We start from the raw sequence: 69,808 nt of genomic DNA, 5'->3' as shown, positions 1-69,808 counted from the left end.
TGTCAGAATAGTCAAGGCTACGAGATGTCCCCATCACCTTGTAGGCACTGCACTGTAGACCTACAAAATTAGTTTGGTGTTGACTGTGGAATAGCTTTTGCCTTCTCTAGAATTTTGAAACTGGGCTTGACTGTGCAGGACTGAGCATACATGTCATAAGACTGTGTGTGTGATGCGTCTTGTGGCTTAACACTTGGATTGTATTTCTACTTTTTCTCCTGTCAGATTTGTGATGAACTGGGGGTAAAGAGACCAGCTTCAGTCAAGGTGTTTTCGGGGAAAAGTAAGTACATGCAGTTTTCCAGTGTCGAAATGCTACCTCTCGGAAAGCAGGAATTTAGGGTGGTGTGCACTCAAAAGCCTGCTGGAATCCAGCCAGGTAGTTAAAAGATGATGCTCTGTAATAGCTTGCTTTTGCCCTTATATGGTGTTTAACAGTCCTTTGAGATGACAAAACTAAGACTGACTACAGATCATATGGTATGAAAACAGCGTAGTCCTCCTTTCTTAGCTCTCCAAACCAGCCAGTGATCCAGTCCTGCACACGCTGTCTGAGACCGCTCAACCGTGTCCTCCTTATTAATGTCCTCACAGGTGAAAGGAGCTCCTCTGGTTTGCTGGAGTGGGAAACCAAAGGTGATGCCCTGGAGACTCTGGCATTCCTCAACCATTACCAGATGAAAAACCCAAGTAAGCCTCAGGGTGGTTGCATCTTGCTCTGGCTCTTTTTGTGGTCTCGTTTTAAGTAGAACAGTTTCCCCAACAAAGGCATTAACTAGTCATGGGTGAGCCCCCTTTCCCCAAAACCTTGCTGCTGGCAGAAAGTGGGAAGGAGAGTTAGATGCTCACAAGCTTCTGACACCTTCAATATTGTCATGGTGGAATCCAGGGGAAGGGAATCTGTGTGCGCACACACCTCTGTCAGACCAAACTTCATCCCTGACCACTGGCCGTTCTGGCTGAAGCGGAAGGGAGTTAGGAATCCAGCCTGTCTGGAAGTCCAGTTTCTATACCCCTGGTCTAGGGCCTACCCAAAGTGGTACTGCCAACAAACACCCAGATAGTGTGGAAAAGGCAGCAATGAGGCAGGTGCCTGTGTGAAAACATTGTGAACTGGACCTACATTTTGGGATTCACCCTGATTTGTAACGAGTTTGACATGTAATGAACTCACAAGATCACTTTTTTGAAGGAAGCCGTCTTTTCAGTCTATTGATACTCTTGCTTGCCTAGTTAAATAGACATCAAGGACTAAGGTCAGAAAGGTCCCATCAAATTGGCTCAAGTTGGGGATTGCCAACCTTTTGAGGCCCGTTCCATTAGCACATCTGCAATTAGAGAAACTGTTATGACCCCCTCCTGAAATTGCCCCTCTTTCATTGCATTTAGCCCTGAAAGAAATCTGCTGTAACTAGCGGAATGCTTTTTTCCAAGCCTAATTGAAATTGGGGGGCATTTTCCCACATTGCAATTAGGTTTGAAAAAAGCCTTCCATTAGCCACAAGAGACTTCTTTAAAGCCTATTGGCAGTGGGAGCTGGAATCCTGTGGGTGCATGTGCACCCATGGGTATGATCCACAGTCTAGTAGATCATGATCCATGGTCTAAAATGTGATGGGATGTTAAATTTGGAAACTTATTTGAAACCTTTTTCCTTTTAACTGGTTCATCCATCTGTGAAATACCTTATATTGCCACAAGAATGAATAACACCTAAGGGACTCTAATGTTGGTTTCTTCCTCTTCCTCCTAGATGGTCCGTATCCCTACACACTGAAACTGTGCTTCTCAACAGCTCAGCATGCCTCGTAAGTGTTTTGCTTGGCTCCTACCAAGGAAGACTTCCTCCGTTACTCTTTGTGTGTGTGTGTGGGTTTTTTTGTTTTTCAAAGCACCCTGCATTCCTTTTTTTTTAAAAAAAAGCTTAAGTAGAGGCTGCCTGCAGCAGGGAAGAAGAGAAGCCCTGTGGAATTTGGACAATATCTGATTTTAAAACTATTGTACTTGTGACATGTTTTTCCCACTCTTATACTGTGCTGCCTGTGCTACTTGGCACACCTTAATAAAGCTGTTTGGAAAATAACTCTGGAGGTTGTCTCTGTTGGTGCAGTTGGGCTCTTGTAAAGTTTCCTAGAAATCTCAGCAGGAATCTTAAGTGTGGAAGGAGGGGTGTACAATTAGCAGTATTGGTGGGGATGTCCTGTGGGGAGTTGTATTGCTAGGCCTCTATTGTCCCCAGCCTTTGGTTCCATGGAAGGAGGCACAGGCTGAAGATCTTCTCTTGCTTGCTTGTATTTTCTGTTTTTGAGAATTTTGTGTCTTAAGCAAAGACTACAAGAATAAAAAGTGAAACAGGAATACTCTTGCTATTAGCCCTGTATTGTACTCTCTCCCAGAGGGTCCAGCTGTTCTGCAGTCTAATGCTAATTTTACCTACTTGGAAGTGGGTTCCTGAGTATAAAAAAGGGTAAAGGTGTCCCCGCACTTGTAGTGCGAGTCGTTTCCGACTCTTAGGGTGACGTCTTGCGACGTTTACTAGGCAGACTATATATGGGGTGGGATTGTCAGTTCCTTCCCTGGCCTTTCTTTACCCCCCAGCATATGCTGGGTACTCATTTTACCAACCACGGATGGATGGAAGGCTGAGTGGACCTCGACCCCTTTTACCGGAGATTTGACTTCCTCCTTCCGTTGGAATCGAACTCCGGCCGTGAGCAGAGGTTTCGGCTGCGTTACCGCCACTTACCACTCTGCGTGTTTAGTAGCACTGTATCTGAAATAGTTATATACTGCCTATTGTAAAAATTCAGTGGCTTCCATTCATAAAACATCAAAGCAGTTATGAATGGTGAGAGGTGGCCTCCATGTGCCTCCAGCTTGTTTGGGGCCAATTTGTTTTCATACTAGCTCATAGGGTGAAAAATGAGCTAGTGTGGTGGTGTGCCTATCATTTTTGGCCTTCCCTATCATATGAATATTTTAAAAAAATAGTAGGAAGGCCTCAATTTCTTCTGTAAGGATTAGTTTGACGTTCCCCTACTTGGTGCTCTCCAAATGTTTTGAGCAACAACTCTCATCAGCCCCAGCCCATGTGTAGTCCAAAACCATCTGGAAGGGAACCCAGTTGCGGAAGACGGCTGCTATTTCCTTGCTCACTTTCCATTGGTCATTTTCCTGGAGTCAGGTTGCCTAGCATTGTTTTGTTACACAAAATAAAACTGCTGACAGGAGGAAAGGGCTGGCTGACCTTGGGCTGCAAGGGATGGGTCAAACCTGCTTTTCAGAGATTAAATGGGAAGATAAAATGAGAGGTCTCGTGTACATGGCCTATGCCTGTTGCATTTTTTTCTCTCTAGAAGCCCAACTGCCAAGTGCAAGCAGGTGTAAAAGTCAGGCTGTGGACACACACGTCTTCTCACCCCCCCCTTAAAAAAAAAGGGAATTGTAAGTGTGTGAGGGGTAAACTACAGTTGCCGGCATTCTTTGGAGGAAGCTATGTGCTTTAAACGTATGGTGGATACGTAGCTGTAGTGTTAGAATGAAAAGAACAGCCGCTCTCCAAACAATTTCTAAGCCAAGGAATTTGTTTCAGCAGCCCGTTTTAGCTGGAAAGTGGGCTGCTATTAAACAACTGCGAGACAGAAACCCCTGCCGATCTACTGCAAATCACTTCTAAAATATGCCATTAGATCTACCCCGCCCCACCTCCGGCTTTATAAACTCGCCAGAACATTCCCCCGCTAGAGCGCAGCGGCCCATCCCTGCTATAACAAACTTTCAAGGTCTCCACGTGCTCTTTCCGGGCAGCAGGCACCTCCCAGCTTCAGCCGGAAGAGAGGGGGAGCGCGCGCGTGCGTACTCTTCCCTCGCCGACGGGCGAAGGAACGGATTAGCTAACGCGCAGAGTCCCTTCTTCCGCCAGGAGGGAGGGAGTGGGACTTGCGTATGCGTCAGGTGACGAGAGTAATAGGAAGAGACCGTCTAGCCTTCCCACTCGCTGGTGCGGCCTTCCTCCCCTGCCCAGCCCCTTTGCCTGACAGACTGAGAGGGAACGTGCATGGCGGTGGCTGCTTGTGCCGTCCTGAGAGGGCTACTCCCGAGGCGTGAGTGGGGAGGGAGGCGGCTCCCCTTCCCTTCCACGTCTCCTCCACACGCACCCCTTGACTGTCTCCTGTTTACCCCTAATTCACAGCTGCCCCCTTCCTTTTTGGGGGGAGGGAGCTTCTCCTCACGTCTTTTATCTCTGACCTCTTAGCTGGCAGATCCCTTGGGGGGGGGGATTTCCCCTCAACCCTTTTTCTCCCGTTTTGCTTTCCTTCAACAGCCCTTGGGGTGGGGGTCCCTGTCCCCCTCCCCCTCTGCATCTTCTATGTTGCCTGATTCCTTTTGGGGGGGTCTTTCCCTCCACTCCTTCTCTCCTGCCTTCCTCCAGCTCTCCCCTCCTTGGGGATAGGGGAGGTGGTCTTCCCTTTCTTTCTTTCTTTTCTTTCTTTCTTTCTTTCCCTTTCTCCTGCCTTACCCTCCCCCGCTCAGCTGTCTGGTCCAAGGGAGCAAAGGTTTCTCCGCAGTAAATATTTGTGCTGTTTTAAATGGCTTCCTGAGCGCTGGAAAAGTTGTGATGACTTGAACACCCTTGATTACAGCCCTTGCCAACCTAGTACTCTCCAGACATTTTGAATGACAACTCCCGTCAGCCCCAACCAACTGGCTGGGACAGATGAGAGCTGTTACTTAAAACGTCTGGAGAGCACCAGATTGGCCAAGGCTGCTTTATTACATGAGGTAGCTGTGCTGGGGGAGGGGTGAAGATGATGAGCATTTATTGCCCACCCTTCATCCAGTGGTTCCAGAGCAAGTTGCAACCACCTTAAAATTACAGTATTAAAAACAATCAGAATCCCAAAATAGGGTAATTCCTAAAAATATACTTCTCAGGTGTCAGAGGCCAGGGCAAAGAATTTCATCTTCAGCATTCACCTAAAGCTGTACAGTGAGGTTGCCAGACACATCTCAGTGGGGAAGGAGTGCTGCAACTCGGGCTGCCATAGAGAATGGCCTCTCCACCACCCCCAGCTTCCTAGGGTGTTGGAACTACCAAAAGGGTCCCTTCTGCTGATCTCAACACCCAAGACAGTCTGTAGGGAAGATTTAAATAGATTAGTATTCATGTTATTAATACTAATACTAAATGGATTGATATTATTAGGCTTAAGACTACCTAGGAACCTAGGCTGGTTTTGCTAAATATCTTTTGGAGAGGGCCTTGAATAATTTGTTTATAAAGTGGTGTTTTCCCCTTAAAAGCTTCACAGACTGACTAGTCATCTGCTTCTATGAATGCACTCTGGTACATCAGTGTATGGCAGCCTTCAACTTGCGCCCTTCAGATATTTTGGACTATAGCTTCTCTGATTCTAACTGAGGCTGATGGGAGTTGTAGTCCAAAGGCTGGTGAAGGCCATGATCCTATGCATGCTTAATTTGTTAAAGAAGTCCTGTTGAACAGAATGAGATTTCAGAGTAAATGTGGATGGGACTGAGCTGCATAACAGCAATCCTAATAACAATCCCAATAGTGTTTGTATAGCGCTTTCAAATGTTCAGAGTGTTTTGCATGCATTATCTAGTTGCAGTCCTTACAACAATCCTGTATGGTAAGTCAGTATTATTATCCCACATACTGCTGACTTACGCCGACCCTATGAATCAGTGACCTCCAAGAGCATCTGTCGTGAACCACCCTGTTCAGATCTTGTAAGTTCTGTGGCTTCCTTTATGGAATCAATCCATCTCTTGTTTGGCCTTCCTCTTCTTCTACTCCCTTCTGTTTTTCCCAGCCTTTGCCTTAGGCCACCTTGTGAGGCCATGGCAGAGGAGAAATATGTACCCAGGACTTCTGATTTCCAGCTCAGCCTCTGCTACTCCACGTCTTGGAACTTACTCTACATACTTTTACTGGGAAGGCTGTAGTTCAGTGGTAGAGTATCTCCTTTGCACACAGAAGGTCCCCGGTTCAGTCCCTGGCATGCCCAGATAGGACTGGAAGAGAACCGTGCTTGAAACCTTGGAGAGCTTGGGCTAGGTGTAGACAGCGCTGAGCTAGGCCCAGTAGCCTGACTTGGTATAAGGCAGCTTCCTATGTATGGGATGAAGCAACAGTGAGAGAACAGACTTTTCAAGTTTCTTGCTATGTGATTAGCTAAAGCAGAGCCTGTTTGCACCAGCTGATGCCCTTATACCATTTTCTTTTTAAAAAAAATCTCTCTCTTTACAGCTACCTCATGAGAACAGTCTTATCCAGAGTACCTAGATATCATCCTGATGAGCCTTTATTGCATCGTCAGACATTATCCTTTTTTGTTGCATGTAATTTATGGATTGTTACTCTGTTGCCAAATTGGCATAGCCTCTTATTTCAGATTTGTTCTTTATAGTGCTTTTTTCGAAAAGAATAATTTCAAGAAATAATTTGGTTTCTTGGAAGTGAAGGAAGTGAAGTTTCCCATGCTCCTGGCGTCTCCAGGTAGCCCTGGGAAAGACTCCTCCCTGAAGCCCAGGAAAGCTGCTGCCAGTCAGTGCTGGCAATACAGGGCAAGGTGGCTCAGTGGTTCAACTAGTGATAACGCAGTGCCCTGTGTTCTTTCCTAAGTCCAGCATGATGAAAGGAAAGAGCCAGAAACGTGTGTGTGTGTGAACATATATGTGTGAACATGTGTGTGTGTGTTTGTATGTGTGTGGAGCAGTTCTGAGACCAGGTACATCCCCCTCCCTTTTTTTTGTTTTTCCACTTTACTCAGCTGAGGGAACTCAAAGCAGGCTCTAGACTTTGCCCCATGATTGGGCAGTGCCCAGGCTACTAGTCACCGTAGGAACTTCACTTTTCAAGATTTCTGGTTGTTAGGTGGTGCTGGTGCTGCTGGTGCTGCTGCTGCATGGGGTGACAAGCCTGCCAGAAGTGCCTTGTGAGCCATCCCAGATGTCTTCCAGTTGGGGAAGGGAGTGGCAGGTATTGGGTGAGAGAAGGCTTCTAGTCCCCCCGCCCCGAGATTCATATAGGAAACTGCCTTCAGCCAAGTCAGACCTCTGCTCTGCTTAGTTCAGTATTCCCTACACTGACTAGCAGCAGCTTTCTGAGATTTTCGTTGTTCCCAGCGCTGCCTGCTGGGGGATTTAACCTGCAACCTTCTGCATGCAAAGCACGTTATCTGTCACCGGATCCTTGTCCCTTCCCCCTCAAGAACTTGTCCATGTCATTTGAGTCCATTCTGAGTCGGGGAGGGGCTTTCCCGTTAACAGTGCATTTCTGCTCCCAGATCTGTTTGTCCGTACTGCCCCCGGCCTCAGTGTAAGGCAAATGTCGTCGCAGCAGTCAGAGAAGCCCGACTCCTTGGACACCTATGAAACCCTGAAGCTGGAGAGGGTGCGAGAGAAGGTGTTGCATGTGGAGCTCAACCGGCCAGAGAAAAGGAATGCTATGAATGCAGCCTTCTGGAGGTAACAGGGATTTTCCGCTGTCCCTGAATCTGCAGCGTTTTTTGCTATGAGGGGATCTACTTTGGAGGTTGCTTTTCAGTTTGTCCTGATGTGAGGAGTGGCAGGGATGCAAATAGGGATGTGTCGCTGGGCTGCTAATGCAGAAAGATTGTAGGAGGGGCATCTGTTTTCACTATGCAATAATATGAGTGTTTCGTAGATAAGAAGCCAGGTACCAGGTTCTTAAGAGGTTTAGCGAAGGCAGAAGGCTATGCACAGGGAGACCACTGCAGATTCTCATTGGCCCTGTGCCTACAGCCTAATGCAGTAAAGCTCATTCAGCCATTGAGTAAGACAATCGGAAGCAGGTGGCTTTGGACAGTTTCCACCAGCAGTTTTGTTGTGCTACAACTTTGGAGCAGTCTAAGCAACAAGAACTTGGATTTTGCAGTAGCAAAAACTTTTCAGTTTCACAATCCTGCTGAGCTCCTGCCTGTTCTTGTGACTGGTTCTGTAGGCTCGGGAGCTCAGAAACAAATAATTTGGGCACTGGATGGAAGAGCATCAGAATTGCTTTGCTGGATCAGATGAAAAGGCCATCTCCTCAGCACTCTGTCTCCCGTAAAGGAAGCACCCAAGCGATGCATGCTGGTGATGGCCACCACTGGAAGTTGGTCCCTTCACAACATTGGAAGATACACTAAAGAAAAAAGCACAGAGTAAACTCTGGGGGGGGTATTATTGATGGATGCTTAAGCTGCCTCAGTACACGGCCAGCCGAGCAATGTGTCGTTCTACTCCCTTCCCTAAATCCTCCCTGAAATAGAAGCCTACTACACTGTCATATATGAAGTCGCCTTCATGAGGGTCTATGTAAGACTGCTTAGAAGATTTGTTAGGTGAGACATGCATAAACGTGTCTCAAGTCAAGTGGCTTCCTCCCATTCTCCCAGGTGTCTGTTCTCAAGTGAGCAGCAGGTGCTCCCAACCCACCTGCCTCTTTGTTCTCTCTCTCTCTCCCCCCCCCCTTGCCATAGGGAGATGGTAGAATGCTTCAACAAGGTTGCTCAAGATTCGGAATGTCATGCAGTGGTGATCTCTGGTGCTGGGAAAATGTTCACTTCAGGTAGGTGAGGAGAAACACTGAGGACTAGAAGGATGCTGCTTTTGCTCTAGGATGGGAAATCACTGTGTTATTGTAGTGGCTGGATCCTGCAAAAAGAAGCTTCATTGAATGCAGGGCACAGCACCTTTTCCAGCCTGAGGGCTGCCTTCCCTTCTAGGTAGCCTTCCGAGGACCACATGCCAGTGGTAGGTGGGGCCAAGAGGGAAAAATGGGTGGAGAAGCGAGTGTAATTGTTACCTTTGTACAGTAGGGCAATTTCTGCACACTCTTACCCTCACCTCTCTCCATGCTCCATCCTGAGAAGCAAAAGGTATTATCAGAGTTCAGGGACACATTCCAGCCTGGCACAAACACTTGGGGAGTGAAATACACTCTCTTCTTGCACAGAGTGTATTGGGGCATACGCATGAAAGTTGTGGGTTTTTTTAAAAACATTGCTGGCTCTCATGGTTATAGGGAGCATTACAACTATATGAACAGAGTCTGTTTGAAATCTCAGAACTGGACTACATGCAAAGCTTCAACTTTTCTGAACATCACACAGTACAGAATGTGGAATTCTTGGGCGCAAAATGTAGGGTGCCTCCAGGCTGTCAAATGTTTTTAGAAGAGATTCAAGTGCATGCTGTAACTTTAGCTTTGTGCATTTAAAGTACATTAAAGGAATCGGTCATCCTAGCGTAACAAATCCACTTTATATATATATATATATATATATATATATGTATATATATAAAACAAACTTTTTGTTATTGGGAAAGTGACAGAGAAACGTGTTGAAAAGTGTGGATGAACAAGTGATTAACTTGCAGACATTGAAACACCCTACTGGGAGGAAAGGCAGTATATATATAAAATAAAATAAATAAATAAGTTGCCATATAACCATGCCGTAAACAAATCAGAACCAGTGCTCAATAAAGACTGGACATAGTCTAACCTCCATGTAAGCTTTGTGCAAGCGAATCAGGATGAATACTGAATAAATGGGTCATCTGGAGATTCCTTGGAACAAAACAGCGATATAGAATCAGGCTTGCTGTTGTGTTGGTTTGGAGTCACGTGGGCAGTCCTCATTCTCCCATGCTGTCATTCTGCAGGCATCGACTTGATGGAGATGGGTAGCGTGTTCCTGATGGTGCCAGGTGACGACACAGCCCGGAAGGCTTGGAACATTCACAAGAAGATCCAGGAATATCAAGAAACTTTCACGGTGTTGGAGAAGGTGAGTGGGCTGACTCTGCAGCTGGTACACCCCTGCTGAGAAACAATCTTCATCCATGGCTAATTGTTTCTCTGTCTTGTAGTGCCCAAAGCCCATAATTGCTGCCATCCATGGGGGCTGCATCGGAGGAGGTGAGTCTTGCAACAACCTTTACGTCATAACCTGATGTTCCTCTCCCCATTTTTCCCCCAATGACAAAAGACAAATAATTGGGTGTTAGAACGACTTAAACCGGAACTGTCACTAGAAGCTAAAATGATGAAACTGAGGTTAACATACTTTGGACACATAATGAGAAGACATGATTCACTAGAAAAGACACTAACGCTGGGAAAAACAGAAGGGAGCAGAAAAAGAGGAAGGCCAAACAAGAGATGGATTGATTCCATAAAGGAAGCCACAGACCTAAACTTACAAGATCTGAACAGGGTGGTTCATGACAGATGCTCTTGGAGGTCGCTGATTCATAGGGTCGCCATAAGTCGCAGTCGACTTGGAGGCACATAACAACAACAAATGTTAGGAGTTGGCAACTGGTTAGCCATTGGCCAAATCAGACACTTCAGCAGCAGCCAAACCTTCGTCCTCCTTCCCCAGCACCTGAAGTGGTTGAGTAGAGGCAAAGGAAAGGCAGGAGGAGATCTCTTTGCTTGCTTGTTTATTCCATTTATATTCTTTTCTGTAAAGGTACCCAGGGGAATTTATAATTTGAATATATGAAAAACACACAAAAATGTTATAAAATATAGCACTGCAGAGTCCTCTCGGGCCATGGATAATCCCTTCAGGAAGTGATGGCACAAGAGCTCTCTGGCATGGGCTTCTTTGCTTCTGCCTTCCACTGGGGCGCCCAGGTCTTAAGTTGCCCCAAGGAAGGTTGGGGCAGGACTGCTTAAGATGAGAGCACGAAACTGAAAAAGAAGGGATCTTTTATCCCCTTACACACCCTCATATCTTGCGAGAGGGGTCACTGAGGGGGCACAGGAATACTGTGGGGATTTCTCGCACAAATGTCCCAACTCCCAACCAGTATGTGTGTGGATGTTTATTATTATTAGTTTTTTGATTTGTATGCCACTTTTCCGCACAAATCCTCCCAAAGTGGCTCACGACACAAGAGAATAAAATGCATATCAATATAACATTACAGTAACGGTCCGATGTCCGTTCAAACAGAATATAACAATCCAAATAAAGAATTAATTTTGATAAAATAAATGTTACAACATTTAAAATAAATTATAAAATGAGCTGTCAGAACTTATGAACCAGAGTCAGACATGAAAACTGTTTCCAGTACAGTGAAATATCAACAAAAATGTAAGCAATAGCCAGTTCTTCAAAAATGCTGGACACAGCAAGCAGATTTATTCAAGCCTGAAGCAAAATGTTCTCTCCCTTGGTGTAAAGGCTGGTGTTATCAGGCAGGAAGGGAGGATTCTAGGAGAGCAAAGGTGTGCAGGCAGAGTTGGGCGAACAGCTCACATGCCCAGCCGAGCAGTTCCAGCTGCTGCTCCCCATCTGCACCAAGCTGGCTCTTAAGCCCTTTTGTTGTTATGTGCCTCCAAGTCAACTACGACTTATGGCGACCTTATGAGTCAGCGACCTCCCAGGTAATCATTCCCAAGAGAACTGTCAGTCCAAGCAGCGGGGTACATGCATCTCCCTCTCCTTATTGGTCTATTGCTGCTGCTGCTGTTAATCCCCCTTCACCAGAAGGTCCCAGGGCAGGTCACAACAATATTAACTACAATATTAAAAAACAGTTTAAAACAAGTTACAGTCACAACTAGAGAGGGTCCTAAAAATTCTATATCTCAAGTGTCAAAGGCTAGGGAGAAGGACATCTTCAGCATACAATAGCTATATAATGAAGATGCCAGTGTAGCTCTGTGGGGAGGGAGTTGCACAACATAGGGTCTGCACAGAGAACGCCCTCTCCCTGACCACCACGATCCAAAACCTCCAATGGCAGTGAAACTACCTCTGCCGGTCTCAACACATGAGAGGGTCTATAGGGAAGGAAGCCATTTTTCAGATATTTGGGGCCTAAGTCGTTTGGGGTTTTAAATGTTAGCACGAGCTCCTTTAAATACCCACATCTGTAACTTTGCAACATTGAATTACCTTTCGACCAGTGTAGGCAGTCCAAAAGGCGATGCCTTAGAGAAGTATGAAATGGCAGATCACTTTGGAGTGGCCAATTTTTGGGGGTTAGTTTCTTTTTAACTCTTAAGCTATCCAACTGCAGAGGGCAGTGTTGTAAAGCTTTTTAAAAAACAATTCTATAAAGCATTAGATCCCCACACATCAGCCACCTAACCAGCCCTCCTTTGTTAAAGGCCCCAGGGTATATGCTTTTGTAAGCCCCAGGATATAATCTGAAGGCAACTGAGGCTGTCACATTACTGAACCTAAACAGGTTGGCATCTGGTTGGCAGGGCCTGAGTGGGCGACTTGTTCCATGATGGAAGAAAAGCAGGCCTTAGATACAATAATAAATAAAACAACACTACAAAAAATGGAAATTTGGCGGTACAGTCACTACAATCAACAACAGGTACACAGGGCACAAACTAAATGTAACAATCTTATTTTGCGTAATGTAGGTCAATTAAAACAGTCAATTAATTGCATGCATTTTAGTTGACTGATCAGTTAATTAATTGGTTGACAGTGTAGTCCTATACATGTTTACACAAAAGTCCCATTGAGATCATTGGGGCCTTCTAGAGCTAAGGCTGCAATCCTGTGCCCTTGTATCCTAAGTATAGGCCCCACTGAATTTGGTGGGCCATACAGCTGAGTAGACATGTATAGAATTGCACAGTCAACTCACGTATGAGTAAAAACAGTAGTACATAGTATACTTTTTCTTTAAGATCAGGGGTGAGGAACCTTTTTCAGCCGGAGGACTGTGTTCCCTAGTGGGCAATCTCATTAGCGTGGCCAGAGCCCTAAGTGAGAGGAGCAACAGGTGGGAGTGCCCTGAGGGCTAGATAGAGTGTCCTGGAGAGCCACACTCAGCCTGGAGGATCTCCCATTCCTGTTTTAGATGATGCATATGTACATGATGGCAGCCATCCTCTTAGAAGAGGCATTCTTCTGAGACCATTACAGACAAAGCTGTTCTCTTGATATCTTGTGGGGAAGCCTTGCTGGTTGTCCCATGACCTGCAGGTTGTCATTTGGCTACAATGTGGTGGCAGGGCCTTCTCAGTGGTGGTGCCCATGCTTTGGAATTCCCTTCCCCAGGTAACCCAAAAGGCAGAGATGGAAATAAGTTTTAAATGCCTATTAAAAACATATAACTCAGGCTTTCCTGGACTCTCACCCCTACATTTTTAATTCTCCTTTTTTTGTGTGCACTGTTCAGTTTTACTTGCATAGTTTCCCTCATTTTTTTTAAGTATTACTGTTGTACTCTCATGGTGAAACGTTCTAATGCTTATGATTTGTGTTTTGTATATTTTATGTAAACCATTTAGAGATCCGGCCATTCCAAGTGATATTTAAACTATGGGTGGTAATCAACACCAGTCCTACTCAGAAGAGACCCGTTGAAGTTAATAGACATGACTAACTTTGGTTCATTAATTTCAGTGGGTCACCTCTGTATAGGACTTAGTTGAGTACAACCCTATGTAAATAAATTATATGGCCCTACATATGGAAGTGTAGTACATGTACATCTGCCACGTGTCCTCATGTTGCAACATAAACAGCACCGTTTGGGGTGGTTTTGTTCCTTTTCTAGGTATGAATCTCATCTCAGCTTGTGATATCCGCTACTGTACAAAAGACGCCTGGTTCCAGATTAAGGTGTGTTAGGAGAGTAGCAGCCCCTTTCTTCCCCAGGAAGTCATCCTGACTTGGTGGCCCTCTTTCACGCACGCACGCTCGCGCACACACCCACAGACTATTGCAATGCACTCTATGTGGGGCTTTCCTTGTGCTTGATCCAGAAGCTGCGGTTAGTTCAGAATGCTGCAGCTGACGGGAGTGAGACCCTATCAGCGTAAAACATCTCTGATCAGATATCTGCACTGGTTGCCAATATGTTGCCAGGCCAAGTTCAAGGTATTACTGTTGGTTTATAAAGCCCTTAACACGTGGGACCAACTTACTTGCGAAATCGCCTTACCCCATATGTGCCCCCTCGAGTGCTTTGAACCATCACTGTTACAGGTGCCACATAATACTTCTCTGCACTTGTAAGAAATGGTTCTTTTAGTGTGGCAGCACCTATGTTCTGGAACTCCCTGCCTGTTGGCATCAGACAGGTGCCTTTGATTTGTATTTGTATTTTTTTCAGTGCCTGCTTAAAACATTTCTCTTCAGGCAAGCCTGTTCAGACACATAGATGCTGATGTGTTTTAATCTTGATTTCGGTTGAATCGTTTTTTTAAATGTTTCTAGTTACTTTTTAAAAACTGTTTCTATGGATAATGTTCATGTGTCTTGTAAACCGCTTAGAGATTTTTAACAATCAAGTGGTGTATAAATTTTGTTTGGTAAATAAACAAATGCTGCCAACCCCTTCTGCTGCCATGTGCTGAGTAGGCCATTGGTCTTTCTAGCTCAGTACTGTGTACACTGACTGGCAGCGACTCCCCAGGATTTCAGGCGGGAGACGTTCCCAGCCCTACCTGGCGCTACCGGGGGCTTGAACCTGAGACCTTCTGGATGCCAGGCAGGTGCTCTCCCGCCGAGCTATTGTGGCCCCTTTCCCCTATTTCGGCTCGTAGGACTTTGACCTTTTCCTTCCACGTCCTGTGACGTCTGAACGCGTTTCTCTCCCTCCCAGGAAGTGGATGTCGGGTTGGCAGCCGACGTTGGTGTTTTGCAGCGGTTGCCTCATATCATCGGAAACTGGAGGTTGGCGCTTGGCTTTGCTCCTTCTCTTCCTTCTCTTTTAACCCATACGGGAGGAGGACAAGCAGCTTCACTTGAGTTGGGGGAGTGGCTCTGTTGACCCAATCTCTGCCGCAAGAGAGACCATCAGGGCCAAGTAGAACCTGGAGCTCTGTGCCCGGATGGGAAGGCTGTGGGAGCAGCTGAGGTCCCCCGCAGTGGTCGGATGTGGGAAGCCAACTGTGTATGCCTAGAGTGGGGGTGGGGAATCTTTCTCAGCCTGAGCGGTACATTCCCTTCTGGGCCATCCCAGGGACTGGATGCCGGCTGTGGGTGAGGCCAGAGGTAAAACCGGACAGAGCAGCCAATGGGAATGTTACCTTTTGCACAGTAGGCTTCTTTCCACGCACATTCACACACCCCTCTGTGTCCTCCATCAGCATTATCAGAGTTCAAGGACACATTACCAGCCAGAATGCTCAAGGGGGGAGCTCAAAGCTGAGCTGGCTCGGGAGGGGGTGTGGCCTGGGAAGAGCCAGACAGAAAGACCCGGGGGCCACCTGTGGCCTTACAGACCTGGGCCTAGAACGTCGGGACGGGCTTGAAACCTCAAGAGCAGTTAATGCCACAAATAGCAAACAAATTAGCCTGACATGCTGACTCTTGTTCTCCTCTCCCCAGCCTGGTGAACGAGCTGGTCTTCGCTGCCCGGAAACTGATGGCTCCAGAGGCTGAAAGCCACGGCCTAGTCAGGTGTGTGTGTCATTTGATCAATAGCCTGCCTGCTCTGAATTGTGTGGCCTTATAACAGCACTTCCTCCTCAGCCACAACCCTCTTTGAGGCAACTCACACTTTTCATTTTATGGCCGCTGCCGGCTGCGCAAAAGGCAAATTCAGTATCTGGAAATCACTCGTAGGGAAAGCTGTTTAAATTAGAATGGCAAAAGATATTATGCAGAGTAGCTGTCTGGTGCGGCCTCACCTTAACTGCAGTGACCTGGAAGCCCCCTCTAAAAAAACAAAATCGCTGGTACGGAGGCAGAAAAAGGAGCAACTCACATGACCCAGGGGTCGAAGCATTTTCTCAGGCTAAAGCGGAGGTGGGGGGGGGGGAAGGAACCTGAAGCCCCCATTTCCTCTTGGGCTTCCCTCCGAGGGTCGCATCCCAGTAGTGGACAGGGCAACAGCTGTGACTCTTACCCACCCAGGCAAGCAAGAGGTATGACCCCAGTTCAAGGGCACATTTCAGCCAGGTGTGAACAGGACCGGTGAAGGGTCCCTGCTGAGAAGAGTCCCAAAAGCCAAACAGAAAGGCCCAGAGGCTGCATTTGGCCCTTGGGGCTTTTAAACTTATTTATTATTTATTTGTTTGTTTTATTTATTTATTACATTTATATCCCGCCCCATAGCCGAAGCTCTCTGGGTGGTTTACAGCAATTAAAAACAATAAAAACAAATATACAAATTTTAAAACACAAACAATTTAAAAACACAATTAAAAAAAAATTAAATGTGTTTTTAAATTAACACATGCTAAAATGCCTGGGAGACGAGGAAAGTTTTGACCTGGTGCCGGAAAGATAACAGTGTTGGCACCAGGCGCGCCTCATCAGGGAAATGATTCCATAATTTGGGGGCCACCACTGAGAAGGCTCTCTCCCTTGTTGCCATCCTCCGAGCTTCCCTCAGAGAGGGCCTTGGATGTTGAGCGTAGTGTACGGTGGGGTTCATGTCGGGAGAGGTGTTCCATGAAGTATTGTGGTCCTAAGCCATTTAAGGCTTTATAGGTTAAAACCAGCACCTTGAATCGAGCTTGGAAACATACAGGCAGCCAATGCAAGTGAGCCAGAATCAGTTTTATATGGCAAATGCGAAGGAAGACAGTCGAGGTACAGCACTTAGGACCGACAAAAGGAAGTGCTGCTGCGCTCGAGTGTTATTTAATCGGAGTTGCCAGGTGAGGGGTCGCTGCTGTCTCTTAGATAAGGTTAGAAAAGATGGAGACAAGTTCACAGAGGAGGAGAAGCTCTTCAGTAGCTATCGGCCACTGTGGCTCCGTGGAATCTCAGAGGTTGTTGTCTACAAATAGTTTTAGAGTATGTTTAATACATCTTATAAATGCAAATCCCCCCCCCCAAAAAAAAAGATGTCTGTAGATTTGCCCATTTTAGCAAGACAACTTCAAGTGTGTTCTCCCAACCCACCACCCACCCGCTTCGGCATGAGAAACGAAGTGATCCATAATGTCAGAAAGCCCCTTGGCTTAACTCTTACAATCCTGCTCTCTTCTCCAGCCGTGTCTTCCAAGACAAGGAGGCCATGATGCAGAGCGCCTTTGACTTGGCTACCGAGATCGCCAGCAGGAGCCCGGTTGCCGTGCAGGGCAGCAAAGTCAACCTCGTCTACTCCAGGGACCATCCTGTGTCCGATGGCCTGAATTATATGGTCAGTGATGTGGTGGATCCGTGTCCTTGTCACATTAGACTGTCTCGGCTTTGATTCCCGGCATCTCCTGGATATAGGGCGGGGGTAGGCCAAGGGTACGGGCAACCTCAGGCCCAGGGGCTAAATGCAGCCCTGCAGGCACCTCTGTCCTCTTGGGACTCTCCCCAGGCCACACCCCTTGCTGGCCTTACTTCACATGCGACTTTTGGTGCGTTTGCCTGGCTGGAATATGTCTTCAAATGCTGATAGTGCCTCCTGGTTGCCTGGATGGAGAATAGAAAGGGGGGGGGTGTTATGTGCCTTCAAGTCGATCACTACTTATGGCGACCCTATGAATCAGCGACCTCCAATAGCATCTGTCATGGACCACCCTGTTCAGATCTTGTAAGTTCAGGTCTGTGGCTTCCTTTATGGAATCAATCCATCTCTTGTTTGGCCTTCCTCTTTTTCAACTCCCTTCTGTTTTTCCCAGCATTATTGTCTTTTCTAGTGAATCATGCCTTGTTATTATGTGCCCAAAGTAGTAGTAGTGTAGAAACTAGCCTACTGGTACAAAAAGGTTACATTTTGCATTCATTGCTGTGCTCACTTCTGCCTCTGGCCCCACTCACCACTGGCATGTGGTTCTCGGGTTGGAAAAGCCTCCCCACCCCTGAGGCAGACAATACCTGCCTGGAAGGCTTCCATCCACAGCGGTTCCTCACAACTTGCAAATGTGTTTTACCCTTTGTCACTGTTTCATAAGAGGAGCAAAGTGCATGTGCCTTTGCTCCTGCAGAATCCTAGAAACCAAAAGATATGTCATTGCGATCAAATGACTTGTGCAAGATGCGTGCTGGGCTGCTGAATTCTAGGTTCTGATGTGCACATGGGCGGTGCACTGCAATATACCAAATTGGCCTACTTGACTCAGTCAACAAAAGATCCTGCCAATAAAGAAGTGATGGGAAGCTATGAATAGGTGCAAAGTCAGCAGCTGGGCAGTATGTTTAACTGGGACCAACCAAAAAGTGTCGCAAGCTTTGAGTTTTTCAGAACTCTTCATTGGGCAAGATATTACGCAAAGCCGGAGGTGAGGGAGGCAAGAAAAATAAAAGCAAACAAGTACAAAAATTAGGCCGATGTTGTAGACTTAAAACTGTTCTAGGTTGGAGATTGCTGGCTGCTTAAGCCCCTCCCAGGTTACACACCTAGAATTCTGGGATAAAGAAGCAATGGCTGCTCCCCACCTCTGAGAGAGCCAGACTTTAATTAATTACTTGGGAGGGATTAATTCAGCTTGTAACCTCCTCCTTGGGAACTGAGTCTGCTAACTGCAGCATCAACCTGGCTTTTTTTGTTTTTGCCCCCTTTTTCGCTGCTTTGGGTAACGTGCCTGATGAAATTTCTGGAGACCTTCAAACTTTGCCACACTTCTTGTGTTTCTGTAGCCTTTGGCTGCCTGTTGTATTTGGCTGCTGTTGGTGGTTAAGACATTGCTAAGGTGTGGGGAGGGGAACTGGAACCTTGGTCTGACTCAGGTTGGAATAGTTTTAAGAGAGCATTAGCAGCCTCGTACCTGATGTTGCTTGGGAATTCGAAGGAACAAAAAAAATCAGTGCAGTTTTTAAAGGTTCAGTCTGCCATCTTGATTCAAAATGGCTTCCAGGAGTATCGAAACATATATGAAAACCTGCTCCTTGCTCTCAGAAACCATTGTACAAAATTGGATTTATTGTATCCAATGTGCCGCTAAGTAACTTGTTCTGCCAGCCCAAAGATTTATGCTTGTGCGATGGAACTTCCCTCTCTCCTTCCCCTGCACCCCCCAAATCTGTTCCAGGGGTTTCCTCAACCCTCTGGAATATATTTGGGGAGGGGCAGGGGCAGGAGAGGGGGGAGTCCTGTTGTGCACGTGTAAACCGTTGCACTAACGGAATGAACGGATTGGGTGCCACCTGATATCTTAAGAAGTGTCCAGATGCACAGAGAACAAACAACTTTCCAAGGTATAGTAGACCAGGGGTTCCCAAACCTTTTCTCCCCATGGACCATTTGAAAAATTGCTGATGGTCTTGGTGGACCACTTAATGGATTTCCTGCCTGTTGTAAGAATTGTAATGAGCTGTGCTAGATGCTGTGTTATTTTTCATTGCGTTTTTGTTGCTTTTATTTATTTACTTTACTATTAAATTTATATCCTGCCCTTCTTTCCAAAGGAGCCCAGGGCGTCACACATAACAAGACAAGTTAACAGCAATTGATTGCTTACGTGTTGCATTTTATTGTATTCCACAGAATTCAAATTGCGATACAATATTAGAAATAGGAGAAGCAATAAAATGCAATTAAAAATCGAACATGAATGTTCATTGAGAAGGATGTGCATATCCCAGCTTCAACCACAAATCCACAGACACACCGCAGACCACCTAAACGAAGCTTGTGGACTGCTGGTGCTCTGTGGACCACAGTGTGGGGACCCCTGGTGTAGATCGCTGTGGCTACGCCCTCCCTGATAGCAGCGGTCACCTTGCCTTTCCCCTCCCTGCCCCTGTTCTGATTCCACCTTGTTCTGCCCTGCAGGCTGCCTGGAACATGAGCATGCTGCAGACAGAGGACATCATCAAGTCCGCCCAAGCCATCATGGAGAAGAAGACTCCCAAACAGATTGCGTACTCCAAGCTGTAGCTGCCTGCCTTGCACAGGGAGGCAGCAAAGCAGACGGGTCGGCCTGCTGCTGCGCCTGTGGGTTAGACTGAGCTCCAGGCCCCCATAAGAGAAGGGGGCACAAGTGCCTTTAAGGACACGTTCCATCTGCATTGGGGAGAGGGACGTGACACTTAACTATTTAGGAGGGCGGGGCGGGGGTAGAGACCTGTCTTCTTGGAAAAATCTGCTTTCCCAAAAAAAAAGAAAGGTGAATGGTAGAACAGAAATAAAGGTTTAAAACATAATCAGCACTCTAGGAAAAGGAGGTTATTTCAACAGAGATTAAATGCTGCTTCAGTGGTGCTCTAGTCTAGTCTAGTCTAGTAGGTATGTTGGTTCTTCTCTTGATTGAGATTTATTTCCTTGCTTATACTTATATACCGCTCTTCCAAAATGGTTCAGTGCTGTTTACAAAAAAAAAAAAAGTGTTTGTAAACAAACTAAACAAATAAAACCATAAAAGGTAAACGAACCCCAAATTGCCCTCCTCTTTACTGCAGCTGCAACCCTGTCATTGCTTACCTTGGAGTAATATAAATTTATTTATTTTATTTATTTTATTTTATTTATATACCGCCCTAAGCCCGAAGGCTCTCTGGGCGGTGTACATAAAAGATAAAACAAGCACAGTGTATAAGTACAATAAATACAATAAATCAAGAACCAAAAACAAACAAACAATAAAAGAACCAAACAACGTCCAAAATACAAAATAATAGTGAAATACTCTTAAAATACACTTTAAAATGCCTGGGAGTATAAAAAGGTTTTCACCTGGCGCCGAAAAGATAGTAGCGTCAGCGCCAGGCGCACCTCATCGGAAAGACTGTTCCACAGTTCGGGGGCCACCACTGAAAAGGCCCTAGTTCTAGTCACCACCCTCCAAACTTCTCGATGGGATGGCACTCGGAGGAGGGCCTTAGATGTTGAGCGCAGTGTACGGGTAGGTTCATATTGGGAGAGGCGTTCCACCAGGTATTGCGGTCCCATGCCGTGTAGGGCTTTATAGGTCAAAACCAGCACTTTGAATCTAGCCCGGAAACAAACAGGAAGCCAGTGCAGACAGGCCAGAACAGGTGTTATATGAGCGGACCTGGTCCGCGTCAGCAATCTGGCCGCTGCATTCTGGACTAGCTGTAGTTTCCGAACAGTCTTCAAGGGCAGCCCAACGTAGAGCGCATTGCAGTAGTCCAATCTAGAAGTTACCAGAGCATGAACAACTGAGGCGAGGTCGTCACTGTCCAGATAGGGACGTAGCTGGGCTACCAATCGAAGATGGTAAAAAGCATTCCGTGCCACCGAGGCCACCTGGGCCTCAAGAGACAAGGAAGGATCAAAAAGAACTCCCAAGCTACGAACCTGTTCCTTCAAGGGGAGTGTAACCCCATCAAGAACAGGATGAGCATCCACCATCTGGGCAGTGAAGGCACTCACCAACAGCGTCTCAGTCTTGTCTGGATTGAGCTTCAGTCTGTTAGCTCCCATCCAGTCCATTATCGTGGCCAGGCAACGGTTTAGCACGTTAACAGCCTCACCTGAAGAAGATGAAAGGGAGAAATAGAGCTGCGTGTCATCAGCGTACTGATGACAACGCAGCCCAAAACTCCTGATGACCGCACCCAGCGGCTTCATGTAGATGTTAAAAAACATGGGGGACAGTACCGATCCCTGCGGGACTCCACAATGGAGGGTCCAGGGTATCGAGCAATGTTCCCCAAGCACTACCTTCTGGTGGCGACCCACCAAGTAGGAGCGGAGCCACTGCCAAGCAGTACCCCCATCTCCCAACTCCGTGAGTCTTCCCAGAAGGATACCATGGTCGATGGTATCAAAAGCAGCTGAGAGATCAAGGAGAATCAACAGAGTCACACTCCCCCTGTCCCTCTCCCGACAAAGGTCATCATACAGGGCGACCAAGGCTGTTTCAGTGCCAAAACCGGGCCTAAAACCGGATTGAAATGGATCAAGATAATCAGTGTCATCCAAGAGCCCCTGGAGCTGGCCGGCAACCACCCGTTCCAGCACCTTGCCCAAGAGCGGAACATTCGCCACAGGTCTATAGTTATTCAGGTTATCTGGGTCCAAAGAGGGTTTCTTCAGGAGCGGTCTCACTACTGCCTCTTTTAGGCAGTCAGGGACCACTCCCTCTCTCAAAGAGGCGTTTATTATCTCCTTGGCCCAGCCGGCGGTTCCGGTCCTGCCAGCTTTCACCAGCCAAGAGGGGCAAGGGTCCAGCACAGATGTGGTCGCCCGCACCAGTCCAAGGACCTTGTCAACATCCTCAAGCTGCACAGACTGAAACTCATCCAATAAATAAGGACAAGACCGTGTTCTGGATGCTTCATTAGATCCCACTGCCATAATATTGGAGTCGTAAGTCCCGGCGAATGCATGCGATCTTATCCTGGAAGTGTCCAGCGAACTCTTCACAGCGGGCTACAGATGAATCTATAGTATCCCGAGGGCCAGAATGTAAAAGCCCTCGTACAATTTTAAAGAGCTCCGCTGGGCGGGAGAGAGATGCCTTAATTGTGGCAGCAAAATATCTCTTTTTTGCTGCCCTCACCGCTACTATATACCGCTTAGAACAGGCACTTACCAAGGCATAATTGCATTCGTCGGGAGTTCGCCTCCATCTGCACTCAAGCCTCCTCCTCTCTTGCTTCATCGCTCTCAGCACCAAGGTATACCATGGAGCTGTATGAGCTCTGCAAGGGAGAGGGCGCATGGGAGCGATCGTGTCAACCGCCCGGGTCATCTCCGTATTCCACAATTCAACCAGGGCTTCGACAAGAGCGCCAGTCTTCTCAGTCGGAAAATCCCCCAGAGCCCTTTGGAAACCCTCAGGATCCATTAGTCTCCGGGGGCGGACCAATTTAATAGGTCCCCCACCCTTGCAGAGGGAAACTGAACACTCTGATACTTTCTTCTGAGTGAAACAGCGTAAGGTCAGGCTGGTGCTGGCCCCTCTCCAAGATTGCAGAGAGTGGTATCTGGTAATCAGAGGCCAGGTTGAAATTTGGATGCAGAATAACATACATCAGTATTCTGCCCCAGGCTGACTGTCTGATTGTTTTAAATCAATGCAGTTTGAAGATGCAGACATCCATGTTGCATCACAGAATAGTAGAGTTGGAAGGGGCCTATAAGGCCATCAAGTCCAACCCTCTGCTCAATGCAGGAATCCAAATTCAGCTGCCTCTTGAATGCCTCCAGTGTCAGAGAGCTCATTACTTCTCTAGGTCATTGGTTCCATTGTTGTATGGCTCTAACAGTTAGGAAGTTTTTCCTGATGTCCAGTGGAAATCTGGCTTCCTGCAACTTGAGCCCATTATTTCCTGTCCTGCACTCTGGGATGATCGAGAAGAGAACCCGGCCCTCCTCTATGTGACAACCTTTCATGTACTTGAAGAGTGCCATCATATCTCCCCTCAGTCTTCTCTTCTCCAGGCTAAACATACCCAGTTCTTTCATTCTCTCCTCTTCATTTCTTCTTCTTTTCATGGGGAAGGAGCCAGGAGGTACACATGTTTTGGAAGGCCCGTAATGTCAAATCCTTTCTTTGCCCCTCTTAGTCTGATCCTGTATTGGCATCCATAAGAACTAGAAATATTATTTATTTATTTTAGCGAGAGCATGTTCAAATCCTCAGGATGTGAATCGTGTTCACCAGGTGTTAAATTTCGTCCATCTCTGGGGCCCTTATGTAGATTATCCTTGTGGAAATGCAGCCCTTGACAGGCCAGTCCACAATTCTTTGCTGCCCACCTTTTCTTGGTAGCTGAGAACTAGAAATATGAGATCATTTTGAGGGGTGGATAGGAAGGGGGTGGGGAAAGGGAACAGGAAGCAGAGTTTCATGTTGGTCTCCAGGAGGGAATATCCAAGAAGAATTTTGCTTCCAATTCTGGTCAATTAGCAACCAAGCTCAAATCTGAATTGATTTCAAATTTGAATTGGGCCTTCTGCATACAAAAGAGCTAACATGGGGTAGTGGTTAAAGCAGGGGCAAGGAACCTTTGGCCTCCAGGTGTTGTCGAACTCCCATCATCCTTGACTCTTCCCTGGAGTCAAGCAACACCTGGGGGACCCCTCTGCTCTAACCACTACCCTCATGCTGGTGCTTTTGCAGGCAGAAAGTTCAAGGTTCAGTCGTGGATGTTTCTCGTGAAGACGTTGGCTCTGAGGATCGCTGTGCTACCTTGAAAAGTGACTGCTATTCAGAGTAGACTATGGAGGGCGAGCCAAAGCAATGTCCTGATTCTGACTATGGGACTTTTTATGCCATTTGGTGGCTGAATACACCCACCAAGGCAGTAATGCAGAAGCAGGTCTTGAATGGAACGAACCCACAAATATCAATAGGCCTCTCTTGAAATTCAGTGGGCTGTGACTAGGGATGGAAAGATCTGTCAATTTCGGTTCTTTCAGTTCTGTGCAGCCGTGGGCAAGCTGCAGAGTCCCAAGGAGCCCAGTTGCCCCCCAGCTGGCAATTGCGGACAACGAAGGGGCCGGCTTGTGCAGCTGTGGCAAGCTGAGCAGGCCCTAGCCGGCTGCAGAAGACTAGCCTCAGAGGGAGGCAATGGTAAACCCCCTCTGAATACTGCTTACCATGAAATCCCTATTCACAGGGTTGCCATAAGTCGGGATTGACTTGAAGGCAGTCCATTTCCATTTTTCTCCCTAATATATGCATTTTTGTAAACATTGGTTGGTTGACGAACCGCACTGCAAACTTCGAATAAGTGCAAATTTCAAAGGATGGCTGTGTTTAGGTTCTCATAGTTTCAGAAAGTGCAAATGTGGTAGATTATGCTTGAAATGAGAACTGAAACAAAATTCTCATCCACCCCTGGCCATGACCAATCCTGCTTTCAGAGATGAGGCAAAGCAGCTTCTGTTGGAGCAGCCGTTCCCACCTCTCTCGTAGTCTCCATGCCCGTCAGTGCCAGGCAAGTTTCCTGAACCTTAGAAAATAACCTCCAAGCGTGAGGTTTTGAGGTTCCTTTCTGTCTTAGAGGCACTTGGGCAGATACCAGCACCTGTTGGCCTCTGGCAGATTGGAATCGGCATGTGTGGGCGGTTGATAACTGAAGCTTGGCAAATAAGCAATAAAGATCTTGCTGTTAAGGCTAGAGGGTAGTTAAAGGGGAAGGGACACAGCTCAGCAGCAGAGCAGCTCCTTTGCATCCCAGCTTCAGTCCCTAGCAGCTTTGCCGGGAAGGGCCAGGAGATACTCCCTGCCTGAACCTGAGGAGAGCCACTGCCAGTCAGTCTATGCAGTACTGAGCTAGACGGACCAATGGTCTGGTTCAGCATAAGGAGGAATGTAAGAAGGCAGCAATTTCTATTTTAATCTGTATTCGTCACAATCAGCGCTGTTTCCGTTCACTGCAATTTGATTTCTGCCAAATACTCTTGTTCATCTCACTGTCATTAAGAAGAGTCCTGCTGGATCAGGCCAGTGGCCCATCTAGCCCAGCATCCTGTCCTCACAGTGGCCAACCGAATGCCTATGAGAAGCCTACATGCAAGACCAGAGCACAAGAGCGCTCTCTCCTCCTGCAGTTTCCAGCAAGCGTATTACCTCCAACTACGGCAGCTGGTATAGCACAGTGGGGAGGAGAGCCTCGTTGGGAGTCCAGTCTGCGAGTTCAAATCCCCACTCGTGCCTCCTGGGGGTCAAGGGCCAGCTAAAGATCACCCACACAGTGAGTGGCTCAGGGGTTACGTGCCCTGCCACTTGTGCAGCTGTGAGCAAGCTACATAGTCACAAGGAGCCCAGTTGCCCCCCAGCTGGCAGTTGCGGACAAGGAAGGGGCCAGCTTGTGTAGCTGTGGCAAGCAGAGCAGACCCTAGCCAGCTGGGGAGGACTAGCCTCAGAGGGAGGCAGTGGTAAATCCCCTCTGAATACCGCTTACCATGAAAACCCTATTCATAGGGTTGCCATAAGTCGGGATCGACTTGAAGGCAGTCCATCCGTGGCAGCAGAGCACAGCCATCATGGCTAGTGGCCATTGAATTTGTATATTCTCTTTTAACGCTGTCCACTATTTAACATCATTTATGTAACTTATACAACTATTTACACTTACATTCATTTCAACGTAAAGGGAACTTTAAACAATGATTTAAAAGATGATTCATTATGTAGTGTTTGCAGATTTTCAAAAACTCCCAAGGAATATGAACAAATATTGATTGTAGTCGCTTGACTGACTTCCCTTCCTGATCACAGGCGAACAGAAGAACAACAGTTTCCGCTGGCTGCCTTTCCTGGTTTGGGCTAAATTCTCTGCCCTGCCTAACTGTTAAGCAGCTTTCTATGTTGTTCTGGGCATGCTTAGAGCAAGAGCTTATAATCTGAGAGGAGGGACCAGTGGGACCAGTGAAACGTGTGTGGGTGTGAGTGTGTGTGTGTGTGTGTGTGTGTGTGTGAGAGAGAGAGAGAGAGAGAGAGAGGTGTACAGAAACCTACATTACAAAGATCATTTGTATTTTCTAGAACAGAATTGGGTTAAAAAAATCTAGTACTCATGGTTGTCAGGAGAAAGATGAAGCAGTGCTTTACATTGGGCAGGGATGAACTGAGGGTGAAGAGAGGTGGAATTTTGGGGTAGTTCCTGATAGTATAGCCCAGGTACTCTCTCGATCAGGAGTGAGAAACTATTGGTCCTCCAGATGTTGCAGTTGGCCATATTTAACTGGGGCTGATGGGATTTGTAGTCCAGCAACATCTGCAGGGCCAAAGGTTCCCCACATCTGGTCTAGATATTGCTGGACTCCAGTTCCCATCAGGACCAGCCAGCATGGTCAGTGGTCTGAGATGATGGAAGTAGTTATCCAGCAACACCTGGAGGACCACAGGTTTCCCCAGCCCTGGTGTATCCCAAGGTTTTCATAGAGCGTGTATGCCCAATGTAAAGTGCTTTCAGTACTGGGCTGTCCCCCTCATTTGAAGAACCCTGGGAATTATAGTTCTGATACAAGCCTACAGCTTAGGTTTAGCAGCAGAACAAACAGAAGTCTTTGCCGTTGGGCTATTTCCTGGGTTGTAGTCCGCACTGCAAGGACTGTGTACACATTAACAGAGTAAAATTTTATGATCATTTATCAACAATGTTTATATGGCTGTCAGAGAATACATGCACTCTGGGCAGCTCTCAAGAATTAAGAGTTAAAATACAATATTTAAATATTAAAAAGACAGAAAACATACAATGCAACACAATAAAATCAGCAGAAACACTTATTATTTCCAGCAGATATACAACAAAAAGACGAATCGTAAGACTGAGAGGCGTGCTTTAAAATTCCAGAGAAGCGCTTCTGTTGCTTATAGTCCAGGCAGGCGCTACCGTTAGGCAGAATGAACCAGCCGATGCTTTGGGGCATGGAGTGGTGGCAAAGCGTGGAAGGTTACAGCCACTAATAATAATAATAATAATAATAATTTTATTAAACAAATGTATAGACCGCTTCACACCGTAAAGCCATGAAAGGGGTGTACAAGATAAAAACAATAAAACAAAAATACAAGTTCTAAAAACAAAATAATTTCAGCAAATTCTAAAAAACAATAAAAACCACCTTTATAAATTCTAAAAACAGTGAAATAACTTCTCCCAGATTTACAATTGTTCCTTCCGTGATTGGGTCACACCTTGGGGAAAGCCTTCTTAAACAAAAATGTCTTCTGTGAAAATCATGGCACACAGCACCTGGCTAATTTGGGCTTCTAGGGGGCTGAAGCAAATACAGGGGGGCATTTAGTACGCTCAGCAGTGCCCCATCTGAGATGCAGTTGCTGAGTAGGGATCTATGGGGTGTGGCAGTCCCTCAGTTACCCAGGTACCAGCCCTGTGCCCCTTACGCTAGCTGGCTGCCCTCGGGTGAGGTGACGGGTGCTGTCCCTATGGAAGGAAGAGTCAACAGTCAGCCTGGCAGGGGTCTCCATGTGGAACTGGGGGGGGGGAGGGAATGCCACCATTGTCCGCTTCAGCTGTTTAAGAAGACTGGCATATAGGAGGGCCTGCCTGGGTGTCGCCCCTTAGGTGCTCTTGCACCCGTCTTCCCTTTGGTCCATCTCCCAGCTGCTGCCTGGCTGCACAGCACAGTCCAGAGTCCAACTGGTGGGGCATTGTCTCCATTGGCAGGATTTGTCCATTTCCTTCATGGCCCTCCCGACTCTCCATCCCCCACAGTGTACCCTGCCCATCCTTCACCCCCGTCCCAGGGGGTTGCCATGGAGACCTGTCACTTCACCCAGTATGGCACTCCCCACCCCACCCCTTTGCACAATCAAGGCTCCAGAGTTGTTTGCTGACAATTTAGTTTCACTGCCTTGCCCAGCCTCTGTAAACAGCACGCCTATTTACCACCTCCATTTGTGTCCCAGAGACGATAGCTTTAGGGCTGTGTTGAACCTGTTTCCTTCAGGGTGTTCTCACCAGGTCCAAATGCGGCCCGCTCTGCAGGGCTGGCGAAGGAGGGAGTTTAAGAACTTGTTAGCCAAGGTAAAAAAGAAAGAGAGGTGCCTCAGGTTCACAGTCTACTAATCGTTGACTCCAAGGCTTGGGTCAGGAAGGTGCAATATAATAAAATTTCCTTTGAGTGTGTACAAAGTGTATCAAGTACAAAGTACTCTTTCTTCACCACTAGTGAGTTGTTGGGTGAGAGAAGATGAAATCCAGGGCTTCATTCAGCCATACTCATGCCCTGAACCTGTTTTCATACCAGACCTCAGTTCTGGGTGATGTGAAAGAATAATACCAGCTAGCCTCTGGGCATATGCAGAGTTCCCCCTTCTCACTACACCCAGCTAACATGCAGACGACTGGTAATAAGGGGACAAGGCTCTTAAGTGTGTGATGCCTGGTGCCTCTCCCTTGAGAAGCTGAGGGCAAGGACAGACCTTGCTGTGAGAAGTTAAATTTGAACTCATCCAGTGGATCTGTCCACCTGTCTATAACTTTTAAACTAATCCCGGCTGTACTTGTCCTTCTTGGAAATGACTGGATGACCTAACTCCCTGCGTGTGTGGGTGTCCCACTTGCACAATCCTACGCTTTTAAAATAACCAGTAGTATGCATTCTTCAGAGTGGATTTAAAAAGCACAGGAGATTTAGGTGCATCTCTAAGCGATCTTGTGCATTTCTTAGTGTTGAGACTCCAAGAAAGAAGTCCTTGCCAATGGATCTGCCCAGGCTCCTCTGCAAATAGGCGTGCCATTCCCCTTCTCCCTGCCCCACGATTCCTACTAGTCAAGCTCCTGCACCTTTAAAGGCATTCTGACATGCAGAAGTTTCATAGGTGAAAACACTTTCCAAGCACAAAGGAAAGTAATCCAGGAAGCTTCACCTGTGATATTTCTGCCAGTCAGGTCATTAAAAGCACAGGAGCAGCACACAAGGATTGGCATGTCTATATGTCATAGAAAACTAAATCCAGATCTCTGTGCCCAACTTTCCCACCTACGTCCTTGCTCTAACTACTAGGCTGTATAAAGCAAGAGAGAAATCCCTGAACTTTCCATCTGTGAAAGGACAAGCAGGGTGGGGGATTTCCCACTATGTCTTTGGAGAGTGGCTGGGGTGGGGATGCAGGCAGGTGAGTTCAGTTAACTTTACCTATTGAGATGGGTGGGCCCATGCCAACTTTCCAGCTGGATGCTCCACCCCCTTCAAAACATTTGCTATAAAAGTATTCTGCGGACTCGGTGACTTTTTCTGCATCCAGTCTTGATCCAATTCAGCACAGGAGTCAGACTGCAGCACCATGAATTTTGTCCCAGCACCCGGTTATATGCCAACCTACAACCCGGTGAGTGTTCAGCCTCCCTTTCTCCCTGGATTCTCTGTGCACTCTAACAAAGGAAGGAAATTCACCATCGCTTACCTGAATCTTTGGTCCTGGTTCTAAAATACCTGCTTTGGACTTTTTAAAAATGCAATTGTTCTGTCGGGTTTCAGGCCTGGTTTTGGCACAGAAACAGCCTTGGTCGCCCTGTATGATGACCTTTGTTGGGAGAGAGACAGGGGGAGTGTGACTCTCAGCGGCTTTCGATACCATTGACCAGGGTATCCTTCTGGGGAGACTGGCTGAGTTGGGAGTGGGAGGTACTGCATTGCAGTGGTTCCGCTCCTACTTGGCAGGTCGCCTCCAGAAGGTGGTGCTTGGGGAACATTGCTCGGCACCCTGGACTCTCCAGTATGGGGTTCCGCAGGGGTCAGTTCTGTCCCCCATGCTGTTCAACATCTACATGAAACCGTTGGGTGCGGTCATCCGGAGCTTTGGAGTGCGTTGCCATCAGTATGCTGATGACATGCAGCTCTATTTCTCCTTTTCATCTTCTTCAGGTGAGGCTGTCAGTGTGCTGAACCGGTGCCTGGTTGTGACAATGGACTGGATGAGGGCTAATAAACTGAGGCTCAATCCAGACAAGACTGAGATGCTGCTAGTGGGTGGTTCTTCTGACCAGATGGTGGATGTCCAACCTGTCCTGGATGGGGTTGCACTCCCCCTGAAGGAGCAGGTTCGTAGCTTGGGGGTTCTCCTAGAATCATCTCTGTCACTTGAGGCTCAGGTAGCCTCGGTGGCACGGAGTGCCTTCTACCAACTTCGGTTGGTGGCCCAACTACGTCCCTATCTGGACAGGGATAACCTGGCTTCAGTTGTCCATGCTCTGGTAACCTCCAAATTAGATTACTGCAATGCACTCTATGTGGGGCTGCCTTTGAAGACGGTTCGGAAACTGCAGCTTGTGCAAAATGCAGCGGCCAGATTGGTAACAGGGACCAGACATATAAGACCGATTCTGGCTCGCTTGCACTGGCTGCCTGTATGTTTCTGAGCTCGATTCAAGGTGCTGGTTTTGACCTATAAAGCCTTACATGGCTTGGGACCACAATACCTGATGGAACGCATCTCCCAATACAAACTCACCTGTACACTACGTTCAAGATCAAAGGCCCTCCTCCGGGTGCCTAATTCAAGGGAAGCTTGGAGGATGGCAACAAGGGAGAGGGCCTTCTCAGTGGTGGCCCCCAAATTATGGGATGATCTTTCAGACGAGGTGCGCCTGGTGCCAACACTGTTATCTTTTTGGTGCCAGGTCAAGACTTTCCTCTTCTCCCAGGCATTTTAGCATGTGTTTTATACTTAAATTTTAAAATTGTGTTTTAAATTGTTTTTATAAGATCTGTTTGAAATTGTATTTGTTTTAATGTTTTTAGTTACTGTAAACTGCCCAGAGAGCTTCGGCTATGGGGCGGTATAAAAGTATAATAAAATAAATAAATAAATAAATTTAAATGAATTAAATAAACGTTTGAGACCTTTAAAGCAGCCTGTAGCAGTCCTTTAAACTTCATTTTAATTGGTATCACAAAAGCACTTTCTATCTTAAATTACTCTAGATTTATTAATAAACCTTACTGATTCACTCAATCTCTAGAGGAGACTTTGCTGCCATTTTATCTTGCCAGATAAACAGTTCTGCATAACTCTAAAGCTTGTGTTGTCTTGCACTGCCATTTGAGGAAAAAAGCCCCTCCTAATCTCTCTGCTCCTCCAGACTCAGAATTGCCAGGAGGGTGCCATAAATTCATGTGTGTATGGCTTCTTTACAATCGTCCAGCATAGCTAGTGGTTGGGGTTTTAGCCAATTTAACTGTCCTAGCAAATGTACATGCTTGACAATGCCGTCCTTTTTATCAAGCGTACCACAAGTCAAATGTTAGATAATGCCACTCTAATAACCTTATCTCAGGGAAGAAAATCTGAAAGCCACAGGCTTACTCAATGCAACGAATTGAACATTTTTCACTCCAGTGTTGCTGTGTGCTTTTCCTGACTCTGAACCTTTCCCAGGGATAGAACAGGCTGTGCACCTGCCCAATTTCCACCTTTCCCTCTGTTGAAGGAAAAACTTTCCAGACCAAAGATTGTGCTCCAAAGATCAGAGGTTTATTGATGAATAATACAGATAGGCCAGTGGCGCCAGTGTGAGAGGAAGTTCTCTTGAACTTCACTCTGCCAGTACCAGGTAATACACAGCTTTTTATAATAATCAATACGTCATACATACATTGGACCTTGTGTCACAGTCAGAAATCTCAGTTCACACCTCCAGCAGGTACTTTGACTCGTTTAGCCGATTATTTGCACCAATTAATCAATGAGTCCGGTGTTTGACTCTGGCCTCCCTAGCGCATGGCTGGATGTGCTGTTGGGTTGCTGCGCCCAGGACTACCCAAAGGAAATGCTGTTTTCCTTCAGAGTAGGACCGATGTCAATGAACACTGACCAAGGGGCGTCCTGGATCCTGATCTCGCCAGTCTGGACCAGCAGGTGCAATGTTCTCCCTCCTTGGTTTTTACATCTGTGCATGCAGAGATCTGATAAGGTTCCCCAGCCAGCCAACAGACCAACCTCTTCTGCAATGCACTTTCCCTGTTCAGATACTGGAGCTAAAAGCAGAACTAGCTGGCAGCATCAACCTCAGCAAGCCTACTCCACCCCAAGCTAGTCTCTTTCATAGTTAGATGGATTAATAGCTAACAACACATTTTCTATAGATTCCCATTTGTCCCTGGAAACTCAAGATACAACAGGATGGGACAGACAAATCTATCCGTTTTGGTTTCTCTTTGTTTCTCACTGTTTGTGTCTTAAGTTCAATTCTCCAGCGTTCGGCAGCACTTTGCAATAAAATACTCATGAAAATCATATAATAGCACAATATACAAATGAAACGGTAGGTTGAATGCTGCCCTTCTCTGTTTCAGGAGTATAAAATAGGGTTGTCAGGTTCAATCCCTGAGACTGTAATCCTGTAATAGGAAAAACCACAAGGTGGAATTCTCCCTTCCCCCTGTACAACTTTTAAAGATACAAAAGACCTCTTGGTCGCCAGGCCCGGCCTCTAAGTAAGAGGCCTTCTGTATCTTTAAAAGTTGTGCAGGGGGAAGGGAGAATTCCACCTTGTGGTTTTTCCCATTACAGGGTTGCAAGGACACCTGCACCTGGCTGACTTTCTCTTCTCCTAAAGATACAGGATCAGTCTCAGGGACTGAACCTGGCAACCCTAGTATAAAATGATAGGAGCAAATTCTGTCACCAGAAGCCTGTGTTGTCCTGAACTATCTATCAATAACTATCCCACTATTGATTCTAGATCTATATCCCCTATAGGGTTGCCAGGTTCCTGGCCTGAGACTGATCCTGTGTCTTTTGGAGAAGAGAAAGTCAGCCAAGTGCAGGCGTTCTTGCAACACTATAATGAGAAAAACCACAAGCTGGAATTCTCCCTTCCCCGTGCACAACTTTTAAAGTTTGGAGACCTGGCCTGGCAACCAAGAGGTCTTCTGTATCTTTAAAAGATGTGCAGGGGGAAGGGAGAATTCCACCTTGTGGTTTTTCTTATTATAGTGTTGCAAGAACACCTGCACTTGGCTGACTTTCTCTTCTCCTAAAGATACAGGATCAGTCTCAGGCCATGAACCTGGCAACCCTAATCCCCTACCTCCCCCACAATGGTGTGCATTTTAACAGGTTAAGCTGTAAATATAATGCATTTTTGGATGTTTGCATTTCACCTAACATACACACTGCTGTACACGTTATTTGGTTGGAAAACTGCATCACACTATTTCAGAGGAGTGCAGATTTCAAGAGAGCTGTGTTTTGGTTCACATAGTCATTCAGAAAGTGTGAATTAGGTAGGTTTGCATAAAACCCCTAACCAAACCCATTTCCCCCCATGCCTAGTTGGTAAATGGAGGGGTGGCTTTTGTCCGGAATTCGGGGGAGGGAGCAGAACAAAATAACAGGTACACTCAAACTTCTTTTTTAAATTAAAGCTGCAGTTTTAAGATACGTTTCAGCTACTCCAAATCTTATTCAGCAGTTGAGTTCCATTCGTTTTTGCATAGTCACTAGGTTGTGGAGTGGGACCTTTGAAAGCCCAAGGGCCACATTTCCTTGTTGGGAACTTTCAGGGGGCCGTGCTGGCTTGAGTTGTAGTCCAAAACATCTGGAGGGCACCAGGTTGGGGAAGGTTAGTATAAGCATATGAATGATGACATGGTCTGGCATGTTGAATGTTTTCCCCCTCCTGTGTTTCAGTCTCTCCCTCATTCCAAGCCCATCCCTGGTGGACTGCGCCCTGGGATGTCTATATATGTGCAAGGAACAGTTCCACATCATACCAAGAGGTAAAGGGTCATTTGGGGGTGCAAGGGATGATGGGAGGTGCAGCTGCTGACCTGTGATCATAACTTCTCTCTGCACTGAACTCAGCAGACTCCTCTTTTTTCTTATGCACCAAGAACCTTCCACATGAATGTAGTTTTGATGCACACTTGGGAAAAATGAACACACCTGCTTATTCGTTTTATTCTCCCGGTAAAATGGAGCTTCTCGACTGCTATGAAACCTTATTAGGCTACAATCCAACATCCACTTAATCTGACAGAAAGCACCATTCAGCTCAAGGGGCCTTGCTTCTTAGTAGACATGTGAGACAATATGATATAGTTTATTTCTAGGCTGCCTTTTGGCCAAAAAGGCCCCCGCAAGGCGGCTCACAAAAAATACACACAAATATAAAATACAAGTAAGGGGGGAAAATACAAATTGCAGAAATTTAAGACAATGAAAACTTAATTTTTCTTACAAACAAACCCAAAACTAAGCCAAATGCATTCCTGGCAAAGGGCAGCCCCAGAAAGATGTCAGAAAGAGCAGAGGTGACAGGGCAAGGCAGGTGGAAAAAGCTAGCTCCCTTGATGGTCCCAGCACAGCCTCACCCCTGCAGTAATATTTCCCTCTATACTCACTTTAGACAAGAGATTTCATCCAAATGGATACTGAAATCCTGTTCTGTTAATTAGACTGTAAGCAACATTACATAACTAATAAGGAGCTAGGCTGTCCCCTTCTTATATCTGTAAAATGGCAGCCATGAAACAAAGGTTTATGAAGATGTTTATTTATTTATTTATTACATTTATATACCACCCCATAGCCAAAGCTCTCTGGGTGGTTTACAACAATTAAAAACATTAAAAAACAAATATACAAATTTAAAAACACATTTTTTAAAAAACAATTTAAAAACACATTAAAAATGTCTGGGAGAAGAGGAAAGTCTTGACCTGGCGCCAAAAAGATAACAGTATTGGCGCCAGGCACACCTTGTCAGAGACATCATTCCATAATTTGGGGGCCACCACTGAGAAGGCCCTCTCCCTTGTTGACAGACTCCCAGCTTCCCTCCGAGTAGGCACCCGGAGGAGGGCCTTGGATGTTGAATGTAGTGAACGGGTGGGTTTGTGTTGGAAGAAGCGTTCCATCAGATATTGTGGTTCCAAGCTGTGTAAGGCTTTATAGGTTAAAACCAGCACCTTGAATTGAGCTCGGAAACATACAGGCAGCCAATGCAAGCAGGCCAGAATCGGTTTTATATGTTTGAAACGTCTGGTCCCTGTTACCACTCTGGCCGCTGCATTTTGCACAAAGGCAGCCCCACGTAGAGTGCATTGCAGTACTCTAACTTGCCATGCATCTGTACATGTAAGATTGCACTGCACTTTTCACATCACCCTTTAGCTTCAGAAATTTTCTCTAGAGGGAGTGCTTGTTTCTTCCATGTTTCCAATCACATCTCCGAAACAATGAGGACTAGTAACTTGCTGCTTCTTTTGAGTGAAAGCTGCCCTTCTTCTAAGGATGTCTGATTCGGTGCGAATTAACCTTGTGGGCTTCCCATTATGGTATCTGGTTGGCCACCATGAGAACAGGATGCTGGACTAGATGGGCCTCCTTTGGCCTTATCTAGCAGACGCTTCTTACGTTCTCAAGTAAGAAAACTGTCCACAATGCTACAACAAGCAGATTGCCACCTGACTACATTTTATTCCCACCCGCTTTTTCTTTCTGTCTGTGGCTTCCAGATTCGTGGTGAACTTTGCCTGTGGCTCAAACGATGGGGATGATATCGCCTTCCACTTCAATCCCCGCTTTGATGGCAAAGACAAGATTGTTTTGAACACCTACCAGGGGCGCAAGTGGGGAAAGGAGGAACATCATAGTATGCCCTTCCAAAAGGGCCAACACTTCGAGATTGTCTTTCTTGTCAACAATGATGCATACCAGGTTTGTGTGAGCACCCAAGTGTGCAAGAGCTGCCTGTTGTCTCTGTGTGTATGTGTGTCCAAGTCCCAGAATTCATTGTTCAGCCCGAATGTCATTACTGGTTTCTGCTAGTAGTATAGTATTGTCTGCATATCTTAAATTATTTTCACACCTCCTTCATCTTGGTCCAATCCTGCTTTCCGTATGATATGTTCTGCGTACAGATTAAATAAATAGGGTGATAAAATACACCCCTGTCTCACACCCTTTCTGATGGGGAACCAATCGGTTTCTCCATATTCTGTCCTTACAGTAGCCTCTTGTCCAGAGTATAGGTTGCACATCAGGACAATCAGATGCTGTGGCACCCCCATTTCTTTTAAAGCATTCCATAGTTTTTCATGATCTACACAGTCAAAGGCTTTGCTGTAATCTATAAAGCACAGGGTGATTTTCTTCTGAAATTTCTTGCTCCGTTCCATTATCCAACGTATGTTTGCGAGATGATTTCTGGTGCCTCTTCCCTTTCTAAATCCAGCTTGGACATCTGGCGTTTCTCACTCCATATATGGTAAGAGCCTTTGTTGTAGAATCTTGAGCATCACTTTACTTGCATGGAATATTAAGGCAATAGTTTGATAATTACTGCATTTCCTGGGATCCCCTTTCTTTGGAATTGGGATGTATATTGAACGCTTCCAGTCTGTGGGCTATTGTTTTCTTTTTCATATTTGTTGACAAATTCTTGTCAAAATTTGGACAGTTTCAGGCTCAGTAGCTTGTAGCAACTCTATTGATATGCCGTCTATTCCTGGTGATTTGTTTCTTCCAAATATGTGAAGAGCAGCTTTCACCTCACATTCTAACATTTCTGGTTCTTCATCATACGTTTCCTCCGTGAATGAATCTGTCATCCTGGCATCTCTTTTATAGAGTTCTTCAGTGTATTGCTTCCATCTTCCTTTTATTTCATCTCGGTCAGTCAGTGTGTTTCCCTGTTGATTATTCAACATCCCTACTCTTGGTTTAAATTTCCCTTTAATTTCTCTAATCTTTTGGAATAGGGCTCTTGTTCTACCCTTTTTGTTGTTCTATTTCTATACAACAACTATTGTAATAGTTCTCTTTGTCCCTACGTACTAGTTGCTGTACTATTGCATTTAGGGTTCTGACCGTGTTTCTATCTCCTTTTGCTTTTGCTGTCCTTCTCTCTTTAACCATTCTAAGAGTTTCTTCAGTCATCCATTGAGGTCTTTCTCTCTTTTTAGCTAGAGGTATTGTCTTTTTGCATTTTTCCCTGATAATGTCTCTGACTTCATTCCATACTTCTTCTGGTTCTCTGTCCACTAAGTTTAAAGCCTCAAACCTGTTCCTTATTTGATATTTATATGCTTCTGGGATGTTATTTAAATTGTATTTTGGCATTGTGATTGCTTTGTTGGACTTCTTTAGCTTTACTCTGATTTTCAATACGACCAGTTCATGATCTGTACCGCAGTCTGCTCCTGGTCTTGTTTTCGCAGAAAGTATGGAACTTCTCCATCTTCTGCTACCAATTATATAATCAATTTGATTCCTATATTCACCATTTGGCGATGTCCACTTGTACAATTGTCTTTTTGGTTGCTAAAAACATATGTTTGCAAGAACAAATTAATGGCTTCACAGAATTCAGTAAGTCTTTTTTTCTCCTGCTTCATTTCTATCTCCTAAGCCCCATTTCCCCACAATTTCTAGTTCTTCTCTGTTCCCTACTTTTGCATTCCAGTCCCCCATGATTATCAGCACATCTTGTTTTGGTGTGTGATCAATTTCTTCCTGTACTTCTGGGTAAAATCTCTCCAATTCCTCTTCTTCTGCATTTGCCGTCGGAGCATAGACTTGGATGATGGTTATGTTGATAGGTTTCCCATTTAATCTCATTGATATCACTCGCTCAGACCTTGCGTTGTAGCTCCTAATTGCTTTTGCTACTTCACTTCTCACTATTAAAGCAACCCCGTTTCTTCTTAATTTCTCATTTCCTGCATAAAATATTTTGTAGTTGCCTGACTGAAAATGTCCCATCAAAGCCACTCAATGGAGGCCTGAGCATGTTTGGTGACTCCAAGAACAAGTGACTGTGGGGTTGGGGCTAAAAAAAGGAGGAAATTCGGGGAGTGGGAATGGAACAGAGCAGCTGGAAAACTGAGCAGCAGACTCTGAGAGGGAGGGATGTGGTTGCAGGGAGCCGGTCCCCACTTGTAACGCCTCCTCATTTGCGTCCTGCCAGGTCATGGTGAACAGGAACCCTATCTGCAGCTACGTGCACAGGATCCGTCCAGAGCGCGTGCAGGCTGTGGTCGCTGATGGAGATCTGGAGCTCCAGTCAATGACACTCCTCGGAGGGGCCATGATGGGAGGCGGGGTGAGTATCCTGTATCACAAATGGTTTCGGGAAGGGGTGGGAAGCCGTTTTCAGCCCGAGGGCCGCATTCCCTTCTGAACAACTTTCCGGGGACCACATTCTAGTGATGGGCAGGGCCAGAGAAAAAAGTGGGTGGAGCAACATGTGAATTTAGTTACTCTCTCTCTCACACACACACACACATACATACACACACCCCTTCTCGATCCCCCATCAAGGCACACAAGGGGCAAGATCAGAGTTCAAGGTCAGATTGCTGCCAGACAAAAGCACTCAAGGAGGGCCAGTGAGGGGTGTGGCCTGAGGAGAGGGGGTGTGGCTTAGGAAGGGTCCGGATAACAGGTCTGGGGAGCTGCATTTGGTTTCCAGGTAAGAGACTCCCCACTCCTGAGGAGGAGCAAATGTTACCTCTCCCCCCACTCACCCACCATCAGGTTGCATAGAATCCCATAACCACCTCTGCCCCTGCCTGGCAGTAAAAATAAAACATTTAATTAGGTAACAATTTGCTGCCATTTCATGACAGTCCAAAGCTGCTGCCTGAGTTAGCCATCTCATTCTGCCCAATGGTAGGGATGGCCCCGGTAGAGTTACACGGTAGAAGTTCTGACAAGAACTGCCTGGCATGGAAAACAATTGAGAAGGACCCAAAAGGAGCTGGACTCTCTGCAGAGCTGATGGTGTGGGCCTGCTTCCCTTCTTCCCTTCTGCTTCAGCTTGGTGGGATGGGCAGGTGCGGCAGGTGAAGGCCACCCAGAGTGGCCGGCCAGCAAGGATGCCAGTCCCTGTCCCCTCATTTACCTGCCCCATTGCGGTCCCTGGAAGAATGAGGGCCTTTCCTCTAGAGCAGGGGCAGAGAACCTGGGACCCTCCCAGATTTTGCTGGACTCTGACTCCCAGCAGCCCCAGCCAGAGTGGCCAACTGTCAGGGATGATGGGAACTGTAGTTCAGCAATATCTGGAAGGCCACAGGCTCCCCATCCCTGCTCTAGAGGCATGTGGGGAGGAGGCCGGTTGCTTCCCCAGCCTCGGCTGGCTCTGTCCCCTTGCACCAGGCCTGAATGGACACTTAAGCCCTCGCTGTTGCTTCAACCCTCTGCTTCTCTTCCTGGTGCAGGGAATGCCAGGGCAGCAGTATTCACCGATGGGAATGCCGGTGAGTATCGCCAAGGGGAGGGCACTTTGGGGTGTGGGGATTAGGGTTGCCAGGTTCATTGCCTGAGACTGATCCTGTATCTTGAGGAGAAGAGAAAGTCAGCCAAGTGCAGGTGTTCTTGCAACACTGTAATGGGGAAAACCACAAGGTGGAATTCTCCCTCCCCCTTGTACAACTTTTAAAGACACCGAATACCTGGCAACCCTAGTGGGGATTGAATGTGGGGAGGGGGCATGGCATAAGTAGCCTTATGGGGCTGGGGAGATCATGTCTGAGGAGGCTACAGCTGAAAGCACACTAGTCGGCCACGGCAAAGTGTTTCCACTGGCCACACCTGGAGGGGCAACAGGTTGATCTCTTGGTCAGTTGCAAAATCTGTTTGAAGCTGATTGTTTAACATTGAGCTGATCCCGTCAGGTTTCCACAGTGGAAAGGGGCCAGGTTTGACTAGCATCATGTGCCCTCATTTTCAGAAGAGAGAAGTGGAGACGCACTGGTGAGCGTGTTTTCACACTACGGCTACGTGCACACCGGTGTCCTTAAAAAGCAACCAGGCTGTTTTGTCTGGGTATGGTTGGAAACAAATCTCCACTAGGCTGTACACATCTTGACTGTACTTTATCGTATTGACTCCATGTACACACCAGCAGGCAGTGATGTCTTGATCACCATGTTGATCGACCGAACAGTTTTGGTGTGAAGCTTCCTTGCAGGGAAAATGCATTCAAACTCAAAAATCCCGGAGTTTGGAATAAAAAGGGGTGGGGTTTGACTGATGCTGTGTATCTCTGGATACACAAAACTAAGGGTAGAGACAGACTCACTGCTCCACCGGTTTCAGTATGTCTCCACCTCTCTCTTCTGAAAATGAGGGCACATGATGCTAGTCAAACCTCTGCCCCTGCCTGGCAGTAAAAATAAAACATTTAATTAGGTAACAATTTGCTGCCATTTCATGACAGTCCAAAGCTGCTGCCTGAGTTAGCCATCTCATTCTGCCCAATGGTAGGGATGGCCCCGGTAGAGTTACACGGTAGAAGTTCTGACAAGAACTGCCTGGCATGGAAAACAATTGAGAAGGACCCAAAAGGAGCTGGACTCTCTGCACAGCTGATGGTGTGGGCCTGCTTCCCTTCTTCCCTTCTGCTTCAGCTTGGTGGGATGGGCAGGTGCGGCAGGTGAAGGCCACCCAGAGTGGCCGGCCAGCAAGGATGCCAGTCCCTGTCCCCTCATTTACCTGCCCCATTGCGGCCCCTGGAAGAATGAGGGCCTTTCCTCTAGAGCAGGGGCAGAGAACCTGGGACCCTCCCAGATTTTGCTGGACTCTGACTCCCAGCAGCCCCAGCCAGAGTGGCCAACTGTCAGGGATGATGGGAACTGTAGTTCAGCAATATCTGGAAGGCCACAGGCTCCCCATCCCTGCTCTAGAGGCATGTGGGGAGGAGGCCGGTTGCTTCCCCAGCCTCGGCTGGCTCTGTCCCCTTGCACCAGGCCTGAATGGACACTTAAGCCCTCGCTGTTGCTTCAACCCTCTGCTTCTCTTCCTGGTGCAGGGAATGCCAGGGCAGCAGTATTCACCGATGGGAATGCCGGTGAGTATCGCCAAGGGGAGGGCACTTTGGGGTGTGGGGATTAGGGTTGCCAGGTTCATTGCCTGAGACTGATCCTGTATCTTGAGGAGAAGAGAAAGTCAGCCAAGTGCAGGTGTTCTTGCAACACTGTAATGGGGAAAACCACAAGGTGGAATTCTCCCTCCCCCCCTGTATAACTTTTAAAGACACCGAATACCTGGCAACACTAGTGGGGATTGAATGTGGGGAGGGGGCATGGCATAAGTAGCCTTATGGGGCTGGGGAGATCATGTCTGAGGAGGCTACAGCTGAAAGCACACTAGTCGGCCACGGCAAAGTGTTTCCACTGGCCACACCTGGAGGGGCAACAGGTTGATCTCTTGGTCAGTTGCAAAATCTGTTTGAAGCTGATTGTTTAAAATTGAGCTGATCCCATCAGGTTTCCACAGTGGAAAGGGGCCAGGTTTGACTAGCATCATGTGCCCTCATTTTCAGAAGAGAGAAGTGGAGACGCACTGGTGAGCGTGTTTTCACGCTACGGCTACGTGCACACCGGTGTCCTTAATAAGCAACCAGGCTGTTTTGTCTGGGTATGGTTGGAAACAAATCTCCACTAGGCTGTACACATCTTGACTGTACTTTATCGTATTGACTCCATGTACACACCAGCAGGCAGTGATGTCTTGATCACCATGTTGATCGACCAAACAGTTTTGGTGTGAAGCTTCCTTGCAGGGAAAATGCATTCAAACTCAAAAATCCCGGAGTTTGGAATAAAAAGGGGTGGGGTTTGACTGATGCTGTGTATCTCTGGATACACAAAACTAAGGGTAGAGACAGACTCACTGCTCCACCGGTTTCAGTATGTCTCCACCTCTCTTTTCTGAAAATGAGGGCACATGATACTGGTAAAACCTGTAAAACCACTGGTAGGATCAGTTTGAGTGCTTTTTAAAAAAATTCAGCTTCAAACAGATTTCACAACTGATTGGCAGATCAACCCATTGCCACTCCAGGTGTGGCCAATGCTGTAGGCGACTAGAGTGCTCATAACCAAAGATGGAGATACAATGAGTATGCTCTGTTGATGCAATGATGCCTGGTGGCTCCATGTCAGTGGGACGGTGGAAGCCGCTCCAGGTTATAGGCCAAACTTGAAAGTTTGGACTAAAGCCTGGAGCGGATTCCACTGCCCCACTGACATGGAGCCACCAGCTACCTCTGCATTGATGGGTTTTGAGCACTTGGTAGATGCCTGATTATGCTGATCCTTTATGATGTCCCTGAAACCAGTCCCCACCTCATAATTTCTCTCTTTCTTTAGGGCATGATGCCAGATTCTGGGTTCCCTCCTTCCAACCTTCCTGTAAGTACTCAGAATAGATAGGGGGTAGGAAGTGGTATAAATCTTTCCAACATAAGCAAGCTGCATTGCTTAGAACTGAACATCCTTCACCCAACATTGAAATGCAGCCACTTCTGGGGTGGAATAGCCGTTTTACACACACCCGCACTGTGTCTGGGGTCCAGGCTGAGTTCCAGCCTTCCTAGTCTCAGCCTCTCCTCTGTGGCTGAAGGGGTACCACTCTGCACGCACCTGACAATATATCTTTTAATGGGCATGATGCCAGATCCAGGGGTGCCCGCCTTCATACTTCGTGGTAAGCAAAGTGGGGAACCAGACAGGCTCGACTCCTCCTCACCCCTCCCACAAGCAGGCATTTGTTTAAAGCTCGTCATAAGTGGTGTATTTCACCCAGCAACAAAATGCAGCCACTTCTGCTAATCTCCTGCTATATGGAGGGATACTCTTGAGTTCCTACCTCGCAATACATCCTTCCTAAGGCATGATGCCGGATTCTGGGTATCCATCTTCAAATCTACCTGTAAATATTCAAAAATAAGTAATGGAAGGGCTGGTGGTGAGAGGCCACAGGAAAGGGTATAACTCCCCTCCCCACTTAATTGCTTAGAGTTGGTTGCAGTGGGAGTATATCCCACCAAATGCAGCCACTTCTGGGGTGGAGCAGCTGTTTTATACAAGAGAGATGTTTAGCCTGACAATTGTAGCTCCCTCTGGGAGGGTTGTAGTTGTACAGTGGCAAATCCAGACGTGCAGGGTCCCTTCATGATCATCATGCCACACCCTCTCACTTGTTTGCTCTCCATCACCATCTCCACACTCCTCCGCCCTTCCCATGCGCCTTCTCCCACAACAACAGACATTCCTAGAAGCATGGAAGGGGCAGATCTTGGGAAAGTTACTTTTTTGAACTACAAGTCCCATCTGCCCAATCGAGTGGCCATGCTGGCTGGGGCTGATGGGAGTTGCAGTTCAAAAAAGTAACTTTCCCAAGCTCTGTGTGTTAGCCACTAAGAAGAGTCTTCTCAGTGGCTCTCTTGCCTCCTTTCACTTTGATTGGCTTCAACTGGCAGAAAAGGCCAAGGAAGCATGTTAAAAGGTTCTTAGTGGCTAACACACTTCCCTTTCATACTGATTGGCTTGTAGGATACCGGAGACATAGGGACCCTGCTGGGATCCTGCTGCTGAAAAAGTAAGAGGTCTAAGGCCCCCTGAGACCCTGTAAGGCTATACCCCTGAAGGGTTGTTTTTAACAGGGGAATTACTCACCATTTAGATGCAGCCCCTGCAAGCCATGGTGGGTGATTTGTTTTTTTGACCAATACAGATTCCTGCATAGGTTGTCATTCCCCCCTCCCCCCAATTATAACTGATGAAATCCATCCAGTAAGTGCACTTAGGGCATTGTTCTGGGCTGACAGCAATTTATTCCATTTGAATTACCAAATTTATGAATTAAGGGAAGAGGACCAGGGACATGATCGAATTCTTCAAATACCTGAAGCGCTGTCCCATAAAAAGAAAAGTCTGAGGATTTGTTACTCCAAAAATTGTGGCCATACCATAGACTTGTGGAAAGGTTAAGTGCGTGGCGTCTCTGCTGCTGCCCAGGAGGGCAGGACTAGATCTAATGGTCTTCAGTTTACAGGAGGGTAGATTTCGGTTGAACACATTGGTGGCTGGTGGCTCCATGCCAGAGGGGCAGTGGAATCTGCTCCGGGTTTAAATCCAAACTTTCAGGTAGCACTTGCCCATGAGGAACAGCAGCAGAGAGATTTATAAAAGGAAGAAATGGTGATTTGGGTGACTGTTTCTTCCCCAGTGGTCAGGGGGTGAGGGTTAGGGGTCTCCTAAAATGGAGTTGAGGTACTTGTTTGTGTGGCTGGTTAATGACCTCTTTGGATTTCTTTCTCTTGTAGATGATGACAGTTCCTGCTTCCTACCACCCGGTGAGTGTAGAGGGGATTTGCTAATACTGTTACATTTCTTTCTCTCTTTCCTTGCTGAATTTTCAGCAGAAATTGTGGGGAGGGACAGGGAGATGACATGTTACTGTTCCCTTGATTGAAAGACCCTCCTGGAGCACTTGGGAGGGGTAGAGGATAGTGTGTGTATGTTTGTTTGTTGGTCCTGTGAACAATGAGGACTAGAATTTGGAAAGCATAGGTGGAGTGGGAGCAAGGGTGTAGTCATCTGGGGTCTCAGAGTGTCTTAGGCCCCTTACGTTTTTGGGAGCAGAGTCCCAACAGGGTCCTTATGTCTCCAGCATCCTACCAGCCAATCAGTATGAAAGGGGAGTATGTTAGCCACTGAGAAGAGTCTTCTAACATGCTTCCTTGTCCTTTCCTGCTGACTGGTGCCAATCAGAGTGAAAGGAGGTGAGTTTGCCACCGAGAAGACTCTTCTCAGTTGCTAACGCCCTCCCCCTTTCATGCTTATTGGCTCCTAGGGAAGTCTGTGGTTGTGGGAGGAGGCATTAACAAGGTTTCTTAGTTCAGCATGCATCTCTGCGCACATGAATTATGTCCCAGAAACCTGACTGTTTTTGGTAGGCGGAGAGCCAACATGATGAACCGCAAAATCCTTTTGACAAAGAGGGGAACTCAGCAAAAGCTCCGGGGTGGGAGTGACTACCAGGGTGGGCTTCAGTTCCTTTTTGCCTAAACGTGACGCACTTATCCCTGCACCACCGCCACCATGATGAAGGAGCTGTGGGGAACAGCATGAGCTATGCGCCAGGACAGTCCCTGTTTCGAAATCCCTAATGCTCCCATCACACCAGCCAGAAGAGTCTAGGAAAAGTAGAGGCCGGGATGTGAACAGACTGTAGGCCTGGTGAATCAAGGGGGCCTAGGAAGGTGGGATGGGAAGGGATGTAGGTGAGAGGAGAGAATGAAGGAAGGAAGGAACAAATGGATGAATGGTTATGAACATGCACTGCCGGGAACACAACCTGAAGTTTTTACACATCGACTGGAAATCACCAGCCAGATGTTGATCAAAGAGTTTGCAAGCTAAGGCCACCTCATTTCTGAGGTCTGGGACCAACAGTGGCTAGCCCAGTTTAAAAACAAACACACAAAGTTGCTTGCTGCCACAATGGAACGCTTAGGTGTCTTTACGAAAAATCAACAAAAAATGGTGCTCCAAGGCCTTTGCTAGTGCTTGATCTCGGTAGATCATAATTTTAAAATCTGCTCCAGTTTGTCAGTTGCATTTTCTTCCTCTGTTTTAACATCTTCATATGTCATTGAATATTGTTGTAACCCCCCCCCCAGAGACTTGTCGTGGGAGGCAGTCTAGAAAGGTTTTTCATAAATAATAGAAGCCAATTAGGGAAAAATAGTCTCAGGGTTGGGACTTTTGAGGTCAGATCATGCAACAGCAACTTGTGCGCTATGCCATGGATACTATGAGCATGAAGGATCAGTCATGCATATGAGTGGGTCTCAGAGCACACAGATAGCTGGAGAACAGTCAATGCTAGCTGCCAGTGGTGACTGGGGCCTAGTGGAACTTGTGGGGCAGAAGGTAGGGAGCCCAGCCATAGGCGCACCAGAGCCAATCATAGGCAGAGGCGGAGCCAGTGATAGGCAGAACCACCTAATTCTAGTTTTGACTCCACCCTCTTCCCTGCTGAGTTCTACAACGACAACAGCACTGAGATGTAAGTGGAATAAGTTGACAGGCACTGCCACCCCCTAGACTGGTTTGAAGTAAAAAAAGCAGGCAGGTGGGAGCTGGCTGAGGGGAGACTGAGGTTGGCCTAATGGACTCACTTGCCCTAATGGACCAGCCTCCACTGACTGAGTTGCTGGGAATCACAATAGGGGAAAGTGCTGTTGCACTCAAGTCCTGCTTGTGGGCTTCCCACAAGCACCTGGGTTTAGAACAGGATGCTGGTCTGGTCCAGCAGAGCTGCTGTTATGAGTTTGGGCAACACTCCCCGCCCCCCGCTTGTCTCTTTAACCCCTGAATGGCAAAGATTCCTGTGTTCAGTAGTCCAAAAAAGTAATGCTCACATTTGGGAGAATTTGTCCTTCCCGCCCTTTTGCATATATATATATATATATATATATATATATAAAATCTCTTGTCTGTTCCAGCAAGTGCCCTACAAGGGGAACCTGCCTGGAGGGCTGGGTTCAAAGAGGACCATCGTGGTGAAAGGATTCGTCCCGCCGCACGCTAAACAGTATGCACCCTGTTTCTGTCTGAATGAATTTCATGAATGAGTGACAAGTACCATCTTCCAGACAGGAGGATGGTTTTAATTTAACCCCTGGACACCACTCTCTTTCTGTGATGAGGCCCACCAGATTTTCCACCTCTTTTACGCTGGGAGTCATAGATCCCAGCTGCTCTTCAGCCTTGTCAGAAATGCAGATTAGAAGCCAGGAGTCCCAAGTTCATATTTCAACCCATTTGAGTCCCAGAGCTAGCAATGGACTCTGGGCTCATCTACACGGTGGTTTACTGTGCGTTTGGTGCTACTCACATCTCCTTTTAATTTGCATGGTTCACATGATGTTACCAGCAAACAAAAATTATCACGCAGTTTTCCCCCTGTAAATCCGTACTAATTCAAATACACATTAAAACATTTATTTATTAATTTTGTTCTTTTCTTCACAAAAGTGAACCCAAAGTGACTTACAGTCAATGAACTAACTGGATAAATTCCTATAAGACTTAATTTCTACTTGGAAGGAGGTGGAAAAGCTACCTCAACTGGAAGTTCAGGACAATATTATTTTTTTAAGCCAGTGCTAGTCAGACACAAAACAATGAGAGATGCACATTGATAGTTTTGGTGTTGCAGAAATTCTCTGGTAAGGAAAAGAACATGAATCTATGTCTGGTACAATTACAGAGCTGAAGTGACGCTAAACAAAGGCACTGCCTCTTTTTTGTTTTGCTTTTTAACAGAGATTTGTTTATTTATTTATTGTATTTGTATACCGCCCCATAGCCGAAGCTCTCTGGGCGGTTTAAAGTAACTAAAAACATTTATATAAACTTTTTTTTTATAAAGCACACTTCATTTAGAATCTTTCTTTATAACAGTTATAATTTTTTTAACAACCCAAAATGTGTTCCACGTAAAGAAATTGCAAGTTATGCAGCTATCAAGATTTTACATGTCGTTTTCTTATTTTTTTATATACAATTGCATAGAAGTGTAAAACCTGCCATCGTTAACAGAACAATAACAGACTTAAGAAACTACTGAAACCTACAGTTTAGTACTATTACCCTTCACAAAAATATAGATTTGTTTTCATGTAAACTCTTACAGTCTAATCCTTTTGTCATATGAATATTATACAAACCACACAGGTACTGAAGTTGTAAATCCAATCAAAGCATTAAAAACATCCATAATTAAAATATATAATAAAACAGTTAAAACAACAATTAAGACAATTAGATCAGGAAGTTCAAGTGCAAGGGAATGCTTGCCTAAGCATGTGTGTCCAAGAGCTGGTGGAATGCCAGTACCAGTGTGGCCTCTTGCATTTCAGCAAGGGGGGCATTCTGCAACACTGGTTCCACCAGTGAAAAAGAGCACCTCCGCGTTACTAGACTGGGTTGATGTTTGATATTCTTGTGGATCTGTCTTTTTCTTATCCCAGATTCCGGATTAACTTTAAAGCCGGCCAAGATATTGCCCTGCATATCAACCCTCGCATGAACGAGCGGGTTGTTGTGCGAAACAGCTTCCTGAATGGCCACTGGGGCGGTGAGGAGCGAGAGCTGCCTAATAACCCTTTCCAACCTGGACAATACTTTGACGTGAGTGTTCTCCAAGCAGCTGAATTCTCTTCCGGGGGGGCGGGCGAGGTGGGGAACAACGGTGCAGTGAAATAATTTTAGATTCTGGACGCAGTAGTCTTGTGGAGGCCTCCATCTTTAGATGGTGATGTATAGCCCTTGAAAAAGCGAAAAGCCAGGGGACTGCTTTGTGTGCAAAAGAAGGTCCCAGGTTCAACCTCCAGGCAGGACTGGGAGAGACTCCCATCTGAAAACCCTGCAGAGCTGCTGCCAGTCCGTGTAGACAGCGCTGAGCAAGATGGATGGATGGTCTCAGTATAAGGTCTCTTCCTGTTTAGATCATGAATGTGGGTCCCCCTTTGCCTTGCCTTTCGGAAACTGAACTATGCTACAGAGAACTTCCTCCCTTTAGGAAAGGGAACCTGTGGCCTTCCAGATGTTGTTGGACTACTACTCTCATCATCCCTGACCATTGGCCATGCTTGCTGGAGCTGACGGGAACTGGAGCCAAGCAACATCTGGAGGGCCACTGATTCCCCATCCCTGCTTTAGAAAAATTTTAATTCCGCAAGGAAGACTTGGAGATCGAAGGAAATTCCCAGGATTCTTTGCAGGACGCTCTGACAGTTGAACGGGTATAAAACCAGTGTACAGGAAGTTTTAGGTAGAGATTTGCCCTCTAGAACGGCCGTAGCTCAGTGACAAAGCATCTACCTGGCATGCAGAAGGTCCCAGGTTCAATCCTTGTGTCTCCAGGCAGCGCTGGGAAACCCTGGAGAGCTGCTGCCAGTCAGTGTAGACAATACTGAGCTAGATGGGCCAGTGGCAGCTTCCTGTCTTCCTAAGGCTTGCCTGTTCCGTGCCTCTAACAGCTCTCTTTTTCCTTCTCCCCTGAAACAGCTTTCCATTCGCTGTGGCAACCAACGGTTCAAGATTTGGGCCAACGGCCAGCCGCTCTTCAACTACAACCATCGTTACCAGCACTTCAATCAAATTGACACGCTGGAGATCGAAGGAGACGTGGACCTCTCTTACATCCAGTACTGAGCCTAGAAGCGGGGATGGGGAGGGAGAGGCAATCCCTACACACACACACTCTCCTAGACAAAACCCCTCGTTCTGTGCCTCCACTGGATTTGGGACCTGTCCTTGACTGGAGAAGGACCTGGATTTTTCAATGGCAGCTTCAATAAAACACCTTATTTCGAATTAAATGGTAGGCTCGCTTCTGTGTACGAATTTGACAAGGCTTTGGCCTCTCTGCAGGAGGGTATAGCCGCACCATGGGAACTTGATAAGAAGCTTGAGGGTTCATTTCCTTTATTCTTATCCACCCTTTGCCCAAGGTGGGTTACATAGACTAAAAATAAAGAGTGGTATTCAGTGGTAGTCCTACTCCATGTAGACCCACTGAAGTTAATAGATAGGACTAACTTAGGATAATTCATTTCAATGGGTCTGCTCTGTTAGACTTCATTGAATACACCCCACAATTACAAAATAATCAATAATCAGTAAACCATTAAACAGCAAATATTTTTTTTAAAGTACAGAAGATAACCACTAACTATCATTTACCAGGGTGGGATGGGGGGGGGTAAAGGATGACAAAATATTCATATTGCACTTCCAAAGGCCCCCAGGGCAAACAGAGGTGCCTTAAGTAGGAAGAGGGAGAAATGCAATTTATTTGTTTATTTATCAATCACATTTATATATCCTGCCCTTCCTCCCAGAAACAAAACCTCTTTAAAAACATATTTTTTAAAAAAAATCCAAAAAATGTTAAAAACTCCTTAACAAGCAATTCCAACACAGACGCAGACTGGGATAAAGTCTAGACTTAAAAGGCTTGTTGAAAGAGGAAGGTCTTCAGTAGGTGCTAAAAAGATAACAGAAGTGGCGCCTGTCTAATATTTAAGGGGAGGGAATTCCAAAGGGTCGGTACCACTACACTAAAGGTCCATTTCCTATGTTGTGCGGAATCAAACTCCTGATAAGATGGTATCTGCAGGAGGCCCTCACCTGCAGAGCGCAGTGATCGACTGGGTATATAAGGGATAAGATGATCTTTCAGGCATCTTTCCGTTCACATTTAAAGGCAAACCTACCTAATTTGCACTTTCCAAAACAATAGGCAGCTGAAACACAGCCATCCTTTGAAATTCACACTTCTCTGCAATTTTGCAATGCAGTTCCCAGCCAAGCAATGTGTACTTAAATGCATATGTTATAATTATGAAATAAATAAATACATAATTTTTGTTGCTTTTCCTCCCGAAAGTGAACCCAAAGCGACTTACAATCAATAAAAAGGTTAAAACCAGTATAAAATCTAAAACAAAACAAAACAAATTAAAAACACAATACACAAATATACTGGGGGCAAGCATGCATAAACATGCTTACATTAGTTAAATAATGGACTGCCTTCAAGTCAATTCCAACTTACGGCGACCCTATGAACAGGGTTTTCATGGTAAGCGGTATTCAGAGGGAGGTTACTATTGCCTCCCTCTGAGGCTGAGATGCAGTGACTGGCCCAAGGTCACCCAGTGAGCTTCGTGGCTGTATGGTGACTCGAACCCTGGTCTCCTAGGTCATAGTCCAACACCTTAACCACTACACATCCCAACGCAGCCTAAAACCCCTTCTTCCCCATTTCTTCTGGGTATTCTGTCAGGCCAACATCATACAAATTGCATTGAATTAAGGGAAATTGCTTTGCAAAAAATATATATCAGTAAAAAATTGCACTAAAATGCTGATGAAGACTTGGGGAAAAAAATCTGCACACTGATGTGGATATGCAGAGCACTGAACTTAAAACTGGGAAAATGAGAAACTGAAACAGACATATTTACCCTTCCCTTGCCTGTAAGTAAAGGGTCAGTGCTGGGTGCAACTCTGTGGGGAGTGGGTGCCACCGTTTTGCTAATGGATTCCAAAGAAACCAGTAAAATCTCCAGGTGAGGGGTCAAAATGAAGGGGCAGGCTGTGCTCTGGTTGGACAGAGAGGTTTTGCATCCATCTGGCTCTATGCTGATAAGGCACCAACAGGGTGTTCTACTGACCACCCCAGCTACCAACCTGTGTGGTGACTGGGAGCAGGTGTGGCTGACACAGTGCACTGGTGCTGCAGAGCCACCCTTCCATCACCAGCAGTGCTGCTGCTTACCAGGAGGGGGCAGGGTGGCAGCAAAATCAGAGCTGCGCGTTTGCACCACTGGGAGCACCAGATCCTGCTGATGCACCTGCACAACCCTGACCTTGGCACCAGGGCTGGTACCAGGCATGCTGGGGCCCTTGGGCCCCAGCCTGGCCCAAGCCCCAGCTCATGCACATAGGCATGCACGCTCCACCTACCTATCTTTCATTTGCTGAATGCTGCCCGCACTGTGCACACATGCCTACCATCAACCAAGATGGTGGCCAAGGCTTCCCTAAGGTGCTGATGCCTCTGCCGCCATCTTGGTTGATGGCACATGTGTGTGCTACGCATGTGCATCCCTGCCATCAACCAAGATGGTGCCAGGGGCACCAGCCCCTTAGGGAAACCTCGCCTGCCATTTTGGCTGATGGTAGGCTTGCGCATGTAGCGCAACCAGCATTTACATCAAAAGAGAGGTAGGTGGGGCAGGCAGGCAGGCGTCACGGGCCTGCGTGGCAGTGGGGGACTGCCAGGGACTCCCTCTCACGATCCGTGGTAGGGTCGGGAGCCGATGCACTACCCACCCACACTAAGGAGGAGGCCTTCAGGGGCCCTCAGCCAGGGCCTGACCTGGCCGTCCTCTGGCACTGACCCTGCTTGGAACCCCCTGCCCCCCTTCCCATACTGTTCCAGTAAGTAGCAGCAATGCCAGCATGGGGAGGGCGGCTCTGTGGCACCTCTCCATTGTGTTGGCCGCTTCTGCCAGGGAGTCGATCGGCCTTTGGACTGGTCTAATCTTTTAAAGCCATCCAAGTTGGTGGCCATCACTGCCTCTTGAGGGAGTACTGGCTACCTATTAGCTACCAGGCTAAGTTCAAGGTTCTAGTTTTGGTGTACAAACCCCTAAACAGCTCGAGACCAGGATACGTGAAGGACCGTCTTATACCTTCTATACCCAGTCAATCACTGCGCTCTGCAGGTGAGGGCCTTCTGCAGATTCCATCTTAGGTCCGTTCTGCACAACATAGGAAACGGACCTTTAGTGTGGCGGCACCTACCCTGTGGAATTCCCTCCCCGGAAATATTAGACAGGCACCATCTCTGTTATCTTTTCGGCGCCTATTGAAAATCTTCCTCTTTCAACAAGTCTTTTAAGTAGAGACCTTATCCCAGTCTGGGTCTGTGTTGGAATTGCTTTTTTAAGATGTTTTTAAACCTTTTCTTTCTTTCTTTATTTTTTTTAAAAAAGATGGTTTTAAAGCTTTTTAAAAAAATGTTTTTAAAGATGTATTGTTTTAATATATTTTCAAGTCTGTTTTTATGATGTTTTAAAAGTGTCATTTTAGTGCTTTTGTTTCGTGCCCTGGGCTCCTACTGGGGGGAAGGGCAGGATATAAATTAAATAATAAATAAATAAATAATTGTCATGGAATAGTCTTAGAAAATGCCTGGCTATCTATGGGAGTGGTCATGACGAGTGCCTGCACTTCAGAATTTACCACTTACCCTGCTGATGAGTAGAGATGAGTAGAGATGAGGGCAGGCTTGTAGGGCTGTTGGCAAGGAAGCTAAAGATCCGAATGGGCTGAGGATGGCTAGGGAAAGTGGCCTTTTCCAGGGGTACTTGGAGCAAATGTTACATCTGCTGCAGAATCAGGAGAGTGAAATGTTAACAGGGTGGGGGTCAAAGAGAAGGAGGAAATGTTCAGCTCCTATTTTGCCTCTGTCTTTTCCCAAAAGGGGAACTGGGTGCACTGTTGCATAAGTGGTGTGACTAGCGAAAGGGGTCAGGGTTGCAGACTGAGATTGATAAGGAACTGGCCAGGAAATAGCTGGCTGCCTTAAATGAGTGCCAGTCTTCAGGGTCAGGTTCAAAGCTCCATTTGGCCAAGAAGCTAAATGGCCTTGGGCCAGTCACTCTCTCTCAGCCTAACCTACCTCTCAGGGTTGTTGTGAGGATAAACACAGGGAGGAGAGTCATGTATGCCAGCTTGAAATCCTTGGAGGAAAGGTGGGGATATAAGTGTAAGAAATCAAATAAGTAAATGCAAAGTTTTGCAATTTGGGCAACACTTTAAAAAGCATAGATAGATAGATAGATAGATAGATAGATAGATAGATAGATAGATAGATAGATAGATAGATAGATAGATAGATAGATAGATAGTGTTGGATGGAATACCTGCTGTACATGAAGAAAGGATCTGGGGAACCTCATTATTTACAAAGCTGGACATGAGCTGCAGAGCCATGTGATGTGGCTGTAAAAAAAACAAGGCTGAAGGGAGTTTAGGCTTCAGTAACAGAACCATAAGCGCCATGCATGCTTTACTCATGTGTAGAGCAGGAGTGGGGACCCTCAGGCCCAGGGGGCCAATGCAGCAATCCAGGCATCTCTAGCCAGCCCTCAGGAGGACCCTCCTGAGCCCAGGAGTCTGGATGGCCAACAACTTGGATGGCTTTCAAAGAGGATTTGACAAATTCATGGAGGATAAGGCTATTAATGGCTCCTTTGTTGTTATGTGCCTTCAAGTTGATCACGACTTATGGCGACCCTATGAATCAGCGACCTCCAGGAGCATCTGTCATGAACCACCCTGCTCAGATCTTGTAAGTTCAGGTCTGTGGCTTCCTCTATGGAATCAATCCATCTCTTGTTTGGCCTTCCTCTTTTTCTACTCCCTTCTGTTTTTCCCAGCATTATTGTCTTTTCTAGTGAATTCAACGGCTACTGACCCCAATCAACTGCACAGTTGGGGAGGCAATGTAAGAACATCAGAAGAGCCCTGCTGGATGAGGCCAGTGGCCCACTGAGTCCAGCATCCTGTTTTCACAGTGGCCAACCAGTTGCCCCCAATGGGAAGCCTGCAAGCAGGACCTGAGCACAAGAGCACTCTGGCAACTGGTATTCAGAAGTATACTGACCCTGACTATGGAGACAGAGCATAGCCATCATGGCTAGTAGCCATTGATAGCCTTCTGAACACCAGTTGCTAGGAGTCACAAGTGGGGACAGCACTGCTGTGCTTGCGGGCTTCCCCCAGGCACCTGGTTGGCCCCTGTGAGAACAGGATGCTGGACTAGATGGGCCACTGCTGGCCTGATCCTGCAAGTTCTTCTTACGTTCTTAGATGTTGTGCTTGGTTATTTGAGTAGAAAGCCCGAGTAGAAGCTTCATGCGATCGCGACAGCCAAATAATCAGGCATCCTGATTATGCGTAGCCCAGACTCAAGAGCATGAACTCGCACATCTGGCTTTCCACCCCAACTTGCAACAAATGGTTATTGTGGGGAGTGGGGTGGGGAAGAGATGCAATATCCAGGGTGGAGCTAAAACAGGGATGGCGAACGTCGGTGGCCCTTCATATGTTCTTGGACTCCCAGTTCCCATCAGCCCCAGCCACAGAGCTTGGAAAAGTTACTTTTTTAAACTACAACTCCCATCAGCCCCAGCCAGCATGGCCACTGGATTGGGCTGATGGGAGTTGTAGTTCAAAAAAGTAACTTTTCCAAGCTCTGCCCAGCCAGCATGGCCAATGATCAGGGATGATGGGAGTTGTAGTCCAAGAACATCTGCAGGGACTCAAGGAGGGATGGAAGATCTGTCAATGTTGGTTCTCTCCTTTTCTAATTTTTTCACCAGCCTTAAATTCATTCCTGACATTTCTGTAGTAGTTTGCGTGTTGTTGTTTTTTAATCATTTTGGTTGCAATTTTGACTAATGTACACCTTTTTCTAAGAAATTTCCCCGATTACAATGCATTTGTGTATGTTACTTTCACTCACATGTTCATTTTTTAATGCGCGCTTTCCCCTACCATATGTGTTTTTTTGTAAACATCGTTTGGAGAACTGCCCTGCAAAATTCAGATAAGGGCGAATTTTGAAGGATGGCCTTGTTTCGGTTTGCATGTGGTTTTGGGAAGTGATTTGCCTTTAAATCTGAGCCAAATCAAACGTCTCCCCCACCCCTGGAATGCGAGTAGTGCATGGACAGGGCGGGCGTGATCCCAAGTCACAAGGAGTAATAGTACTACTTGATTCTACCCCAGTTTGATCTCGTCTGGAATGCTCTGTCCTGTTCTGAGCAGCGCACTGTAAGACAGGTATGTGTGCAGATTGGAATGGGTTCAGAAGAGGGCAAAGATGATGGCCAAGGGAGGTGGAAAGGAAGGAAAGGAAAGGGCCTCAGCACATCACAGACTTGAGATGCTTCATGCTGTTTTTGAATGCTTTCTATGTTGGTGCTTGACCGCCATATTGGTCCTTGACCGACAATCTTGACCGAAGATTGATTGATTGTCTTGATGCCAGTATTCTTTACAACAGCCTTCCCCAACCTGGTGCTCTCCAAATGTTTTGGACTGCAACTCCTGTTAGCCCCCAGGCAGCATGGCAACTTTGTAAAGTATTCGCTATTCACAGATAAGGAGCTCAAGTGAGGAAATTGGGAATTTCCTAAATCACCTACTGACTCCACACCCAAATCACATTTGCCTTTCTAGCACACAGTGCTCTTTCACACAGGCTCTTTCAACCCCTGCATTGCACCAGCTCTGACTGTGTTGCCTCAAGCAGCTTCTGACACAGAATTACCCAGGAAAGCGACGCCTTAAAATCCGCGTCCTGAATGGGAGCCACTGGAGTCCCAGCCCATCATTGGAAGGTGACAATCAAATTGCTGTGGATTTATAATGTGCTCTTTTGGAGTGTTCTAGGTGTGTCCCGCACAGGACATCGGCAATCTGTACTGCAAGCCTGTAAGGTAGAGAGGTGGTTAGAGTGTTGGACTAGACCTGGGAGACCAGGGTTCAAATCCCCACTTATCCAGGAAGTTCATTGGTACCCTTGGGCCAGTCACTTTCTCCTGGCCTACCTCACAGGGTTGCTGTGAGGATAAAATGACAAGGGAATAACTATGTACGCCACTTTGAGCTCCTTGGAGGAAAAGTGAGATGTAAAGGAAACAAAATCCACATTGCAAATGAGACTGAGAAAGAATCGGCTTGTTTAAACATGGAGCATGTGGCAGAGGTGTGATTTGAACTTGTGACTTTACAGCTCATGCGCTTAGCCACTCTGCTCCACCTGCTATTAGGTCATTCATAAACAAGTGATAGAAGTCATCCATTATCTTAAGCCTTGTGATTAAAGAGCCCTTTACTTGAACTGGCTGCTTGGCCCATAGATCTGGTCTTTTGAAGTGAACGTTCATCTGTTCGACTGGCAAGAACCTCATTCCTTCCTCTGAGCAAGAACACCCCCCCAAAAAACCCCCATACCACATCCTACGTCTGGATACCAGGCACTCTCTCTGTTGCCCAGGCTGTAGAGGATGTCCCTCCGCTCTCCATGTTGATGACCAGTGAGGGCTGTAGGCCGCGGATGACGCGGGGAACATTCAGGGATGGGCCACAGAAATGGTGTCGCTCTTTCGGGCATCAACCCCTAGATTAAGTTGTTGTGCGACGTCACCCTCATGGGGAAGCGTGACTAAGCATGAAATCACTGGTGTGGGTGGGGCTGGTACTCCAAAAGTTTCCCCGAAGGGGATGGGATTGCATCTATAAAAAGAGCCAGTTCCTGATTAGAGGAGAAGTCTTTCTGGTGCATGTGCTTCCAGCAAAGGCGCGGCAGAGATGGCAATAGAATTTGAGACACTTGTGAGTAAAGCTAATAATCGTCGTAATAGTTTCTTTTTGACTGTTTGGCCCTTACGTGTTTGATGGTGGTGGAGCTGGTGACAGGAAGTGAGGGAGACAGGAACTCGTGTCCATTGACTGCAGCAGCTGCCCAGGGTTTTAAGCGGGGAATCTCTCCTAGCATCACCTGGAGATGCCAGTGGGGATTGAATCTGGGATCTTCTGTGCTCTCCCACTAGGAACAGAAGGAGCTGTCCACTTCAGTTCTCTCACCTTCTCATGTTTCCAGTCTTAAATTCTCCACATTTTTGCAGCAATTTGTGTTGTTTTAAATCCTTATGAAAATTCATTAGCATTTTAATGTGAATTTGTCCTAGTAAACACATTTTTGTATGCGGTTTTGACTAATGTACACATTTTTGCAAGCAATTTTCCCTAATAGAATACAATTTGTATGTTATTTTCACTGATAAGATTTATTTTTATGCATTTTTGTAAATGTTGGTCGGTTGGCGAACTGCACCACAAAATTCAGGTAAAAGTTAATTTCAAAATATGGTTGTGTTTCAGTTCTCATGCTGTTTTGGAAAGTGCAGGTTTGGCAGATTTGCCTTTAAATGCGAACTGCACCTCATTTCTCCCTCGTCTCTATCTACTGAACTATGGTCCTTGCTCAGAACAAAACCAGCAAGGAATCATGAGTGGCAGCAAAGCAACTCACCAGAAGGTGAAGTGGGGTAAAAGTTGCTGGGTGCTGTGTAGGGCACGAGGCTCACCAGCTGTAGAGGACAGAGCTCCTGTATCATTTGAGAGGGATTGCAGAAGGTGCACCTTGTTTTGCCCCCTGCATGAGACACTGCATTTGCCCAAATCCTTCTTTTGCATGGCTCTGAAAAGGTTGGAAGCCTTGCTGCTCCCTTTAGAACCTGGGCAGCCAACAGCTGTTGTTGTCAACTTTTCCCGGCCCAAATGCAACTTTAATCAAGGCTCCCAAGTGTAATTTAAAAAAAGGTCTGCTCATCTCCTTTCTCTTTCTCCCCCCCCCTTTATTTTAAAACAAAACAAAACATGAGAGCCCTATAGCAGGACCAGGCCAATGGCCCATCTAGTTCAGCATCCGGCTGTCACAGCAGCCAGCCAGATGCCTCTGAAAATCTCATAAACAGGACCTGAGTGCCAGAGCACTCTCCCCACTTGTGACCCCTGGCAACTGGTCTACAGAGTCATACGGCTGTAAACCGCCCAGGGAGATTCGGCTATGCGGTGGTATATAAATGTAATAAATAAATAAATAATATGGCCTCCAACAGCTAGGGTAGAACTTAGCCATTATGGTTAGTAAACTTTATTAGCCTTGTCCTCTGTTTATTTGTCTAAACGTCGTTTAAAGCCATTCAGGTTGGTCACCATCACTATTTCGTGTGGGAGCAAAATCCAAAGTTTAACTATGTGCCATGTGCAGAAATCTTTTTGTCTGTCCTAAATCTTCCAGTGTTCAGCCTCCTTGGATGCCCCATTGATTTCCAGTATTATGTGAGAGGGAGAAAAACTTACGTCTATCCACTTTCTTCATACTGTGCATGATTGCATACACCTCTATCGTGTCCCTCCATACTCACCTTTTTCCTAAACTAAAAAGCCCCAAACGTCGCAACCTTGGAATTGCTTCAGCCTCTTGACCCTTTTGGTTGTCCTTTTCTGAACCTTTTTAAGTTGTACGATGCCCTTGTTGAGGTGCAGTGACCAGAATTGCGCCCAGTTTTCCAAGAGAGCACAGCTCAGGGGTAAAGCTTCCATTTTGCATGCAGGAGGCCCCATGTTCAATTCCTGGCATCCCAAGGATCTTCGATAACAAATCCGGCAAAACCTTCTCTGCTAATGCTAGGAGTCAGGGTCATCCAATGAAGGCGAATGTTGGAAGATTCAGGACATAGTTAGACTATGGAATTTGGTACCATGAGATGTAGTGATGGGCACCAACTTGGATGGCTTTGAACGAGGATGAGACAAGTCCATGGAGGAGGTGGAGGCTATGGTAACCAGAGCACAAGAGGGGGGAATCAGTCTTGCTACTGGGCTTCCCACTGGGGCATCCAGTTAGCCACAGCAATGACAAAATGCTCAATCCTTGGCCTGGTACAAGAGGAGTCTTCTTATGTTCTTATATTTCTGCCACTTCTTCCCCAAGTAATTTCATGTTTTGGATCTGGGGAGAAAGAGTAAATTATGCAAAATGCAATGGAAGCTTTCCTCAGCTTGCATAATTGATGCTCATCTTAGAGAACATCTTTCCTCTTGTGCCAAGTGCACACTGCCTCCCTTTCTCTCTCTTTTTTGAGAAGAGCCCTCGGTGCTCCTTCTTCTTCTCAGGACCCTGGAGAGCTCATGCTGGATTGTATTGGGCCACAGGGACTAAGGATCTGGCCAGTGATAAAGATGGCTTCCTTTGTCAAAGTGACCCGTTAGGGATGGAAGGATCTGTCAATTTTGATTTTTTTAGCTTCTAATTTTTCCAATCTCAGACTCAGTTCTCCACATTTCTGCAGCAATTTGCCATATTTTAACATAAAAAATTGTCAACATTCCATTGTGAATTTCTCCAAATAAACACATATTTGTATGTAGTTTTGACGAATGCACACGTTTTTACAAACAATTTCTCCTAACAGAATGCATGTTTGTATGTTGTTTTCTCTAAGACATTCATTTTTATGTATGCTTTCCCCTAATATATTCATTTTTGTAAACATTGGTTGGAAATTTGGCTAAGTGCACATTTCAAAAGATGGCAGTGCTTCAGTTCTCATGTGGTTTTATTCATTTATTTATTTTATTTAAAATATTTCTATCCCAACCTTCTACCCTGCAATAGGGCGCTCAGGGCAGCTCATAATAAAATCATACACAATAAAATCACAAAAAAAATTAAACAGACAAAAAGACATAAAATACAATTAAGAAATATAGGGGAGTGATATTAAAATGGACTAAAGAGGTAAAAAACTAAAAAAGGAGGGTGGGAAAATAAAATCAGTTACAGGCGCTATCTTCTTCCATCCCTCCCAAAGGCTCTCCGGAAAGTGCAGCTCTGACATGTTTGGCTTTAATAGTAAACTGAATGAAACTCCTCCCCTATTCCTCTGATCCATAGATCCTTGTGCAGAGGATTTGAATGATTTCTTTGGAGATGGAAATTTCTGGGTTAGCCACTGGGTGTAAATGGCATCCGTCAACCTGGGCTTTCCCTCCTAATGTCAGTCTGGTCTGCCACCCTTTCCTTTCAAACCTCCCCCTCCTTCTGCCCTCATTTGAGCACCTGCACTACCACAATAAACCAGTTTGGGAACCAGTTTGTCACTGCTCTTTGCAAGGAACCTCTGGAGTTGGTCTTTTTGGTGAGGCCATGAGGCCCATCCCTGCCTGCTTTCCAAAATGATGCTTCCCTGGACTCCTTTGTCAGCAGGGCAAATGCCTTTAAAATCCATTGCAATAAACAACACCATGTTGCTGTTTAAATATTATATATTTAAATTATATATTGTGCCGTCTTAGAAAGGATCTTGTATGGATATAAAAGGACAATGTGTTTCATACGGAATTTGTCCTTACTGTTCAAAGCACATAATTTTAACTTTTAAAAAAAAGATGTCTTCAGATCTTTAAAAAAAAAAGTTTTTAACGATATTTTGTTTTAATGTATTTTAAAGTCTGCTTTTATGATGTTTTGATGTGTTTTAGTGCTTTTGTTTGCTGCCCTGGGCTCCTGCTGGGAGGAAGGGTGGGATATAAATCAAATTTATTTATTTATTTATTTATTTCATTAAACTTATAGACCGCCCCATAGCCGAAGCTCTCTGGGCGGTTCACAAGAACAAGAACAACATTAGAAATACATAAGCATATACAATATAAAAACATGATTTAAAAGTACAAAATATTAAAAATTAAAACACTTCCAATAAATGCAACATGATTAAATAATTAAAATAATTAAAATGCCTGGGCGAAGAGGAAAGTTTTAACCTGGCGCCGAAAAGATAGTAACGTTGGCGCCAGGCGTATCTCCTCTGGGAGGGTGTTCCACAATTCGGGGGCCACCACTGAAAAAGCCCTTTTTCGTGTTGCCGCCCTCCAAGCTTCCCTATGAGTAGGCACTCGGAGGAGGGTCTTCGATGTTGAGCGTAGTGTACGGGCAGTTTCATATTGGGGGAGGCGTTCCAACAGGTATTGTGGTCCTGTGCCGTGTAAGGCTTTGTAGGTTAAAACCAGCACTTTGAACCGGGCCCGGAAACATATAGGCAGCCAATGCAAGCAGGCCAGAATTGATGTTATATGGTCGGACCGTCTGGTCCCCGTTAACAATCTGGCCGCTGCATTCTGCACAAGCTGCAGTTTCCGAACTGTCTTCAAAGGCAGCCCCACGTAGAGCGCATTGCAGTAATCTAATTTTGAGGTTACCAGCGCATGAACTACTGAATAATAAATAAATAAATAATACACATTAATTTAGGAAACTTGACAGCAGGCCTGTAAAATGTAAATGTATTACCTTCAAGTCTATCCCGACTTATGGCGACCATATGAATAGGGTTTTCATGGTGAGTGGTATTCAGAGGTGGTTTACCATTGCCTTTGTCTGAGGCTGAGAGGCAGTGGCTGGCCCAGGGTCACCCACTTCATGGCTGGGCCGAGACCGTATAGGGATTTAAAGGTTAATACCAACACCTTGAATTGGGCCCGGAAAATAACTGGGAGCCAGTGTAGGTCGAACAACACTGGCATCCTTTATTATTGATGGCATTTGTTGCCATTGTATCATTTTTTATACTTCATAATTGCTAAAGTAATGTCATCAGCACAGGAAAAAGAAAACACAGAACCAACCATAAAACATATCCAAAAATCGTGACTGGAAGTATGGCAAGGAACAAGCAGCAGTCAACTCAGTGATCTCCAGAGGGCTAAAAACGCTTTCAGTTGGTGTCTGAAGAATGTATCCACAACAGCTACACTATAACAGGAAAGGGTCTGTTCCATTATCTTGCTGAACAAACCACAGGTGGTTGATAGGACTACCAGCAGAGCATTCCCTGCAGATCTTAAGACATGGGCGAGCACAAAATGGAAGAGGCGATTCCTCATATCCTTGGGTCCCAAGCTGTACAGGGCTTCTTTATACACTAGGGCAGATGGGGGAACCTCTGGCCTTCCAGATGTTGCTGAACTACAATGCCCATCATCCCTGGCCATTGGCCATGCTTGCTGAGGCTGATGGGAGTTATAGTTCAGTAACATCCAGATGGCCCCAAAGGTTCTCCACACCTATCCTAGGGTTAGCGCCTTGAATTGAGCCTGATAGCAAAGAGGCAGACAGTTTAGTTCTCCCATTAGGCTACATTCTGCATCAGCTGCAGTTGCTGGGCAATCGTCAAGGGCAGCCCCACATAAAGGGCATATTTCTTCCCCACATGCTCTGACCATCACCTGAAACTCTGCTCCAGATCCCTTGACTGTGGGAAGTGTGGCTGGTGAAAACCAAGGACAGGACCTTTTCTGTCGTGGTGCCCACCCCGAGGAACACCTTACCAAGTGATGTATGTCTGGCCTCACGTCTGTACTATTTTAGGCTGATGGCAAAAATGTGGCTACTTAAAAAGGCCTTTGGTTGATCTTTTTTTTTCTTTTTCTGGGTTATCTCTGATCGATTCATTCTGATGGAAGCCCTGGAATTGTTATTGCATGTGTGCTTTTAATGTTAATTTCCCTCCCTGAGAATTGCGGTTGGATTGTTATATATTTTAATATTCTTGTAATGCCTTGGATTTGTTAGTCACCTTGAGTTTATTTTGAAAATTTAGGTTGGACGTGCATTTTAAAAATAATTTAGCTTTTATGCTATTCTAACCCAAAGAACAGCCTGCACCACCCTGGTGCCATTCAGTTGTTTTGGATCATCATCATCATCATCAATTCAATTTCTTACCTGCCCTTCACCATAAGGTCCCAGGGTGGGTCATAGCAATTTAAATTTCAGTATTAAAAACAAGTTAAAACAAATGACAATCACAGAAATAGGGAGGGTCCTGAAAATTTGTATCAGTGTCAAAAGCCAGGGTAAAGAGGAGCATCTTCAGCACAAGAACTTCTGCAACTCCCGTCTGCCCGAGCATCATACAGCTGTGCTAGGTGGGAATGATGGGAGTTGTAGTCCAAATCAGCTGGAGAGCACCAGGTTGGCAAAGATGACGACAGACATAGCCCAGTCAGCACCAAGGTGGAGATGGCAGAAGCAGGAGAGTATGTACTTACTCAAGTGTCTCTCCTCCCATGACTGGGGCAGTTCCTCAGGTGCCCCACGGTAGGTAGAAGGAACTGAAACTAGCTGAGGACATCTCAGTTATTCATCAGAATTTTCAAAATCAAAATAAGTCCACCTCACTGTTACTGATGGGAACAGAGCATGTTGGCCTGATTACACAAGTATTTATTCAAATACACAACAAGCATTTCTTCAGATGCCACACCTTTCTAAAATCACAAGTCGTCGTGGAGTATAATGCAATTTCAACAGGCAGCGGTGGGGGGGGGGAGGACAGAAATTATGTGCCAATTCTGCATTGCATGGAATGGAGTTTCCATCCCGTGTCTCATTTTCCCTCGTAAGCCCTCTGAGGTAGATGAGGTGCGTTTTTCAAACCCATGTACTACAGCTGAGGAAAGCAAGGCTCAAACTCTGGTGAGAGTTCATGGGTAAAGAAAGCTTGGAACAAAAGACTCAGGAAATATTGATTAGATCTGTCTGATCGGATGTAAGAGCTTGAGCAAAGAGGAGGAAGACCTCAGAACGCAAGCAGCTTTAAGAAACAAGGAAACCAGTTATCCGAGGAAATTGACTTGAGTGGCAAAAAAGCAACCAGGAAGGAGTTTTCAAAGCAGCATTTGATTCAGACTGACGAGGCCTGGGCTCAAATAATAATAATAATTAATGTGTGGGGGGTTTTGTGTGAGAAAAAAGAGAGGTACCAATACACCTTGATAAAAGTGCTGTGGGTGCCAGACCAAAAAAAGTACTGATGATGATGATATATTTATTACACACCCTTTACGCAGAGCTTGGAAAAGTTACTTTTTTGAACTACAACACCCATCAGCCCAATCCAGTGGCCATGCTGGCTGGGGCTGATGGGAGTTGTAGTTCAAAAAAGTAACTTTTCCAAGCTCTGCCCTGAGGTCCCAGGTGGGTTAAAACAATCCTTAAAAACAATTGAAAACACAGTAACAAAATTTCTATGTAGTTACAAAACTGTGGAGGACCTTGGGCCATACTCTGTCTCTCGGCCACCCCTACCTCACAGGGTTGTTGTGTGGTTGTGTAAAGATAAGAGGCAATTTGAAACCAAACCTTTAAAGTCCTAGCCCAATCATCTTACGGACTGGATTGCAAACTGTTGGGAGTTTGAGACTCAACATTATTTCCTACCACCATGAGTAGAGATTTATTCAACACTTCCATTAATACCTCATTTTTTTTCTCCCTTGCAGAAGGTGCCATACTATAGGGCTATCCCACGGGGCCTGGACCTAGAGTCATCAGTGACCCTGGAAGGTGTCATTCCACAGCAGAGCAGGGGGTAAGTCAGCACCAGTCCTATCTGTGTAAGAATCGATTCAGTGGCCAGAACTTGTTGTGCAGGTGGAGGCATTTTAATTTTTTGTTAATGATTGTAATGTTTGTAATTTGATTTTAGCCTTTGCTGTTTTTAGATTGTGAAATTTGATTTTAGACTGATGTTTTTGTACTATATTGTATTTTATTGTATCTATGTTCACCGCCCAGAGAGCTATTGCTAGTCGGGCGGTATATAAGTTTTAAAAAATAAATAAATAAATAAATTTTGTGGGGCTAAATTTGAGACAAGTCTCAGCTCAATGCCAGGACTGAGTGCTAGGACACGTGGAGTACTATAGAGAGATTGGGTCTAGGCACGTATAGGGTGCCTTTCCCTCTGCACTGAGGAATGATAGTAGACTTCAAGTAATTGACAGGAGGGCAGATCTTCAAGATAGACCTAAGCTCTCCTCCCTGCTTTTTAGTGATTAAGCAGCATGAGATAGTTAGGCTAATATGTATCTTGTTATGAGGAAGGGCCATAGCTCAGTCGGAGAGCATTTGCTTTGCATGCAGAAGGTCTCGTTCAATCCGGAAACTGAGGGCCCATCCATACAATTGTATAATCTGCAGTGTTATAGCTTTGTGTCCTCATTAATTCACCGTCGTCCGCATGATGTTGCATTCACAAATCCGCATTAGAAATACCACCAAAAGACTGATATGCTTTCCTAAACCAATAATTGATCACATGAACGTCTGTGTGCTCGGACATAATGCCACCAACTTTCCTGCATGGGTGTTCCTCCATCATATGCAAAGCCCCTTGTCTCCATTCCACCCAATAGCATATCCACAAACCTGTCCATGTGTGGGAATTAAAAAAAAAGATATATGTTTTTGCACTCTTCCGAAAAAGCACGTGAAAAGCAAACTACCGTTATGGATCAATCACTGAAAAGGGGTGGACTTAGGGGAGTGGCCAATGCTAAAGCAATTTAAATAATAAAAAAGAGCCCACACATATGGATGCTTGATTAATCAGGTTTTCACAATAATCCAACCACAAACAGGACATGTATGGATCTCAAGGCCACCAACCGAATACAGAAAATGTGGATTTTGCAGTTAGGTATGGATGGGCCATAAGCCCTATGAGGAGAGACTGAAAGAACTGGGCATGTTTAGCCTTGAGAAAATAAGGCTGAGGGGAGATATGATAGCACTCTGGAAGTACTTGAAAGGTTGTCCCACAGAGGAGGACCAGGATCTCTTCTCAATCGTCCCCAAGTGCAGGACATGGAAAAATGGGCTCAAGTTATAGGAATCCAGATTTTGCCTGACCATCAGAAAAAACTTCCTAACTGTTAGAGTGGTACGACAATAGAACCCATGACTGAGGGAGGTGGTGGGCTCTCCAACACTGGAGGCATTCAAGAGGCAGCTGGACAGCCACCAGTCGAAGATGCTTCAAGCTGGATTCCTGCATTTCACAGGGGGTTGGACTCGATTAAGGCCCTACACCCCTTCCAACTCTACTGTTCTATGATTCTAATCCCCATCATTTCCAGCTATTCCCCCATCTGAAACCCCAGAGAGCTGCTGCCAGTCAGTGTACAGTACTGAGCTTCATGGACCAATGGTCTGACTCTGTATAAGGCAACTTCCTATGACCGGTGGCTCTCCTCATGTTGCTTGTGCTACGGCTCTCATCATTCCTGACCATTTGCTATGCTGGCTGCAGCCAGAGGGAGTTGGGAGTCCAATAATATCTGCAGGGCCACACGTTGCTCCTAGACTAGGCCACGGTCAAGAAAGCCAAGACCAGAATTAGAATTGCCACCATTTATTTGCGGGGGGGGTAGTTTCTGTGTCTAACTCAAGGCTGCCTGCCTACAGAAATTTAGATGAAGTTCCTTCCCATCACCCCCTCGTCCTGGGTGCCTTGCCCCCAGAAAAGCTTCAGGCAGTAATTCTGGTGTATTGGGGAGGCTGCGGTTAATTTCACAGGAGCAGAGACAGAACAAAGAAGTTGGCAGCAGATGTTTGGGGAGCAAGCCAATCGCTGTCGGGATTATTGTCATCTGAACAATTGGAAGGGATGGCATGGGTGGAAGCAACAAAGGAAAGCTGATCTCTTGTCCCCTTCCTCAGGTTCCAAGTAGACTTTGCTTATGGACAGTTCCTTGGAGCCAGCATCCCTCTGCGGTTCAAGGTCAGCTTTGAGGGACTCCTGTCTTCCCCAGCCATTGTGACTCTCAACAGCTTCGCAGACAGCCAGTGGGGGAAGGAGGTGACGGTGACAGGAACCCCCTTCCGGCAAAACCAATGGTTCAAGATTCAATTCATCATCACCAGACAGGGCTACAAGGTTGGGAAGCAACTGAATTGTCCTCAGCAGGGAAGGGGAATTGGAATCCCTCCCCCCATCCCAAACATTGAGGCTGGGTGAAGGGTGGCAATGGCTGGTGCTAGGAATGGAATTTCTATTCAGTGCGCATTTCAAGCAGAATTTATCAAATTTGCAATTTCCCAAACAGTATAAAAACCGAAATACAGCCATCCTTTGCAAATTGGGTTTATTAGAATTTTGAGGTGCAGTTTGCCAACTAAACATTTACAAAAATGCGTAATATTTGGGGAAAGTGTGTGCAAAGATGAATACGAGTGGAAGCAGGATACAAAAAGGCCTGGAATGATGAGAAAAGGCTTGCAAAAATTGTCAAAATTGCCAAAATGTGCTTATTTGGAGAATTTTCATGAGATTTAAAAAAACAATTCGCAGATCGCTGTAGAAATGTAGAGAACTGAATGTAACACTGGAAAAATGAGAAATGGAGAGGACCGAAACAGACGGATCTTGGATCTTTCCCTCCCTCGCTGGTGCCCATTAAGACTGGTAGGGCGGAAGGCAGGGAGCCCAACAGGAGCTAACGCCAGCTCATTCTTGTTCCCTTCCCTGCTGAGTTCTACAAGAGGCAACACTTAAGGACGAAGGTGACAGCCAGAGCCGCCCCCTGGACCGGTTATAAGCAAGCAGGGGGACAGGTGGAAGCAGACTGTGGTTGGGGGGCAGGGTCCCCTTCGCTCCAATAGCTCAGCCTCCACTGGCGAGGGGAGGATGAGAAGCATCTTTAGCTACTGACTATTGTTTCATGTACGCCAGGAAAAGTTGAAAGCATTTGGGGCTTTTAGCATAAAGGGGCAGCTGGGGGGGGGGGAGAGAGAAAACAAACAAACAGAGAACAATGTAATCCTAGGCTGACCCAGAAGTAAGCCTTATTGAACTCAGCGGGGCTTACTCCCAGGTACGTGGGGCTGGGATTGCAGTCTAAATTGGAGACATAAGAGTTGCGTTCAATTGTTGAGAGAATGTGCATTCTCCCTCCTTTTACAGGGTCAGCCTGACTAGGCCGCACATTTAGAGCAGGGGAAAAAGCAAGCAAGTCTTCACATCAAGTGTGAGAAACTTGCAGAAGTAACCTAAACGGCTTTGGACAGTGATTAGACAAATGAATGGATAAGTCAATCAATGGCATTAAAACATATTTAGCAACATCAGGGGTGGGGAACCTGTGGTCCTCTGGATGTTGTTGGACTGCCGCTCCTCTCAGCCGCAGCCAACACAACCAACAGTCAGTGAGGATGGGACTTAAAGAGACCAGCAGCATCTGGAGAGCCATAGGTTCCCCACCCCAGAGCTAAATGGAGCCTCCCATGGAAGGAGGCAGTCTACCTTTAAATAACAGATCCAGGGGATGAACAGCAAAGTCTCGTGGAGGACTGGTTGGAAGTGTAATGGAAGACCAGACTGACCTTAGTTCAAGGTCCACCAAAGGCCACTACTATTGGGTCAAACTCCTAGGCCAGCTGTGGGGAACCTTTCTCCAGATGTTGCTGAACTACAACTCCCATCAGCCCTAGCTGCTGGCCATGCTTTGCTGAAGTTGGTGGGAGTAATAATCCAGCAACATCTGGAGGGTCAAAGGTTCCCCACATCTGGCCTAGGCCTTTAACAGATGCCTGTGTAACCAGCAGAACATTTAGTGGCTGCTTAGCGGATAAAAACAGGAGAGCCATCGCAAGTCAAAACAGACAGGATTCTCATGTCTGTCAGGGTCGAAGGTTTCATCCTTTTTGATGCAGCTTTTTTTTTCTTTGCCAGATAATGAAGGAAGACACACTCCTTTGTGACTTCGACCACCGCCTCTCACCAAAGAAGATCCGTTTCCTGGAGATAGAAGGGGACCTCCAGCTTAAGAAAGTGGCCTTCAACTGAGAGAGCAGCAAACCAGGAACTTCAGCCTGCCAGCATTTGGTGCAGGCCAGCGAATGTGATAGAAGGGGCTGTGTGAAGTGGGAGCGCTGAGGGCTCCCTGGCCTCAAAACAGAGACAAGGGGAAATTCTGGGACGATAATAAATTATACAAATTGAGCAACACTTCCCTCATAATTTAATCTTTCTCCCCAGATCCACCAAAACATGAGATTTCTTGGGCAAGGAGTGGAAGAAACATAAAACATGAGACTTCCTGGATCAGGCCAGTGGCCCATCTAGGCCAGCATCTTGTTCTCAGTGGCCAAGCAGACAGATGCCCATAAGCAGACCAGAGTGCAAAAGCAACACTCTCTTGTGTTCCCCAGCAACTGGCACTCATCAGAGGCATACTGCTGCCGACTGTGGAGGCAGAGCCAAGCCCTCGTGGCTAGTAGTCATTGATAGCCTTCTCCTCCATGAATTTGATTAAACCTCTTTTAAAGCGATCCAAGTTGGTGGAGCATCATGATCTCTTGTGGGAGAGGATTCTAGAGTTTAACTCTGCACTGTGTGAAGAAGTCCTTTCTTTTGTCTGTCCTGGATCTTCCAATACTCAACTTCAATGGACGCCTCCAAGTTCTAGTATTAAGAGAGAAAACCTTTTCTCTTTTGAGTTATGGAGAATGAAATCGTATTTGTGTGAAGGGAATGAAGGGAACAGAGCACTCAAAACCTCTCCGCATGATATAGTAAAAGTCTTGCTTTAAGGTCCAGAGTTGTTCCTACCATGTGAGCAGATGAGATGGGCTGCCTGGGAGGTGGTAGATTTTGAGGGCTGCTAACCAACAGCCAGTGTGGTGTGGTTAAGGTGTTGGACTATGACCTGGGTTCGAATCCCCACACAGCCACGAAGCTCACTGGGT

The 69,808-nt window shown here is 46.2% G+C and overlaps 4 protein-coding genes across 6 annotated transcripts in view; all 4 read left to right on the top strand.

The window, feature by feature from the left end:
- HNRNPL (heterogeneous nuclear ribonucleoprotein L) overlaps window positions 1-2,083 on the top strand; it is a 12,973-nt gene extending 10,890 nt beyond the window's left edge. The window contains exons 11-13 of the mRNA XM_061596682.1: window positions 226-283; window positions 595-690; window positions 1,754-2,083. Of these exons, the coding sequence (XP_061452666.1) occupies window positions 226-283; window positions 595-690; window positions 1,754-1,812 (213 nt within the window). The 3' untranslated portion in view covers window positions 1,813-2,083. The remainder of the gene's footprint in view (window positions 1-225; window positions 284-594; window positions 691-1,753) is intronic.
- A 1,899-nt stretch (window positions 2,084-3,982) lies between these two features.
- On the top strand, window positions 3,983-20,287 carry ECH1 (enoyl-CoA hydratase 1). 2 transcript variants are annotated; one of them, XM_061597205.1, is made up of 10 exons: window positions 3,983-4,103; window positions 7,314-7,494; window positions 8,511-8,599; window positions 9,700-9,824; window positions 9,907-9,955; window positions 13,582-13,646; window positions 14,632-14,702; window positions 15,360-15,431; window positions 16,974-17,124; window positions 19,690-20,287. In XM_061597205.1, exons 1-10 carry the CDS (start codon window positions 4,058-4,060, stop codon window positions 19,792-19,794), a joined length of 954 nt encoding a protein of 317 aa, XP_061453189.1. In that variant the 5' UTR covers window positions 3,983-4,057; the 3' UTR covers window positions 19,795-20,287. The 2 variants fall into 2 exon arrangements, with proteins under 2 accessions (XP_061453189.1, XP_061453190.1); XM_061597206.1 differs by lacking the exon at window positions 3,983-4,103 and adding an exon at window positions 6,511-7,006.
- Window positions 20,288-29,565: 9,278 nt separating this feature from the next.
- LGALS4 (galectin 4) lies at window positions 29,566-49,408 on the top strand. The gene is made up of 10 exons (XM_061596624.1): window positions 29,566-29,638; window positions 33,944-34,032; window positions 35,773-35,974; window positions 38,226-38,360; window positions 39,478-39,516; window positions 42,412-42,453; window positions 44,370-44,399; window positions 46,557-46,645; window positions 48,087-48,246; window positions 49,126-49,408. The coding sequence occupies exons 1-10, from the start codon at window positions 29,594-29,596 to the stop codon at window positions 49,270-49,272; spliced, it is 978 nt and encodes a 325-aa protein (XP_061452608.1). The 5' UTR covers window positions 29,566-29,593; the 3' UTR covers window positions 49,273-49,408.
- Window positions 49,409-56,979: 7,571 nt separating this feature from the next.
- LOC133370792 (galectin-7-like) lies at window positions 56,980-69,518 on the top strand. 2 transcript variants are annotated; one of them, XM_061597615.1, is made up of 4 exons: window positions 56,980-57,039; window positions 64,561-64,649; window positions 66,782-66,998; window positions 68,793-69,518. In XM_061597615.1, the coding sequence occupies exons 1-4, from the start codon at window positions 57,016-57,018 to the stop codon at window positions 68,904-68,906; spliced, it is 444 nt and encodes a 147-aa protein (XP_061453599.1). In that variant the 5' UTR covers window positions 56,980-57,015; the 3' UTR covers window positions 68,907-69,518. The 2 variants fall into 2 exon arrangements, with proteins under 2 accessions (XP_061453599.1, XP_061453600.1); XM_061597616.1 differs by having other exon boundaries at window positions 56,981-57,039; window positions 64,564-64,649.
- Window positions 69,519-69,808: the final 290 nt, after the last annotated feature.

Source organism: Rhineura floridana, chromosome 15 (genome assembly GCF_030035675.1).
Source record: "Rhineura floridana isolate rRhiFlo1 chromosome 15, rRhiFlo1.hap2, whole genome shotgun sequence".
Classification (NCBI taxonomy): Eukaryota; Metazoa; Chordata; class Lepidosauria; order Squamata; family Rhineuridae; genus Rhineura; species Rhineura floridana.
This window is presented reverse-complemented; position numbering and strand designations above follow the sequence as displayed.

Coding starts and splice junctions, on each gene's coding strand:
- ECH1 (XM_061597205.1), top strand. CDS start 4,058: ATGGCGGTGGCTGCTTGTGCCGTCCTGAGAGGGCTACTCCCGAGGC. Junction 8,600..9,699: donor TGGGAAAATGTTCACTTCAG/GTAGGTGAGGAG, acceptor GTCATTCTGCAG/GCATCGACTTGATGGAGATG. Junction 14,703..15,359: donor CATATCATCGGAAACTGGAG/GTTGGCGCTTGG, acceptor TCCTCTCCCCAG/CCTGGTGAACGAGCTGGTCT.
- LGALS4 (XM_061596624.1), top strand. CDS start 29,594: ATGAATTTTGTCCCAGCACCCGGTTATATGCCAACCTACAACCCG. Junction 34,033..35,772: donor GTTCCACATCATACCAAGAG/GTAAAGGGTCAT, acceptor TGTGGCTTCCAG/ATTCGTGGTGAACTTTGCCT. Junction 44,400..46,556: donor TTCCTGCTTCCTACCACCCG/GTGAGTGTAGAG, acceptor TGTCTGTTCCAG/CAAGTGCCCTACAAGGGGAA.
- LOC133370792 (XM_061597615.1), top strand. CDS start 57,016: ATGGCAATAGAATTTGAGACACTT. Junction 57,040..64,560: donor CAATAGAATTTGAGACACTT/GTGAGTAAAGCT, acceptor TCTCCCTTGCAG/AAGGTGCCATACTATAGGGC. Junction 66,999..68,792: donor TCACCAGACAGGGCTACAAG/GTTGGGAAGCAA, acceptor TTTCTTTGCCAG/ATAATGAAGGAAGACACACT.